The 59937-nt window shown below is 36.0% G+C and overlaps 3 protein-coding genes across 4 annotated transcripts; 2 read left to right on the top strand and 1 right to left on the bottom strand.

The window, feature by feature from the left end:
• Positions 1-392: 392 nt before the first annotated feature.
• On the bottom strand, positions 393-18029 carry cln6a (CLN6 transmembrane ER protein a). The gene is made up of 7 exons (XM_028475190.1): positions 17876-18029; positions 14886-15006; positions 14706-14804; positions 12550-12738; positions 10036-10091; positions 8349-8471; positions 393-1101 (listed from the first exon to the last, which is right to left on the bottom strand). The coding sequence occupies exons 1-7, from the start codon at positions 17914-17916 to the stop codon at positions 831-833; spliced, it is 900 nt and encodes a 299-aa protein (XP_028330991.1). The 5' UTR covers positions 17917-18029; the 3' UTR covers positions 393-830.
• Positions 18030-23764: 5735 nt separating this feature from the next.
• On the top strand, positions 23765-47614 carry LOC114461192 (neuronal acetylcholine receptor subunit alpha-7-like). Of its 2 annotated transcripts, XM_028443088.1 has the most exons (11): positions 23765-23812; positions 27377-27458; positions 32728-32867; positions 33187-33231; positions 34197-34306; positions 36456-36535; positions 39568-39735; positions 40035-40229; positions 46003-46089; positions 46222-46331; positions 47133-47614. In XM_028443088.1, the coding sequence occupies exons 2-11, from the start codon at positions 27404-27406 to the stop codon at positions 47607-47609; spliced, it is 1467 nt and encodes a 488-aa protein (XP_028298889.1). In that variant the 5' UTR covers positions 23765-23812; positions 27377-27403; the 3' UTR covers positions 47610-47614. The 2 variants fall into 2 exon arrangements, with proteins under 2 accessions (XP_028298889.1, XP_028298888.1); XM_028443087.1 differs by lacking the exon at positions 23765-23812 and having other exon boundaries at positions 27349-27458.
• A 4767-nt stretch (positions 47615-52381) lies between these two features.
• On the top strand, positions 52382-55874 carry LOC114455251 (cell surface A33 antigen-like). The gene is made up of 5 exons (XM_028436365.1): positions 52382-52523; positions 52894-52944; positions 54205-54369; positions 55162-55278; positions 55355-55874. The coding sequence occupies exons 1-5, from the start codon at positions 52478-52480 to the stop codon at positions 55489-55491; spliced, it is 516 nt and encodes a 171-aa protein (XP_028292166.1). The 5' UTR covers positions 52382-52477; the 3' UTR covers positions 55492-55874.
• The last annotated feature ends 4063 nt before the right edge of the window (positions 55875-59937 follow it).

Genomic DNA, 59937 nt, shown 5'->3' with positions numbered 1-59937 from the left:
TGAATAAAATGTTGAGGTTTAATTTATTCAGTCAACTTTTTTCAGGAAATTACCTTTGATCTCCAGACATGTTACGACTGTTGACTGCCAGTCTTACTGAGGGGTGTCTGCTGATCGCTTTGATGTGTCCTTGGGTTCTGCATAATAATTCCAGCAAGTTCTTTTTGAATAATATGTTATGGTTTCATGTATCCAGACACCATTTTCCAGGAAATTTGCTTTGATAACCTGAAATAAATTAAACGTGAACATATTATTCAAAAATAAACAAAATATCTGTAAATCCATGTACCCTTTCTTCTTTGGTTATAAAACCAAAATCAAAATAACAAATAAACGGTGTGGTTATTTTGTTTTACTAAATTGAAATCAAAACAGAAATACAGAAAAATCAAAAACCAGATAAGCCGTGTTTTTTTTGTTTTAAAATTAAATCTTGTTCCGTTTGTGTAATATTTGGATATTTACGGGAAAACTATGACAAGAGCTTCATGTTTTAAGCTCACTCCACAGAGGGGACCACAGACGGGGCTGGAATTATCATGCGGATGTCAACGACACATCAAAGCGATCAGCAGACACCTCTGAGGAAGACTGACAGTTGACAGCCAAAACATGTAAGGAGATCAAAGTAAATTTCCCGAAAAAAAGGTTAAAACCTTAACATACTGAATATTCATCTTTGTAAATGTCAATCATTATGCGTTGTCCGAATAGCACCTTCTTTCCAAAGTTTTAATTAGATTTTTAATACTAATTAGTTAATCTGGTAAAATGATAACCATGATAATTGTTAAAAAAAACATCATGTGAAGATCTGCACCATTTGTTCAGTGGCTTCCCTTGATGTGTAGCGTATAGTAAGACCACGGCTCAGGCACGTAGATGATTCCAGGGTATTTGTGTCGCAGCACTGGGTCGTCCCACAGAAACAACACCCACACAGCCACCAGGAAGGCAGCGACGCCCAAACTATACAGCAAGAAGCGGCCGTTGCTGTCCGGCCCGAGGCCTTTCCTTCGCTGATGAATCACCAACGCACCCATAGCGACACACGTGAGGAGGAACAGCTCGCTGATTTGTCCTTCGGTGATCAAATACCTGATGAACCAATCAAAAGAAACTACATTTGAATCATGACTGGGCGTCCGTACCAGAAGTGGAATTATTGATTTAATACAGTGCTTCTCAAAGTGTGTGTCGCCACAGGTATGACAAGTGGGGTGCGACAAACTTGTTCCATTTCATGCCAAATGCCTTTTTGAGATCAATAACACTACATAAAAAGCCTACATACAAAGTACTAATGAGAAGCCTAAAAATGTAGCAGAAATTAAAATAGCATTACGTTATTAGACTGCATTAGATCTGCAACCAGGAACAAAATGTAACATGAAACTAAAGTGTAAAAATAATTGTTTAAAATAAAAACATTTTCTTAAGCTTTTTGCCACAGATTATAAACATTGTTCCTTTATTTCCTGTGTTTTTGACTAATTAAGTATTAGTCATTAACTAACACTTTTAAATATGGTTTTCATGCACTTGATTAGTTTAATTTAATATAGTTTTTTTGTTTTAATTTATTGATGAAATATGTTACTTGCATTATGAAACATGATGTTACTTGTTCCCTGTTCCTTCGTTCAAAGTGGGGAACGTAACATTAGTCAACATTAGTAACTAAGTCAATTCTTTACTTTCAACAAAATATTTGATAAATTTCAGTCAGGTTTTGGTTCTCATCACAGCACTGAAACTGCTCTTATCAAAGTGATCAATGACATAAGGTTGAACACTGATTCAGGAAAAGTATCTGTTCATTCTGTTGAATCTAAGCGCTGCATTTGACACTGTAGATCATACAATTTTGTTGCACAGATTGCAAACATGGGTTGGACTAAATGGAAAAGTAATGCAATGGTTTAAGTCATACTTGGAGGAGTGAAGTTATTTTGTAAGCATTGGAAACTTTGAATCTGACAGATTACCAATGTCCTGTGGGGTTCATCAGGGCTCTGTTCTTGGACCTCTTCTGTTTAGCATTTATACTGGATGCTTCCTTTAGGACAAATTTTACAGAACTGTAAGGTTGGTTATCAGAGCTACGCAGATGACACACAACTATATCTATCACTGAACCCAGATGACTATGGTCCCATTGAGGTGCTGTGTGACTCGTCTCATGTGCAAAGGTAGCTCATTCCACAAAAAACTATTCTCTTGTATCTCTGTTAAATAACGTCTTTATAGACATTACAATCCCTTAATTAAGTACCCACTTCAGCTAACTTTTTTGTGACGGGTGAACTTTTTAATGCATACGGTGTGCTGTGAATCACAAAATGCTTAACAACAACTATAAAATATAGCATACGTGTTTAAGCATTTCATTTTGAAGAAACAAAAAAAAAAGATAACTTAAAAGGTTACTCCATTTTAGCTCAAAACAAAATCCCATTTTTTTTTTATTTGAAAACTCTATTTTACGATTTTAGATTGTTTTTCCCCTGAACAACCTGATTTAATTATTGCAAGTATATTCTATTAATATGAAAAAGTGAAAACTTATTTACATGTTGTTAGTAAAGTGCAGCTGAAAAGCTTTAACAAAGCTTGTTAAATCCCTTATGGGTTTGATAAGATAACAACCTGCTCAGCTAAAAAATTTTAAGAAAAAGAACCTTTGCAGAGACCATGTCTGTGGTTGATACCACAGCTAAATTGTTAACCACAGGACAGAGATGTAGGAGGCCATGCCCCCTCCCTTCTTTCCCTCTCACAACCCTGAACAAGGAGCCTACAGGAATTTACGGCTGTTTGCTTTTCCCCCTCTTTTTCTGAGGCAAACTCAGGCTTCTGCTTCCAGACCCCCTAGGGTGAAGCACATGGAAAACTTTTCTTTGTTCTGTCTTTGCTTCAATAATTAACAAGGAAAGCAATGACTAAAAGTGAACTCAAAATCTTTGATGCAATGTTGAAATGTATTTTCTACACTGCATCATTAACGCTATATTCACACGAAACCCTAAGAATACAGTAAAGTACGGTTGCAGTGTTTTAAGGAATATCACCTCGTAAAATTGCAAACAGTATATCATGTTTAGTGTTAGAATGACTGGGAAAAATATGATCTTTGCTTTCATTTTGTTTTGAAGGTTATAATCTAAATATGTTCTGAGTTATTTTCATATTTCTTTTTCCAAAGGAGTTTCCATTCAAACTCATGAGAACACATCCACATGACGAGCACAACCCATGACTCGTCGAAAGCACCTCGACCAATAAGAACGCTTAAACCGCCACTATAAAACCCAGGCGCAGAATTCAAATCATTGGATTTTATTAAGATTTCACTAAAGCTTGCGCGTTCCAGAGAGAAGCCTCCTTTCCAACTGCTGCAGGAGTCGAGCCACGGAACCACGAACAAGAACAAAGCCGGTAAGTTGAACTGAACGCTGAAGAAGTCCACGCAAAATCAGTTTTCGACCCGTGGTGAAGATGTCACAAGCCAAGAAGCAGCGTTGAAACGAGCTGTGAAACAACAACAAAGGAACGGGGCCGGCGGGCCTATCACAAGCCAGAACCACGCTTTGCTGCTGCAGACTCTCTTCACCAGTCCGCTCTGCCACGAGAGACGGACCACGGACTCATCAGAACCCGAGGTACTCTGGATCTCAAAATTCTAATTGGGCCTAAAGTAATTGCAGTCACATGGTTCATCTCCCCACTGATCTTAGCATAGCTCGTGCACACGCATTCTTTCTTTATTTATTAAGCTTTTCACTTTTAAATTGTATATAAATGTATCCTTAGCTTAGTGAGCGTACTTGGCACTCTTTTGGTTTTATTGTGTAAGCAGACTCAACACGTTGGATTAATAAATGTTTATTCTTTCATAATTTGTCTGTGATTCGAGTTCCAAAATAATTAGGTTTGTTACTGAAGAGTAGACAGTCTTGACAAGAATTCACAATCCTGGATGACAAAGTATTCATAACTAATTAAGTGACTTAAGACACTTTAAACTCTATCTTAAGTGGCACTCCTATGGCAAATTACATAATATTAATAATAATGAGTATTAGAATTGTTATCAAACTTTTTCAAAACCTCCTACACCTTCCATTAGAAAAAAAACCTCACATTTTAAAAGAAGCGGTCATAGCGGGGGTCTATCAAACGTGTTTGCAACTTGTTTGTAAAGGGAGAGAGATTTATGCTGTGATTAGACATTATTAAAAAGGCTGCCTTAATAACTTGATGAATGCGTGAATAAATCACATTGGAAGAAACTGAACCTTTTGTTAAAGAAAAGTCCACAAAAAAAAAAACTTATTTTAAAAGAAATGTAAATGGATATTTCTATTATTCCCTATGCAACCAAACCTTTTAACATACTCATTATCCCCACACAGATTTCATGCTCGAGCAATTATGTTATATTTGCAGTGAATCAGTGTTCCATCTTTAGAGATAAATACAGTCCTTGATTATATTAATCCTTTCAAAGTACAGCTCCTGATCAGAGAGAATTAGAGGCATTGTTATGTGGGTCAGGGAGAGCATTCAAGACGTCACAAAAAACTGCTTGAATGATTTAACATTTCTCTGGAACATTTCCCACCCACATTGTGCCAACAATTACTTTCTACCTTCAAAGCTGTTATTCCTTTTAAGATAAGCGACAATAATTCATAACAAATATGTTTTAATCAGCTTATTTAACCAGTTTTGAGGGGTTTTTTATCCTGTAAAGCAGAGGTGCGCTTTGATCACAGCAGGGGACCACAAATGGGATTGGCTGATCCGAGAGCCACATAATCAACATTCATGTCAGTGTTTAGAATATTAACTAATCTGAGCATTAATACAAGAAAGAAAGGGTTTCTGTGTGCTCTTGTTCTCATTTTGTATATTTTTCCTTTATTTTGTAGTTATAGTGTATTTTGAGTCATTTTTGTGTATTTCTGGTGTCATTTGTGCAATTTTCCTCTGTCTGTGGGTTTTGCAAGTATTTTTGTACATTTTTATTGACAGTGTTTTTTGGAGCCATTCTTTTGTATTTCTTTGTTATATATCCATCATTTTGTGTATTTTTGTTGTCGTGACGAGTGTTTTTGGAGTAACTGTGTATTATTTGTTGACATTTTGTGTATTTTTAATGTTCTTTTGTGAATGTTTCTGTAATTTTGTGTGTTTTGGAGTCTTTTTTTGCACCTACCATGGGAGATGCACAAAATTAGACTAAGTGGCCCCCCTGAGTCACTTGTTGCTCATGTCTATTGTAAAGTCTGTTGAGAATTTGAATATATACACAGAGACAGGTCTAGTAACAACAATAACAAGGCTTATTTAATCCATGGCACACATCAGGTATTTAACACCTGTTGTTGGAGCTATTTTCTAGGTTTGAATAATTTAATATTTTTACCTTACAGTGCTTAATTAAGTTGCTGTTTATTTTATTTTGTGGGATTTACATATTTGCACTGGGTAAATTCTAATCGTTGATGTGTAGGCACCAGGTGATCCTTCATTAACTGGGCATGTACGCAGGAGGGGCAAGCACTGGGAAGGTGAATGTTTTTTTTACTTTTGTAACAGCAAAAAACTAAAAAAACAACGTTCATGGAGCACAGAGAAAGCGGATTTTACGCTGGATCAAAAAAATATCAATGTCCAAGAAATCTTTATGTTTTCTTTGATTTATTCCTTTACAAATCGCCGAAAACTTGGCGTTTTCCTCTTGTCATTCGAGTTTCCAAGTAAAAAACCAGCCTTTGATTGGGTATTTTTGGAGCTGGACGACTGGATTGCACGGGTGAAGACGATCTCTGCAAGATCGCTGACTGCAACGAGATCAAAAGCCTCCTCAAAAAGCCGGAAAAAGTGGAATTTAAAGCTTTATGTCCGTATTGGAAAAAGGTATCCCTAATGGAGGGTTGAAAGTCTTGGTTTCACTGCCTAAAACAGCTGTTTAAAGTGAAGTTTCGCGCACTGTGCACAAACACCAGGAAGTCCAGTTATACCATTCACAAAGTTGAATGTAACACAGAATCAAAGCATCTTTTTGTCATTTCCAAGTGACTTTAAAGCGCTGTAAATTAACTATGAACAAATAAAGAAACCCAAAGTCATAAGAACAATATCAGACATTGGAAGAAAAGCAAGCAGTGAAGTTTTGCTTTCTGGGAAACAAAGTGTAAAGATGACAGAAAAGGGTTTGGCATTTAACGCTGACGTGTGCAAAAAGAAAAAGTTGCTGTGTTTAAAGAAAGCAAAGAAGCATGTGTCACAAAAGCAGGTCAAATGATGTGAAATCAGTGTGAAAACACCAGCTGGGAGCACCGTTACAATGTTGTGCTGAAATAGAGAACGCTCATGAATTAATAATGGACTTGAAAACATCCAGAAACATTTTGGAGACAGTAAATGTAACCCCGTTAATCACCAAGTTTATCAGTGAACACATTGTTAAAGCTACTGTCTTTACCAGGGAGCAAATATTTTTATTCCTGATCATTGATTTCTGGTGTTTAATATTTAATTAATAATGATTTACCGGCGAGTAGTTCCTACTGCATATTATAAATAGTTTATAAATATGATTTTATTATTTTGCATGGTTCCTGTTATAGTCATATGTCGGCTACATCTGAATGAGGTAACCTTTTAAATAATAATAATTAAAAAATAATAATAATAAAAATGCAAGTGGTTTCCATGTGTTTCTGAGCAGTAGGAACTAATAGTCGGTAAATAAAGCCCAATAAAACTCTGGAAAACAATAACCAGAAATACATATTTGCTTCCTGGTAAAGACAGTAGCTCTAACAACCAGTACAATGATAAACCTATTAATATTACAGCCGGTGCATGCAGTACGGGAAAGAATTTACTCTGTCTCGGAATGTTTCCGGGTTTTAGTAACTCCCTTCAAATGACCTGCATGACAGTGCATCAAACATTCTACATGTAAAGGAAAAACAAATGGGATCAAATTCACAACTTTTTCAAAGTATCATCAACCTCCTCAGCCAGAAAAAGATCTGAAGCTGATAAAGTAGCACTAGATGAAAACATGAGGTGGAGGCTTAACAGTAGGAACTGTATAACACAAATATTATTCTATTCCCTGTCGACACACAGGGGAAAATAATTACTCTGTCAATGCTGAAGGCTATTGATGCACTAAACAATGATGGGAACGTTTTCATGCTCTCAGGGCACACTAATATTGATTGAAAGATTTTGTTGTTTGTTGTTGTGCTTGTGAATACCTTCAGCAATAACTGCAATTAAACAATTACATTCTTGTTTAAGTTGACATTTCTAGGAGACAGATTACCTAAAATGACTAGAAGCAAGCATAAAGCTGGACGGCTTTTTAAGAATATAAAGACATCCAGTTTACACCAATGGACCCCCAACCACTGGTCCGTGGACTGTTATTGCCCCAAAGAAAGAATAAAGTTTTAACTAGAAAACACTCAGACCTAAATTATACTAAGATGTTGAATAAAGGTGTAAGAAAAGAGTTAACTCACAATATAAAATATTCATACGATGTAAAAAAAATGAGTAAAGTTGCTCAAATGTTTTTTAACTTGGAATTATTTTGCAGCCATTGAATTTTATATCGCAGTTTTCTGAATTTGTTACATTCCTAAAATGGAGGAAATTGTTTTCTTCCAGATCCTGGTTAAAATTGGTGAGATGATAGTGGAACCAACCCTACAGGTCTGAGTCAAATTTCCTGAATTTTGGTCAATTACGAACCAAGATATGAATTTTAGAAATTATGCAAATGATGAGAGATAGGGATTTTTTTTTAATCACAATTTCCAGTTAATTCCAATAAATAAATTTAAAAAAAAAAACACATGAAATGTTCAGATTTTTTAATTTTCTCAAAATTCCCAACTTTAAGTGTCTCGGTAATGTCCACCTCCTTTCCAACACTACTTCTAATCCAAAAAAAATACCTGAAAAATCATTTTTTTTAAACTCATTTAACTTATTCCTATTTTCTCTCAAAGGTTTAAATAAAAAAAACATATATATATATATATATATATACACATGAATACAGAAAATGTCTAAATCCGTCAATAGTTTTTGAGTTAGACCGTTAACAGATGAATACATAACATAGAATAACCTCCTTGGCGGAGATAAAAATTGTATGTACCTTATTTCTGTTCTGTTACTTTTAAATTCCAACTTCTGCTTTAACGCACTTTTATCATGCACTTCATAAGGCCTAATGCACCACCCACCTACACACAAATAAGATGTGTGTGTGTGTGTGCGTGTACGACCTTCAGTGACACCAGTAAACCAACCAGTAATAAAGAGCACTTGGTCCCAGCAGCAGCCAACCAGAGACAGGCATCTTCTTCTGTTCTTCAGCATCACAGAAACAGCCACTGAAGTAGATGACCAGAATAATAAAGAAAGGAATATACCTGAAAACAAAAGGCACTTTTAGAAAAGGCCAGTATTTTAAGGGACTTTAAAGAAGATTGGTATAAAATAAAAAAATAAGAAAAAAAACTATTTTATGTTAATTGATGAATTCCTAGCTGGAGTATGTAAAATACACAATATATATTCAATAAAAGTTAACGGGAGCATCTCTTAGTGTTTACTAACACATAAAAAAGATTCATAGTGATTACAAAGCTTACAATAGTGCTCAAAGATCAAATATTTATTTTATGGTTAAGAAACAGAAGTTTCCAGTGCTGGGGATTAATCTGCAGGCAGGTGATAACTTTACATATCCTTCATTTTCACACTAATCAATTTATCTTATTTATTTACTGTAAGTTCCAGACAAGGACTTATTTCTAATTAAATAACTTTATCATACAATAATAAAACGTTCTACTAGGGTTGAAAACATCCAGGAATTTCAGTCAAGTCAGAAACTTTCCATGGGAATTATGAATATTGAAGGTTGGCCTTTGAAAGGGATGTTAAATAGTTGAAAAATGTTTTAGCATTTTCTTAAATATCAGCATCAGTTGTTTAAAAATATAATCCCAATTTCCAGTTAATTCCAATAAATAAATTTAAAAAAACACATGAAATTTTCAGATTTTAGTGCAACGGTAATGTTCATCTTTCCAACACTACTTCTAACCCAAAAAAAAACCTGAAAACATAATTTTTTAAACTCATTTAACTTTTTCCTATTTTCTCTCAAAGGTTTTAAAAATATATATACACACACAGTATTTACACTACGGTCTGACTTTTCCAGTTATTTATTGCAAGCCGTCCAAGTCCAATAAATAGCTTAAACAGGTACAAAGGTAAGAACTGAACAGCCAGAGGTTTAAAGAAAACGGTTAAGTTACCCAAAACTAAAAAATAATGTACATTTCAGAATTATACAAATAGGCCTTTTTCAGGCTGTTAATTCAAAGCTGTTCTGCAGCAATGAAGGCGCTCATTACAAAATTCTATCAAAAACCTACTTAATAAATAACCAAACAATGGTTGCTTTTTGTTCTGTTATTTGTTGTAGTTTTTTCGCTTTACTTTTGATGTTAATGTTTTTCTTTTTCCTCGTTTCTGCTCCATTTCAAAGTTTTGCTGTGTTGACGTTCTTTTATTTTGTCTTGATGTTATTTTATTATTTATTCTTTTTAATCAAATTTGAAATGTTATATCGGTAGCCCTCTTCTTCAAGCCACTTTGTTGGTTTTTTTCCTCTCATAAAGTGTATTGATTACTGTTAATATCTGTCCACTGTTGATATTATGTTTCACTGTATTTTAAACTGTGCCAAAAATAAAATAAAATGTATGCGGTCACGGACTCACTTAACATGGTTAAGCTCCCTGCTTTAAAGGTCATCTTTCTAATTCAACCCCTTTTCTCTGCGGTCTGCCTAAAGGCACGTAAGTGCATACAATCATTTCAATGGATCTTAATCCAGTTTTTCTTAATGGGATTTATGAAATACATGTCCTTCATAACCAAACAGGGAGAAGTAAACAAACAGCTGCTCATACCACGTACCACATCAGGTGTCCCAACTGCTCGTCATAGTAATACAGCAGCTCAAAGGAGTCGATCTGTGAAGGAAATAAAAGTATTGACAACAATTAGAGGTGTGCAGTGGTCAACTCGTGGTGCACAGTCAGTACCATGATGCAACAGCGCCACCTGCTGTAGGACAACGCTTTGTTAGAGGAGCTGGTTAAAAAGCATCTGAAGACTGCGCTTTTGGTTAAATTGCTTTTAATTTTTATTAACCTTTTATGATGTTCCTACTGTTGTTTTAAATGATCTTGTGTTTCATTATCCTTTTGTGATGTTGCTGCTGTTTTAATTTCATTTTTGCCTGTACAGCACTTTTTGATTTTATCTGTTGTAAACGCTATAGAAAAAAAAAAAAAAAAACTTATAAATGTACTACAAATTCCTCACACAGGTGAAATTGATTTCATGACAACTGCAAACTTGTAATCAAGTTTTTTTTTTGTTTTTTTTTTTTTAAATACTCTTACCTATTATCCTTAATAATTATTGTCATTATGGTGTCTTGTACGGTATGATGGTATATTTGAAATAAAAGTAAAAGCACTTTTGAAAAGTGACGAAAACATCTTGCGTGCTATAAATGAACTTGTGTAAAAACAAACATGTCAGATACATGTTTAGCTTGTGAATTGGTAGAATCACATAACGAGTAAAAAAGTTGAAGGAGCAGACGGAGCAAATTTTGTTTAAATGTGAAATAAATCTTAAAAACCTTTTCTGAATAATACGGCACTTAAGTTCTTATGTTATCCTGTCATTTTAATGTAATGTAAATGTATTTCTGTTCAGTGTTGTAACTTTGCTGCCTCTTGGCCAGGACTCCCTTGAAAAAGAGGTTTTTAATCTCAACGGGATTTTTTTCCTGGTTAAATAAAGGTTAAATAAAAAAAAAAAATAAAAAAATCTGCTCTGCTTGAGTTTGGCAACACATTTTGTGAGACATCTGTTGTTGTAAAAAAATAGATTTGCACCTGTAGAATATTTTCTTTGGGTTTAAATTTTTACTTTTCAGGTTCACAATTTCCCTCATTATTTGTGACATGAAATTAATTTCACGTGCGTGTGTAGATTTTTTTCATACAAGTTCACGTTTTAAAGTCTGTGTAAAGCAGAAATACATTTATGCTATAAGTTTGTCTCACCACAGAAACATGTCATTGACCACTGAGCCAAATTTGAAATATGGAGAAAAAAAAAAAAAAAAAAAAGTATATAAAATTACTTCTCAAAATCATAGAAAAACAAGCATTTCTCTCTGCTCTGAGATGCTGGGGGCGTGTCAGTTAAAGGCGCTGGAACCACGCCCACGCGCGGGAAGACCGTTGCCTCCTTACTGTGACTATGGAAGAGATCAGTATGGTATCCAGCATCGATAGTGCTTCCAAAAGTGCTCGAATCGGGCCAAACGAGATATCGGCGGAAAGGTCTGCTACGCCTGAGTCTGAATATGTGCATCCCTCCCTGGTAGAGTCAAAACTACACCCGCTAGAGGCAAAAATTACAAAATCACGGTGAATAAATCTGCTTATTTTATGGAAAATGTGGCACCAGCGGACGCGTTTTATTCCCGAGTCTGAATATGTCGTTTGTTTTTGGCTGGGGGCGGAACTGCGTGTGCGGTAGTTTGGTGTGCTTCAGCAGCAGGGTCAGGTTTATGCTAATGAAGGCTCCGTTACCTAACGCGTATCTGATTTCTGACCCGCCCATTAAATCCTGAACACAGAAACTGGAAACACAGTTTTTGAAGCCGAGCTCCACAATTAAACCATAAATGGTTTTGTACATGTTTTAAGGAAATACATTTATGACCTATTTAATGTGTTTAGAAGAAAATAACAGAATTTGTTTAACAAAGTCTTTAAGTTCTCACATCACATTCTACGAGCTCTCCCATTTTTGCAACATATCTACCTTCATAGCTGGTGGTGTACGCTGAGGCTGTCGGCAGCATAATTTAACACCATAACGGCATTAAATCATCATTCAGAATCATTGTATAGTGAAAAATACTGTTTCATGGTATTCTAAAAACACACTGGATCAAATTGCTTTGCTTTATCTCGCCTCATCTTTCATTTCAAAAACCTCATCTCTCTCTTTTTTTTTTTTTCTTTCACTTAATCTGCTATTACCTCCCTTCTACCTGTTCCTCGCTCTTCATCTAATTTTATTTACATACGGTAAACAATCTCATCTGTTTGTATCTGATTTCTTATTGGTGTTGCCTTATCTAATCTATGATAACCTTGTTTTCAATTCACCCAACTTTATCTCTATGTCATGTATTCTGAATTCACCTGAAATCCTTTTGTCTTTAATTTCCTCATTTAATATCAGCTTGTGACCGTGCAGGCTCCATAGGGCAGGGAATGGGTTAGATACGGCCAATTCAAAGACCATGCATTTTATATACGTCAATACATCTAATCTTGATCCATCACCTTTATTTACTCTCTAACCTGCCAGAAGAGGAAGACGTGAAACTGTTACCAGTGAGGCAGGTTTGAGGTCTTTAATGATGGGGTTGTCTCTGACTGACAGGTGGAGCTGGTATCCACTCAGGATGAGCCGATGGTTAATGGAATCTCCCACCAGATGGATGCTGGCTCCCATAACAAAGGTGACGATGCAGACGTAGATGGCAGTGCGGGAAAGGGCCCTGGGACTTCGCTCAATCAGCTGAGGGTGCACAAACACAAATCTCCATGTATCTTCACACGGCAGCAGCTGAGTCTTTAAATACATAATCCTCAAGACGTTACCTTCGGCAAATTGGGGTCAATGGCAGGAATGCCTCTGTGAGCCAAACAAGTGATGAAATCATGTATTTACTTTAAAAATGGATAAATACATTTTTTTTTTGTAATTTTGACTCTGTGTAAGCAGCTTTTGTAGATACAGTCACCAGGGTTAGGTTCAAATACAGTTTTCAACCACAATCATAATTACTGAACCTTTCATAAATAACCTCATATAACGTAACCTTCCCTTTCTGTTAGCATCTCTTATGAAAACGGCTCAGTTTGACCCATGTCTTAAATCAGCTGTAAAATACACTAAAAAAATGTAAAAAGTACTAAAAAATGTTATCGATACAACGATATATCACAAGGTTTCGTCTCGCTTATCGATTCACTGGTGCCAAATATCGATTTAAAAAATAAGAAATAAAATTTTTATTTTATTTTTAATTGCAACACACAAGACATGACAAAAACAATATATATACACAGAGATACACACTACAACAATTGAGGAGTGGATATTTACAAATTTACACTGTGTGTGTGTGTGTGTGTGTAGTATACGCTTTGTTTCACTTGGCTGTCATTCATGTGAAATTGATTGACAATGTTTAGTAATTCCTATTAAATGGATTCAGTGCTGTCAATAAATTCAATGACACAGATATCGTGATGTATCGTGGATGAAATTTCCCCAGCGATATATTATTTATCGCCGCATTGTGATAATACCGTTATCGTAGGGGAAAAAAAAAAAATATCGTGATATATTGTATCGCAAGGTACCTGGCGTAACCCAGCCCTATTATCAATCATCAAATCAATTTTCTTCGCTTGGTTTCCTTGTTAGGCTTCCAAAGCAATGAAAATACTGAAATGTAACATTTAAATATGTTTTTAATAAAATCTATAATGTAAAAAATGGTGAATAATGTAACAAGATGATGAGGCCAAAACGTAAAAACCTTTTGCCATCGTCATTACATTATGGAGCAGACAAAATATCTATATATAATTTTATTACATCTTAGAGTGAGTCAATGATTTATGGATTAAAGAGAGTAGTATCATACACAAATGCGTAAGCGTAAATATGTGTATATAGAAATACATATATAATTAATTAAAGCCTTATGGCGAACCATGACATTTTTGGTAACTTTTTTCCTTACCTTCATATATATATATATATATATATATATATATATGGCAAAAAGTTTTTATGTCTTGGGCACAGCGTTTGATTACATTATTGACCTGTTATTACATTTTGGGTTTTATTAAAAAAATGAAAAATAAAAATTCAGGTTGTTGTTACATATCAGGCTAGAGGTCGACTGATATATCGGGCCGATATAAAGACTTTTTTCAAGATCGGCCGTTTTTTTATTTTAATTTTTTTTTATTTAGTACTTTAGGGTAGCCATTAACAGAAAAAAGACAGCATGAAAAACATCCATTCGAATGTATGAATATACAACAACAACAACAACAACAAAAAAAAAAACTAATAATAATAATATGTGCATGGGAGAAGTAGAAGCCAATATAATAGGATAAAGATAAAATAGTGCCCGATCAAATATTCTTACCCTATTATATATTTAATAGGATGAGGAATAATAGGATATGGATTTTTAATCAGGCATCTCATGTGGGCAGTTGCAGCCACCGCTTGACTGACGGAAGGACCCTGCATTTATATCATATGAATGTTTCAATTGTCTTTCATAATAAATGTACTTTAAAAAAAAAAGGAAATCGGCCTCAAATATCGGCTTTAGATATTGGCCAAATTTTCTTTCTTTTTTTTTTTTTTAAATCGATGTCTGCATTGGCCTTTGAAAATCCCAAATCGTTCGACCTCTATACCAGGCTCTAACATTCCCTGCATGGACGTACCTTGAGCAGTAGGAATGGAGTGATGACATTGTAGGCCATGTGGAAATAGTCTCCCGCACTGGGCTTGTTCAGTGGAAACCACTCCAGAGGAAGCACGATCTAAACATGACACCAATAGATGGTCGTTTGTAGCTCCCTGAGATATTGTCTAAAACCAGAGCTTCCACTGAACGCTCTCACCATCACGATCGGCCTTCCAAAGTCCAGAATCCAGTTCTGCAGAGTAAAACAGAGCCACAGGTCCAAGTGGAAGTCCTGCCGTGTCTCCTGCTGTACATTTTCCTTCTGGACATCAGCAGCACTGTCGACAAATAATCAGACAACAATATCACATTAAAGTGTTTTGTGAGGCTGATGGGTTTAACAAACACAAGAACGTTGCTGCTGATGCATCACGATGCCTTTTTAGTACAAAGCCTTGAGACTATTTTGTGTTTGGTTTCGCAGATACTGATAATAATGACACAAAAAGGTGTCATCTGAGGGAACGTTAGCCTTTAGTGCTGGGTCATTCAATAGGATTATAAGAGCACTTTAATAAACCAAGAGAAAGTAAACACTGAAAGAGCATCCTTCATCATTCAAAGACTGAGGCCAAAGATATATGGGACCATTGATTTTCTAAGGAAAAGGGCTCTTACTGCGATACTCGAAGTGTTGAAGTGTCATCTGAAGAGTTTAAAAATTGATGAGTTTATAAGATGATAAATTAATTAACATATCATTGATATAAAGACCTAAATGAATCTTGTGTTATGAGATTGTAAACAATAATCAAACCAGCACACTTGTAATGCAACCAGAGTGCAATATGATTTAACCATATGCAAATGTTCTATACTAGCAGAACTAAGGATGCACCGAATATTCAGCCACCAAATATATTCAGCCAAATATTCAGCTACCAACGTGGGCAAAATCCAACTCCCCCGTTTAAAGCTGACTTTTAACAAACTGTGGAATAACAAGGGAGGGAGGAAACAGAACTTTTTCAACTTTGTCCCTCTGGATGAGGCTAAAGGAATGTATATCACTGTATCAAAACCATGAGAAAGTGATTTTTTTTCATCATACTTGCCCTTTAATGCACTTTAGATTTTTTTTTTTTAAATGCATGTTTTGTTTTATTTGAAGGCCTAATAAAAAATGAAAAAAGAAAGAAAAAAAAATCGATTTCACGATATATCGCAATTTTTTGGGTGCCGATTTAAAAAAAAAAAAAAAAAACATCCCCCCACCCCCGATATCTAATCAATATGTTTCTTGTTGTATTTTTCACATTTTCGTGGGAAGTGCATTTTTTTACTGCTGGAGACATTTTTCACTTGTCAGCAGAGTAGCCTAACTTCTGGGAAAATTGATTAGCTCCTGTTCCTACATTAAAAACCTTGAAAATTGTGCCACTTCCGCACCTCCACAACAGTAGATGGCGCCGTAGAGCCACTTTGCTGTGCGGCGCAGCATCATTTCTGTAGTAGAGGCAGTCACAGAGGCAGAAGCAGACTGACTCAAAACCCAAACAACATGGCTAACAAAACAACAACAGTACAAAGCTGACGTTTGGAAGTACTTTGGCTTCCAACTTAAAGGGAGAAAAAAGAGCTTGATAACGACAACGCCTTCTGCAAGATTTGCATCGCTCTCGTGAAATATTGTGGGAACACGACTAACTTACGAGCTCACCTAGCAAGACATCATGCATCTCTAGGTTTCATTTTTATATTAACTGGGTAGAATATTGCTATATATCGTGATAATATTGTATCGTGACACAAGTATCGTGATACATGTCGTATTGCAACATTCTTGCCAACACTCACCCCTACATGGCAGGCAAAACTGAATGTCATTTTAAGCTTTCCGTGTGCCCGGTTACAATTTCTTACTGCTTATTTCTTTCATCCCATCATTTAACCACAAGATTGTCAGGACTCAGGAGAGGAAAAAACAAACAAAAAACATTTCCAATGTCAATTACAAATGAAAAGCATTAGTTTGAAGTGCACACACTCCATCTTTACAAATGTTTTCCATCCAGCAGAGAACCAAGGCACACAGCCGTGCAGCATCACACCACATGTTTACTACCACAGCCTTTTTGTGCTACCTGGAAGTTTTATATAAGTCACTGACCAGGGTTGGGGTCAATTATAATTGGGTCTTCAATTATCCATGTTCAATTACAACTCAATTATGATTACGGTAACCACCATTTTTTCCAAAGTCAATTACAATTACGTTCTTGAAAGAAATAACCTTATAAAACGTTTTTATGATCTTATGACAGCCTAATCTCAGATTTTTTTTTTAATTAAATAAATTTTGTGCCTCGCTTCTGAAATCTTTTCTCATTTTGTTTTTGTTGTTTTTCATGCATTTCTGCATTTGCAGCCCAGTTTAAATGTGTTCATCATATTTGAACTAGATTTTAGGGTGTTATGATAGCCTTATCTCAGAAAAAATTTAATAAAATCTAAACTTTTCCAGTTTTTATACCTTGGCACTGACAGTTTTTATACAATTTTCACGTCAATCACAATTGTAAAGTCAATTATCTGAACTCGATTACAACACCAACAGATGTTTTCAAATATAAGTACAATTACGTCATAATTGTAATTAATTATCAATTGCGCAATTACAATTGACCCCAACCCTGGCACTGACTTCAATCTAAAACTATATAATTGCACAATACTATGATTTGATAGAAGATGAAAAAAGAAGATCTCACAAAACAAGTATTATCTTAAATAAATAAATAAACAATCTGGGCAAAGGAAACCTAATGATCTTTAACGAAAAAAATAAATAAGTATGGGTGGATACTTACGGTAGAGGATTAGGACCAATTTTGATGGAGAAAAATATTTTAATAAAGATAAGATTTTAAGATTAAAGTCAACATTTCTTGATTTTTTCCAACAAAATTGGCCCCAATCCTCTTCCGTAGATACTTAATTAAATCCCAAAGGGAAATTTTATATTATAGGCACAACTGGTAATTGTCACATTTCCCACTTAGTACTAGTATCAATGTTAGGACTGAGTAACAAAATCTAGAGTGATATGAATGTGCTTTACTTCAGCAGCTACAGCGAACAAGCATGTTTAACAATCTGTAAACAGAGTACAAATAATAATAATGATTTAAAAACGTTTAGACAAACCTGCTAACATCGTAGCATCGCCGCTTGCGCATAGTCGACATCGTAACAGTAGGTCAGAAAGTATTCCGGTCCACAGAGGACAGTGGAAAGTAACAGGACTTTACAAACAAAACGACATGTTTCTGTCTGAGAGCAGCTTCACTTCCTGGTTGTCAGTTTGTTCCCGCCTTTTAGTGAGATTCACCTATCACAACTCAGCATTAGCAAAAAGGGGCGTGGATGGGCGATACCAACTACTGTCTTCCCCCTTTCTTGCAATTTTCATTAAACTTTCACATCCTCTTTGAATAATGGATGTTAAATAATGATTTCACGGTAAACCTTATTTTTATACACACTTTAAAAACTAATTCCCTATCTTTTCATATTTATTTTATACAATACAAAAAGTTGTGAAAAAGAAAAAAGTAAGAAAGAAAAAACAAACATGGTCAGGCAGTTGATTTGAAGATAAAAGCCCCTTCTAACTAACTGTACTGTTTTATTTTATGTATTTGCATGTCTATTGTAATTCCTTGGATATTTTAAATCACACCCTTTTTCATTGTCATAGTTTATATTCTAAAAGGGTTTTCTCCTTTCTTTCATTCTCTTTTATTCTAAATTTTATACATTTTCAAAAACGTTCTTGTGCTTTGCTGCTTGTAGTCAAAATGCAATTATACATTTAATTAAACTGGGTGAAACCCCACAGTTTCATAGTCCAAATATATATATATATATATATATATATATATATATATATATATATTTTATTTATTTTTTTTTTTATTTTTTTTTCTCCATATGTACTGCAATAATATTTATCTATCATGTTGTGAAACTCCGTTCTGCACAAAAGTATGGAAGCCCAAAAGATTGTTTATATAAAGATTATTAAATAAAAAAAGATACAATTTTGATAAATAACATTCTGCTGAAAAACAACATTATGAAATTAAAAAAGGCCATTATGAAAAAGGACATCATGAAATAAAAATAATAAAAACGTTTTTTTATTTTCTAAAATCTTGGAAAATAAATAAAAAGTCATTATTTTAAAATAAATATTCTGAAATATATAATTATAATAAAATAACTATTATTAGATATTAAAAAATAATAAAACATATTTCATGATAATATTACCTTATTTAACAATATAATGGCCATATTATATATTTGTCTGTTATTTATCAAAATGGTATTTATTTCAAAATGTTGTTTTTATTTATTTTATTATGACTCTTTTGGGCTTCCATAAAAAAGATACTTCTTCCTTTATCCTGATTCCAATTATACAGTGTATATATCAATATTATTCTACAAACAATTTGAAGAAATGTGTGTTTTGAAAAGTGTATAATTGGGGTCAAGGACTAGACCAAATACCATCTGGATGGGAGGTCAGTATGAAGTGAGCCATATTTCATCTCTCACTTGAGATTCTTATCAACAGTCACTACACTTCTTTTTTCCTTTTCTTTTATTCACTGTTAGAATGAACCAAAGACTTCCCAATCCTGTAAAAATACTTTGTTTTGTACAAATGAAAATTAAACTAAATATTTCAAGTTCATGTATACATTTCTGCTATAATCTTTTTTTTTTTTTTTGGTTGTATAACTGGACTCTTACATGTAGTTGTGCATGTCGTGTCTTTTTCTCATCACGTCTCACCTTGTCTTGTTACAAAAAAGCTATTTCACCAATCACAAATGATAGAATGTCAGTCTGGTGTGTTGATTAATCAATAAGCTGATACTTTTGCTCTGTGTTAGTAAAGAACTGAAATGCAAGCTTTAGCTTTGTAAGGGGACGTTTCAAAATCCTGATAAATTCACTTAACTCCATTACTACTGGTAATTTTAAGAAATCATTTCAAAATAAAACTATAGCTTCCTATGATTTAGCTCATGTTTGCATTTCTGCTTTTGAAAGAATTTTGACAACAGTGTGAGGTCACAGCCTGTAACAGCCTATAAGTACACGTCACTGTAGAAACACGCTTCTGATTTACTCTATTGTAATCAGAGACCGCTTTCAATCCCTGGTAGAATTCTCCTGTGGGGAATGCTGCGATGATTCTTCGGCCATCTGTTGTATTTTCTTCAGCTGAAAGCAACTGTGTGAATTAGTTTTTGTGTTCATTATCAGCTTTTACAGTCTGCATCCTTTTTTATTTTCGCATTTTCAAGGTTGTACTATACGCATTAGTGTATATAGTGTATTGGTTCAGATTGTTCAGTAACGACTTCATAATTGTCCCATTCAAGCAGGCCTGCATTCATTCTTCATAGAACATGATTTGAAAACTTTGAAAAGAACATAAGCATCTTGCTTATGTAAGCAGAGAACACATAGCTGCTTATTTGGCATTATGCTTTAGTAAATAATGTGTCTTTTAAATGAATGTATTTCTTCATCTTATATAACCCATGTAGAGGCCAAATCTCAGCTGTCCTCTGATTCAGATCCACAACAGTTGCTCTGTGTTGATGAAGTCCACGCTGAGATGGGAATGTATAAAAAATACATATCTAATCAAGAAAAAGCAAAGGATAAATACAACGACCCTCTACCGCAGGAGGGGTGACGCGTTGAACCCTGAAAGAGTAAAGCCATATACTGTATTTTATAGCTGATGAAGAGGAAGGGGAGGGAGGATTTTGATGGGAAATTACTGCTTCTACAGAGCTCTGCTTATCAGAGCTTTGTTGAGACCTTGAGTAGAGACTAGTTTTTGCTGGCACTGTGAATACAGCACAATCTGTCTGTACTGCCAGTGCATAATCTAACCTAACGTGACTCAGCAAAGGAACAACGTTTCTGTTCAAAAGTGCAATGAATAATGCAGTCATTGTGTATGAACACATGAAATATTGTACACATGAACACACATTTGATGATATGATGATTAATATAATAATTGCCGTAACAGCCCTTATCTTTACAAGGCTGTCCTTGGCCCAGTGTTTCATTTATAAGCCTGAATCCACTGCCTACCTTGTAAGTTGTAATGTTTTCACCCTCTGTCTGTTCATCAGTTTGTCTGTTAATGTGGATGTTTGTTAGCAGGATAACTCAAAAGGTTCAGGACGGATTTAAATGAAATTTGTTGAGCTGATCGACAATGTCAAAAGGAAGGAGTTCGATTTTGGAGATGATCTGGCTGGTATTGTGGATACAGTACACCACCTACTGGTGACTTTGAGCATTTGAACCGAATTTGAGCAGCTTATTTTTAGCATAGCTGCCTGACTACAACGTAGGAGTGTGACGATATCTCAATACGGTGATATATCGTGATATTTTTCCACATGATCGATTATCGATATGCTCGCACTATCGATTTTTTTAATTGTTATTTTTATTTTATTTATTTATTTATTTATTTATTTATTTATTTATTTATTTATTTATTTATTTATTTATTCAAAACCTTTTCTGCTGTTTCACTAAAATGCGCAGGTACGTCTTCACAAAAATTTTATCACTGTTTGTTGAAGGAACCAATATATTGTTTACCGGAATATTGCTCTATAATGGTGTCACTGGTATGAAAGACCCTATTTTTTTTTACAGAAAGCACTATTGGAGAACAAAAATTTTATTTCTTCACTTTTTTTTCTTGTTATGTCATAGATTGTCGTAGAATGATTTCTTTTTTTTTTTTTTTTTTTTTTTTTTTTTTTTCCTTGTCTGCACATGCTTTCGAAGGTTAACACTACAAGAAGTGCAATCTTTTGACAGCAATGCATATTTTATTATTGCAATTAAATAAATTTATTTATTTCATTGCATAATTGTGACCGTCACCAGCCCTCCCTAGGGAAGGGTAAGAAATACTTTATTAAAGGGAGGATGTAAAAAAGAGAGGGCAGTGTTACACCAAGGTGAGGGGTTGGAGGGGGGTGGGGAAGTTAGCAGGGAAGAGGGATACAAGATAGGATATGGAATGGGTGAGGAATAGTTTTAAGTGATGCGATGTGAAATTGTGGTTGTGTATATTGTGTTTATTGTTGTGTTGTCAAGCCAGTTTGGTGACCAGTGTGTGGTTTAGGAATAATGGTGGTGGCTGTGAACAGAGGAAGAGGTGAGTGGAAATTCCATAAAACAGGTATTTGGGAACAACGTGTCTAAGGTTGAGCCCAGTATGAGTGTTATCCCACAGCCCAAGGCCAGTGCATCCATGACAAATGTATTTCCAAGTACCGCCACTGCAAAACCCAAGAGCCGCCCCCGGGCCCGAAGAAGCAGTCAGGCCAGCAGCAAGAGCAGGCAGCCTAAGGGCCCCCGGCGACCACCCCACGGCCAAGCAGTCCCCCGAACGCCCCCAAGATCCCAAGCCGAGAGGCAGCCATCGCCCCCCCATACACACCCGAGAAAGCCCCAAGGAGCCAAGGACCCAGCGCACCACGCCACCGATCCCACCCCCAACCCCCAGACCCCCCACCCCATCGACCCCCCCACCCCCCCACCCCACCCCCGCGCCCAACCCCCCGAGGGGAGGGCCCCGAGAACTCCCTGCCCGAGGCCCCAGCGGAGGAGCCGAAGCCCACACCCAGCAGACGACCAGAACCGCGCCGAACAGGCAGCCAGTGGGCACCCGCCGGCGAGCCCAGAGCCAGCAGGGGCCCGACCCCAGGCCAGAAAGACCCGGAACGGATGCAGCACCAGGAGCAGCCCGCCCAGGGAGGACGACCACACCCCAAGCGGCTTAGAATGATTTCTGACCAATATATCGATAATCGAAGTATCGTCATATTGTGAGATAATCATTATTGTGAGCTTTGTATCGTATCGTGAGGGACCCAGTGGTTCCCACCCCTACTACAATGATAAGTGACTCACTCATGCTTGGATAAAAAAAAAAACTTGGAATCGCAATGGGTTTGCATTCATAACAATGATCTGACCTGTGTCCATAGATCTGAGAGACCTGCTGGGTTCATACCTGACTAACATTTCGCTGATGTCGCTAACAGCTCCACAGTTGTGTGCGTTCATAAGGATACCGATAAGGGATGTGGGTTTCGAAACGGGAGGGGAGGGAGACGCGTGGTTGTTTCTATACAAGTCTCACAATTCTACATACTGCAGCTTTAATAGTGCAACATTTGCGGTCTATTTTTTACTAAAGCATTTGTAAAGAACAAAAACCAGAATATCAGCAAACAGTAAGGTAATGCTATTTATATCCACCATGTACAGTTTATAGTTTTCACCACTTTTATTTTATTCATTTATTTAAATTAAGTTAATTGGAGAAAATCATGCTGTTTTGGGGGATTGGATAAATATACGTGTTGCACCAAAATTATTTGCAATGCCAAAATCCACTTCATCTGTCTAAAAAGCAAGGAACGTCTGTGTGCGTGTGTACGGCGTGTGTGGAGCAATATCTCCCCAAAGCGGTGCGAGTTCGACCTGAAACTTGGTCAACGGGTTCCAAATACCCCAAGTGTGTGTATCTGTTATTTTGAAGTAATTTGATCATTTCAAAATGTTTATTTTTATTTTATTTCACTTCTGGACGGCCCCGAAATTAAACCTATTCAACTTTTGACCTCAGGGTGTGAGGGGGCGCTAGCGCACCATCTATATCTATTTCACTGCACAGCTCCTCACACGAGCAAGAGTCACGTGTGCGGCCAGAGCCAATTGCTGCGCACACAACCAAGCAGACACTGACTGTAAACATATGAGTGAGAGACAAGAAGATAGTTTAGACCGAGACACTGGAGTTCTCTGAATAGATCATTTGAAACTGTCAGCCACTGGTGAGTCTTTTGCAGACACTTTTCCCATTGTTTAAACCATATAACTGTTGCTCAATAACGTGCTGTTTCACTAGATTCAGTATTGAACTCAACCCGTTCAATACTCCATCTGGAAAACTGCAGATCCTGTGTTGTGCCGTGCATGGAAGCTAAGCTCTGACCACTCGGTTCAAAGGTAAAAAAATGATTTTTGTTTTTTTTTTAAAGACAACCGAATTGTACATAATACTTTAATTTACTTACTTACTCATGTAGTTTGGAGCTTTACGTTTTGTTTTGCGCTGTTTTGTTACTTTTCTGATTGGCGCTACAATGTCTATGGAGTTTGGTTATCAGCGTCTCAAACATTTCACTGGAACACACACAAGGTATTTATTTATTTGTAATAAAAATATACTAAATGAGAAAAATAAAATACAAAAAATGCACAATAACACAACTGAAAGATAATTAAAAAAAATACACGAAAAATATACATTACAGAAAAATACAACAAAAATATGAAAATGACTCAAATAAAAATATGAAAATGACTAAAATAAAACAACAAACTAAACTATATTTATACAAAAAGTACACAAATGACTCCAGAATCACTGTATAATGGCAACCAAAAACAGTTATACAAAAAAAAGCACAAAAAGACAACTGAAAGATATAAAAAAAAAAAAAAACCACACATAATGACATTGCAGAAAGATACACCAAACAAAAAAATATAAAAGTGAGTTTAAAAAAACAAACACATTTATCATGTTCATGTCCCATAGAATTAAACCAGGGAAACTGTTTTATTTTGCACCTGCAAATAAACCCTTTATAACACTACAGAGTACGAGTATGTACACCTCTCTGTAAATCCAACCTTCAAACACATACTCATTTGGTCATAATTAACTCTACTTAAGCTCCCACATGAATGCATACTTCCGACGGGCACTGTGCTAGTCCTGTGAAAGCTAAAACACTGTCATTACATTTTATTTCCTATGTGAGCATTTGCAAACAACAATGCAGTGTGTCATCAGATGAACTAAAACAGAGGGATCCTGAATCAAACATTGCTCTAAGCTCTAAACCTCTCCTACAAAAAGGATTACAATGTTTAAAAACTCCAACTGAGTCCATTTATTTCCTTGACAAGCTGAACTCCCTTGAACTGACTATTGTCTATTTTGTTTCTTCTTCTGTGCAGAAAAATGTGCCGTGAGAATGAAAAACTGCAACTCCAAATCTAAACGTTAAAAACAACTTAATATAGACAACAAAAACACAAACAACCCCTCTTCTTTTGATTACTTTTACAGGGTTTTTATTTGTGTGTGTGGTTAAACATTTGAAGCGCTTTTTCACACAGGACGGATGACATCTGTTAAACTCATTAAAACAAAAACAACTCCATATAAGGAGCAGAACCCCAACATGTGGCCCCCGTGTACAGGTCATCTATTACATGTTCAACTGGATAGGAGGGTTACTTTCATGGATTCTAATGTGAATGAACAAACAACTATAGACCATCTTATCTGCGCAATGAAGACATTTACATTATAGAGCAAGTTGTTTGTTGCCAGATTTACAAAACTGTGACGAAGTTTGGTCTACACTCGCCAAAATACACTGTATTTTTCAGCTTCACTCCTTAATCATCACTTTTTAGTGATTTTTGTTTTGTTTTATTCCTACGTCACGTCTTTAAATGCCCCGAACAATGGGTCACATTACACATTACGCTGTCATTAGCCTGAATAAGGTGTTGTGAAGGCTGTCATTGAGTATCGTTCACTAAATTATGACACTTTTGGAGCTATGTTGGCATTTTTTGGGTGAGGTGGAGGGATCTAGTGGGGTTAGGGAGGGTTGGGGTTAATTAGGGTAAGGGGTTAGGATAACAAACGACACTTAATGACAGCCTTCATGACACCTTATTCATGCTAATGACAGGTGTCATGTCATAATAATGACAACGTAATGTCAGCCTTTATGTATAAAACTTCAACGATCCTTTTAACAAAGGTTAATATAGCTTTAATTAGATACTAAAGGTGGGAGGATATATCTTGCAGATATCACAATATTAAAAAGTAAAGTTATCGTCAAGGGTACAAGTTTGGGGGGGAGAGGCAATGGTAAATATCACCCTTTTATGACAAAGCAGCTCCAAAGTGGGACAATGGGACAGAGCTGCCATGCAAGGTGCTAGCCGACAGTGTGGTTCAGTGTCTTGTCCAAGGACACTTCAACACATAGACAGGTATAGCCTTTGGATCAAACCCTCAATCTCTCGATCATAAGATGATCCCCCTATAGAGATGGAAAAAAAGGTGGAATTCTAATGTGAATTTTACCTCAGTTCAGGATTGAACTCACAATTTCTGGCACAAAAGACGAAGCTCTACGTCACTGAGTTAATAAGTGAGAGACAACTCTGTGTAATATGTTTAAAACTATTCCTAGTTCATTATAGGAACTCTACAGCTGCGATGATTAGTTGATAACTCAATAAGTCAAACACAATTCATGCAACTATTTTATGACGGAACACCCTCCATGTCCATCCATCCATTTTCTGAGCCGCTTGTTCAGGGGCGCGGGGGTTTGCTTTCAGCTATCACTGGGTGCTAGGCGGGCGTACATCCTGCACAGGGCACCAGTCCATCGCAGAGTAAACATCCTTTATGTCACTGAGCTAAAAATTTTAATAGTTATTTTAACTTTTTTTTTTTTAAATGTAAAAGGCACCTTCAATATCCAAGCAATAAGTGACAGATATAAATTCCTGCAGGAACTTCACTTAAATTTCTCCAATATTGTGACCAATTTCAAATTAATTTGGGAAATATTTGTGGAATGATTTGAAGAAAAAATACAGGATTTTAAAACAAACGATTCTTTCATTAAAAACGCCTGCCATCACGTGATATAAGCCCGGGAAAACAGGGAGTCATTGCCAATACTGTGGAGTTTCATTGAAGTTATTATGTATTTGGAGAGACTGAGATACCTACAATTGATTACATTTTACTTTCTCCTGTGGGTTGAATTAATGTTCTAAATCAGTGGTTCTCGTACATTTTTGGCTCAAGTACCCCCTCTCTGTTTTTCCTGAATCCAAGTACCCCCGTGCGACATTTTGTTCAGAATTCTATGAAAAAACAACTATTGAGAATAAGAGTGGAATGAAACAGTGTTTTTGTGCAGGGGATCCCATCCTTATTTGGATTGTGACTCCATTTCAACTCCAGGCGTCCCCACAAGGTGTCACGACCCAAAGGTTGAAAAGCACTGATTTCGTGCTTCCTAAATAGATTTATTTCTAAAGTTTTTTTAAAAAAAAATTGCTCTCTTCTCCTGCCTGGTGTGTGACCAAGACTGACTCTTGTATTTTCAGTTCATGTTCTAATCAAGAAATAAACATTATAAACCCCCGTATTTGTAATGCTTTCATTTGTTATGTAACATAACAAACTTGAGAGAGAAACTAACTTATTTTCTCTCTCAAGGACCCCCTGTAGTGCCGTTGCGTATCCCCATTTGAGAAACACTGCTTTAAATCTAAAGGGCCACATCTTTAGTTTGACACATTTTTCCTCGACAAATTGTTGGGGTGCAAATGGTTTAGATGAAACAACAAGTCACATTGACGTTCTGCCACAGTTCATCCGGGGGAGGGGTTATTTACTTCCCCTCTGGGTTCCATCCCCACTTCTCATCCCGCATCTGGACTCTCCCTCTGCAGACTCTCTGTGCCTGGCTGAGGCTCATCATGGATCCACTGAAATGTTGGCTTGTTGTTGCAGTAACCACCTGCACGCTGCATGGTAAGAAGACTTCTGCATGCCACTAAATGGATTACTACTGTCATGTGCATGAGTACTGCAAAAGTACAACTTTATACATATAAAAAAAAACATGCAAGTTGTGCCAAAACAGATTCTTAATTGATGCATGGTTTAAAAACTTCACGTAAAGTTGAATAAATGGAGCCCCAGTTGACATCTTACAGCTCCTTATTTGTTTGTCATTGTGCTGCCCTGCATCAAAGCACAAGAACTGCTATACATTTAATAAATTGATTGCAAGCGTTTACACGTGATGCTATATATGAATGTGATTAATTATTTTTAACAGTTTTATAATCTTTCTCTTTTGTGAGATAAGTTTGTGAACTTGAATAATTTGGCAATGCTACCCCCACCTTTTAGTCCCTGCACAGATTGTGCAATCATGGGTGTTAACAGTTGTGGAAATCCCTCCCACTCTTGGACACCCACACGGCACTAAAGGCCTCCACAAGTCATGGAAAAAAAAAAGTTCAGCCACACTTCACTTCCTTTTCTGTTTCCACCAAACAGAGTCCTAAAGCTGGCCCCATGTAAGTCGAGTGTCCACCAGGGTTGGGGTCAATTATAATTGTAATTGCGTAGGTGATAATTAATTACAATTATGGCATAATTATAATCGTAATTGCAATAAGAATAATTATGCTGTCATTGTAATCATATTTTAATTGTTACTGAGACAGTTAAAATGATTTACTTAGTAATTGGATTTATGGAAATTCTGTAAAAAATTGTCAATTATAATTTGATGAAACGCAAAACAGATCTATGGCTTGCACATGTGTAGTTAACAATTATTTAAAATATGTTTCGAATCAAGTTTCCCTACTACCTATCAGTGAATCTTCACACCCATACAGGTGGTAAGGATTAAAAGGGTTTGGGGTCAGTGGGTTAGGCTTAGGATATACGATGCAATTTTACAGAATAACAATAGTGTGAATGTAACTGAAGTTTACATCTATCGCTAAATCCCACCTCTTGTCCATAGTTGGACGTTTACATAAGATATTATAATTGATGCACTAAAATGTAAAGATGCTAAAACAACATTGTAAAAACATACAAAATCACATACAATCATCATAACGTTATGACTTAAAGTTAGTGAAATTGTAATTGAAATTTAGTAACTGAGAATGTAATTGTAATTGACTTTCAGGGGAAAAATAATAATAATTCAAATTTATTTTGACCCCAACCCTGGTGTCCACGCATTCAGGTTAACACTAGTCTGTTGGTGCACTATTAGCAAGCTGAGGAAAGTGTTGTTATTTTGGCTGCAGAGTAAGCAGTGTTTAATTCATTAAAGTCAGAATTAAAGACAATTTTAATTCTGAAATTCAATCACATTGGGACACTCCCCATTACATTTCCTATAGGCTTTGTTTGACTCTTGGATATGTTTTGCTGCACTTCAAGCAAATCATTTGATATGTGAGCTGTTCTTTAGCCACATTTCCTTATTCCATTTGACCTCACAGGAGAATAAATCATAGAAAGAAAGAAGAGAACCAGATAGGATGGAGAGACGTTATATTATCTCATTGCCGGTGTTTATTTCCTTCTCTTTTCATTGGTTGCATTTTGCCACTGGTGAGATGATGTCCTTGAACTGGCTGTTGGAATGTAATTCTCCTCAATGTGTCAACTGTGTGATGTACTGGCAATCATCTTGTTCACTTCATGCTCTTGCTTCTTCTAACCCGAGTCTGATTAGTAGTTAAATGGTCAATAGAAAACATCCTGTACTTAATGTACCGGAATGTTTTTCATAATAAGGTTTAGATGTTGGTTGGACACTTTAATATTTCTTCTAGGAAAATTAGGATTTTTCTCATTGGATTAGTAGAGTTTGCATATAAAGAGGTCTCATTCAGGACGTCCCATTCACTTTCAGCATTCAAAGACCATCATTGTAACTGGAGGGCCTCATAAAAGATCTCTATTTTAAAAAACAGAACAAAACTGTTCTTTTTGTGCTTTCCTCTCCATGTCACGAACAACATATTCTGTTAATATTCAGTTTGCGAGCGCATATGACCAAAGTCAATGTATATCAAACTAATCGAAACATTAAAAGTGCGATAAATAAACGGTTGTTTGTAATCAGAAAATGGTAAATAACTAATAGCCAGACAACTTAATATTTCTTATTAATGTTCTTATTGTTAAATACTTTGTTCTATGCACTATATAACAACATTTTTTTTTTTTTATCTTTCTGTAATAATAAGTTAAGTTGAAGTTTTGTTTATTCAGGAATTTTTTATCTCCCGACATGTTTCGACTGTCAACTGCCAGTCTTCCTCAAAACTTCGAAACATGTCGGGAGATAAACATTTCCTGCAAAAGCTCAACTTTACTGTTCAAAAAGAAGACAAAATTAATCATGCTGGAACTATTACATGAAAGTCAAGTGAAACTTCACAAGAACCGTCAAAGGCGATCAGCAGAACTCCTCTGACGAAGACTGGCAGTTTACAGTCAAAACATGTCGAGAGATTAAAATTTCCTGAAAAACCTTGTCTGAATAAACGCAACCTCAACTTAACATACTGTTCAAAAAGAGGAAGATGAAATGAATTACGTTGTAAATATTTTGTTAATAATGTCATAAAATGAAATTTAAAAAACATGATATGAGCATTTAAAAATACATAGTTTTTACCTTGTCAAAACATCATTCTAACAAAATAGTTTCCCCATAACTTCATATGTCATAAATTGACAGATAGCAGTTACTGTATAAGTCTATAGTTACTAAAGTGGAGGTACATAGAATCAGCAAAAAACAGAAAATGAGACCATACATCTTTTCAAATGTATCAACCTGGCCATGCAATAAAAATCACAATAACAGATTTTGTACAACTTTAAAAGTTTTACATTTGGTTCAGTTTAACAGAATTACTGTAACTATTGGAGGGTTGGGCTCTATTGACCTGACAAACACATTTGTTTAATTTGGGAAGATTGGCTTCCACTACTGTGACAGTATGGGGGGAAAAATAAATGTTTTTTACAGAAAGAAGGAAGAGGGGGTTTCACTGAATGTGTGGGGTTGTCAAAGCTCCTGAGTTTTTCTGAAACTGGTGAGTTTGATCAAGAGAAATGTGTGTGTTTAGATTTATTAGAGAACGATGTTGGTCCGGTCACACATAAATGCCATCTTGGTGATTCTCATCTTGTAATCTGATTATGGTGGGATCAGCAGAGGTGGCGGGGGAGATCTCTGAAATGGACAAAGAGGAGCTTTCAGCCAATCTTTCATCCTTTTTTTAACAGAAGAACAGGATGCATCAACTAATGGGTTGCAAATGCCTATTTCAGGTACAATAAGGAAACTGTCTGTCTGCAACCACTGCCAGGGATAAAAGTATAGGGAGAACAATGTTAATTAAAACTTTTGTGGCGGAAGAAAGATACTGTTGAAGAACACAGCTCTTTATTTGACTTTTCATCAATAACCAATAACAAAACCTAGATTAAGGAGTTAGTTAAAGAGAAACTAAATACCAAAACCCCTCTTTCTGCAGAAAACAAATGTATTTGGGTATAAAGTATTGTTGTTGATTGATTCTTGACCAACTCTTGACATTTTAGTCAAATGGGTTGAAACCAGGCAACAATCAAATGTTGCTTTTAGCTGAGAAGAAGGCTCACGAATCACCCCTGTTGGCCCGACTGGGCGTGTCTTAACTGCTACAGAAGCTCCGCCCGTAATCAAGACGTTTTTTTTTTTTTTTCAACTTAAAAATATGTCATTTTGCTAATGGCTGGGAACATTTTTGATGTTTTGGAGGCTTCTTACGTCACAAATCACCACTGTTGCCCCGCCCCTTCAATGAAAACTAGCACCTGTGGACTGCAATCTATGGCGAGTAGTTTGGATTTGGATCAATCAACAGTACTACTTTATACCCAAATACATTTGTTTTCAGCACAAAAAAAGTGGTTTTGGGGTTTAGTTACTCTTGCATTCCGCGACTCTCAGATCCCTCTCTCCCCCTAGCTCCCAACTGCTTTTTTTCCTGCCTTCAAACTTTCCAAAGTCCCTCCCTCAGAGGAGCTAACAAGCTGACGTTAGCCAGACAGTAACATCACAGTAATATAACACCTCCACACTCTTGTTTGAACACTGCGTATGCACACACATATCAGTCGCTCTGCAACTGGTTTAAAAGTGTGGCAAAAATGTGAGAAGCCACATGATTGGCTGAAAGCAATCACACCTGATAGGCTAATGAATCTGTCAATCACTTTTATCAGCCAATGGTGACGTTCGTTGACCCGCGACGTCAGGGCAGTCTCAAAATTCACCACACACAGTTCTCTCACAAATGCACAGAGGTTTCACAGCACAGAAGCAGTTTGTAAATGCACATTCAGCAATTTGCATTTTATGTGGATTCATATTACAAGTGTGCCTCAAAATAATATTTGTGAAGTAGAGCGTGTGCATTTCAGAATTTATATTACAAGTTTGCGTAAAATAAATATTTGCGAAACAGATCATGCGCATTTGTGAATCTGAAATACAACTGTGAAACAAAGCATGTGCATTCGTGAAAAACCCTGCAAGAGTTCATTCATTATGATACTGTTCTGATTCCATATCAGTGAGCCTGTTTTTTTTCACACAGACCACTAGTTTCAGGTAAAGCTGTCCTTACATAGTGATAGCTTTAGAAAATTTGACAAAAAGTCACTTTTATAAGAGTTGCAGACTGCACCTTTAAGGTCTTGGGTGTATTGTGGCTTTAGTCAGTCAGTCAAACTCAGATTTCATCATTTTGCAACATATTTCTTCCGAAATGGTGGTACAACGTGAAAACATGCTGTGATAGTTAACTGGAATAAACTTTGTCTTGTCTCAGGGTCAGTCTTTCAGTTTGCACTGTGCTGAACTTTAGGAAACAAAATATATAATACGTTTTTGGTTAAACTTGCACTTTTGTGCAAAATATCAGACTGGTGGGAATATTTGGAGGTGTTTGTGGAGATGACAAATTCTAGGTTCTTGACTTATTTGTCACTGTCTCAAAGTTCACTTTTACTAATTAAATCCTCAATAGAGTTTTTAATATATTTTTGCCTCTTTAATTAATGTGATCTAAAATACAAGGTTGCCCACTGAGGATTAACATAACCTTAAGCATTTTGAAAACCTATGGTTAGCTCTAGCACACAATGGTTTGTTTTTGTAGAATAGCTATGTGGAAGAAAATTTTTGTTCTTTCTGCAGTTTCTCTTCAAGGTCCGAACCAGCGTAGACTCCTCCGAGAATTGCTGGTTAGCTACAATTCATTGGAGAGACCCGTCGTAAATGACTCCGACACCATCACTGTTCAGTTGACCTTGAGCCTCATGCAGATCATAGATGTGGTGAGTATGTATCTGCGACGTCGCTGTGGAAGAAAACTCTCTCAGAATTACATTCAGTGGGTGAGCAAAATATGGTTCGGGGGTCACATGTGGCTTGTGGAATGTTTCAATACAGCCAAAGAAAAGCTTTCGATTCGGTTTTGTGAAGCTTGTCCTAGATTCATCCCTTGTTTTATTGATTCAGTTGAATAACTTAATGAATTTCTATCGTTTGTGAAAGAAGAAAGCCATTTTAATGAACAAATTAAAAACGTTATCTGATCCCTAAAATAAAAATTATGAAATAAATTATTTAAATAATAATTTGTTTTTTCAACAGGATGAGAAGAAACAAGTTTTAACAACCAACATTTGGCTGGGGATGGTAAGTTGAAAAGGTTACACCCAAATGTAAGTATGTCCAGCGTTAAAGGTCTCATGTCATGCTATTTTTCACCTATCTCCATTAGTTATAAGAACCAAAACAAAGTATTTGAGCTTTATTTTCCCAAACTTGCCTATTTTCCAGACTTTTAGCCTCTGAAAAGTAACTTTTTTTTTATGAAGAGTCACTTTCTGAGCAACTCTACACAAACAGGCTGATTTGCGGCCTACTTATGCATATTCATGACTGGGCGTGTCTATAGACGAGACACTGACTTCCTCCTCCCGGTGACGTAGGCCCAGAGGACAGCCCCCCTCCTCCCACCCACTCCTTAGCCGAGCTCATGTTGCTTTATAAACACGAGACAGAGCGTGGGGGCGGGGCGTTCGCGGTATATATATAAAGTGTAGAAAATACATACATAGCACTGCGCAAAGGACGCTGAAATGCTCACCTTCGTGGACGTGTCTGTTTACATGTCAATCACGACAGAGAGCTTCCTGGAGGCGCGGCTTCTCCAAAACAGTGCCGCGTCATCAAAGTCGGAAAAGTCCCATTAATGACGCTTCTAAAAACAGGCTGTTTTGGGGCCTTCATGCTTAAGTATGAGTAGGCGTGTCTATAAATGCTAACTTCATGCCTCACTCTTGCGAGGGTGATCAGTGATCACCAATGCGATTTTCTTTTGCGATCCACACACTCTTGCTATTGTTTTCCGCGAAAAAAACTGCACATTACAGTAAAACACAAGGCAATTTAAAAACAACATAATGTACGGCAAAAGTCTGTGGGAATAAAAAGTTCATCCGTATAAAAATGCATGGTATAAAATATTAGAAAAGAGACAATATTGTATGAAATTGTGACCTCAATCTATCGTCCCATTCCTAATGGATAGTATATATACTGTATATACTATATATCTAGGAAATCTGCAAAGTACATCATGTTTCTGTGTCCCACAGGAATGGGAAGACCCGTATTTACGGTGGAATGAATCCGATTATCCAGGTGTAACCAGTTTGAGATTACCTGACCACCGCATTTGGAAACCAGACATTCTGCTCTATAACAGGTAGGCACTGGAAGATCTAATCTGTGCGTGGACTGAGGCCGACTCAGCATGCATGAATTGTCCCCTGCACTATATATGGGAAGGGGAAGATCACCAAGGATTACACATTTTTACACATTTGTTACAATGGCACTGACTGTTGTTCACCATTCAGTTGTAATATTTTGGCTAAGTCAATCATATTATTATGGCCCACAGACAGTAATAAGTATACATATTAAGGAGCGACTGATGTGCTGATTGGGAAGTGAAGGTTGGCTGTGTTTTTGTGTTTGATGGATCGATCAATGATCGATTAATCGGCCAATAAATGAATCAAGTATATATTAAAGCACAATTTACAACAACCCAATAAATAACTTGTTTTATTTGCAGTATTAGGTTAAGGCATGTTAGTAGGCCAAAGATCAAAATACACACATAAAAAAAAAAAACTATTAGCCACATTGTGTACAGTTTATCTATAAAGCACATTTACAACATGCTTAAGCTGAATAAACTGAAATACAAAAAAAGTGTCTCTCACACAAACACACGTGCACAGACAAACGCTCATGCGCGCAGACGCCGCACACACCAACACTTGTGAGAGCGCACACACAAAAACAGTCATGGGTGCACACCAGTGGCGGCTGCTGGTCTTTCATGCAGGGGAAGCTCATTTTCTGCCTACTTCAGAAAATGTATCTGTTTATTTAAATGTGAATTCTAGTAGAATTCACATTTTGTTGTCAACAACTATTTGTAGATTATCACACACGCACGCGCGTAGCTGCTGCGCGCTGGAGTGTGAGTGTTTGGTCAAAAGTTTCACAACACAAGCAGTAACAGTCTCCACAAACACCAAAAACAGACACTAGGTTTGTCAGAAGTTAATTCGCTATGAGAGGATCAGCAAAGTCTCCGTGTCAACACAGAGCAACGGACTGAAATATTTGAAAAACCCGCCTGTGTGCCTACAACGTCATACTCTCTGATTGGCTCATTTCGCTGTCAATCAAAATTGAATTAGCCTGAGACAGATCATCCAATCATCATCCATTATTCCAGCGTCCGGAACAGACAGATCCAGCCCACTGCTCCATAGACCTCCTGTGAAGCCCGGTGTCCGATGGGCGGGACTAAGTGCGTCATAACCGAGCATTTATCCAATGAGCGTCTAGTTTGACTGCAGTGGATCAACCCCTAAATCCTCTCCCATTGACTTCAATCGAAGCTGAACTTCACCACTGTTTATTAACACTGTGACGCTGCGGTAATGAATGAAGAACGTCACGCTGTCACTGTCAGTTTCCTGTTATAAGAAGCTGATTCTGAACTAAACATACATGTGTTCTGTCATATATTTAGTCAATGAAATGTACACACAACACTACATATTTGACCACTGATTTTAGGGGAAGCTGAGGTTCCCTTGTAGTCTTAAAGCTTCCGCCACTGGTGCAGACACACAAACACTACTGCGCCCACACACAAACACTCCTGCGCGCATACACACAAATTCTCGTGCACACAAAAACATTCCTGCACTTTAAAAAAAAAAAAAAAAAGAAATAAACACACCTGCGTGCACACAAACAAACACTCGTGGGCACACGCTAAAACTCCTGCGCCCACACACACAAATACTCCTGCGCACAAACACTCCTGCGCGCACACACAAACACACGCACACACAAAAGAAAGTTAGTGACAAAAAAAAAATGATAATGAAATTCGTTGCCAACACTTTAATCGTCAATTTTTCATTATTGCAGCCTTAGTGATTTGGTTTTAATTTTAGACTGGCACAAGATGTTTATGTGTTATTTGTAAAGTGGCGCTTTTTGCACTTCAGTGAGAAAAAATTGGTCTCATTTATGTTATTGTTTATTTTATTATCATATTCCTTTTTAATTAAAAAGGTCATAGCCAGATTATGTATGTAACTATGTAATATTGCTTAAAATGCTGAAGAAGAAAGCCTTTGGTTTTAAAGAACAGTGTTGGTGTTCAGTGCACACTGGGCAACCGAACAGGAACACCAACTCCACTAACCAGGGTATTCTCCTTATTGTTGAAAGTTCTTGCAAAGGTTGCATGAGTTTGTGAATTATCATTTTTTCTTGTGCTTTGCTTACCCTCTCATGTTTTTCAATGGTACCCACAGTGCGCATGAAAATTTTGATGCTACGTATCACACCAATATTGTGGTAAAGTCTTCAGGCATCTGTTACTACTTGCTTCCAGGTAAGTGTGACTTCATTTTGCTGTAGATATTTTAAGTTTTTTCAAAACAGTGATGTTGTTGTGTTATTATATTTCATCCATAAAAAGTGTTGCAACTTTGAAGTGATTTAATGACGTAAATGTATTTATTTAATGGTATTTGCAAATGATTGTGGGGGAAATTTCATGCAAGGGGACAATTTTATAATTCTTTCTAAAAAAAATGAGAGGTTTACTTTCAGATTAGCACATACAGTACCAGAACGCAACCTTCCTTTTGGCATCTTCACCTGCACCATACTCAGCGTCCAGGTTGCAGAAATGCCTCACCACATACATCTACTTCAAATTCACTCACAATGCAATGGTTATGTCTTGCTTTTACCCAAGGAAAGCCTTTCTGTTTGCCAGTATGCATGCAGAAAAAACATTCCACACCAGGCCAAAAACCATAAACATGCATTTGCGAGCGAGCAGAGAAGTTGAGCATGCGACAGGGGTTCTAAACTTGTGAAAAGTGGGTCGCAAACCCTCTGTCAATGGGTCACAGGCATAGATGTATCCATCAGGGTTGGGGTCAATTACATATTTCAGTTATAATTATGTTTTTGATTATCCATGTTCAATTACGATTCAGTTATTCATTATTTTTCCAATTACAATTAAATTATGACTATTAGCTATCCCCTGAAAGTCAATTACAATTACGATCTCAATTTCTAAAGTTCATTAATCACTATTACTGAGTCTGAAATAAATTACCACATGAAACCTTCCTCTTGTGCTAGCTTTCTGTTAGCATCTCTTATGATAACGGGTCAGTTTCTTAAATCAAAAAGAAGAATACAGTAGACAAAAAAATATTATCTATCATCTAATTTGTTTTTCATCCCATGTTTTGTGTTAAGTTCAATTAAAATTGGCAGATTTTATACAATTTTCATGCCAATTACAATTACAGTTAATAATCTAAACTCAATTACAATTAAATTATGATTACAACAGCAACAGATGTTTTTAAATTACATTTATTATTACGCCATAATTGTAATTAAATATCAACTTCACGACTACAATTATAATTTATTTATTTATTCATTCATTTATTTGATGGTGATAAGTGTGAACAATCAACATGTAGCACACTACAACATTTAGAGCCAAGGCTAATTTACAATGTCCGTCTCTATAAGGGCGTTTCAAATGCACAAAGAAAATACAAAATACAGAAAATACATTTAAAGTAACATTAATTCTGACATTATACAAAGGAAGTGCATTTTCGAGTACCACCTTTCTCTTATTTCTGAATCCAAGTACCCTTTTTGTCCGGCTGAAAATATCCATCAGTGAGTTTGAGACAGATTTGCTGTTTTATTTTATTTAATTTTTTTTTAAGGAATTTGCCTCAAATTAACTGTGAATGCAGACGCTGCTGCAAAAGGTTTCAAACACATTTGAGTTCAAACAGCATAAAAAAGCTTGAAATGTGACTGTGGAAGCCAAACAAAGACAGATTATGATTAAAACAAATCATATCCCTACATGCTTGTCATATCCATGACAGTAGAAAATAGGAGCGATCTCATACGTTTTTAAATAGAGATATAAATGATCTGGCTGCCTTTCACCGAGAGAGAATTAAAACCCATGTCTTTTCATCTTATTGTCATCATTGGTTTTACTACCACTGATTCCGTGAATAGAGTTTTGAGGTGACCTCATATTTCCTTGGAGTAAAACCAATCCTTCAACTGGGCTCCTTCTTTTTTCTTCCTTCCATTCTATGAACTGACGACAGAAATACAGTGAGTACATTTTCTAGACTGTGGACTGGAATCTGTCTACGCTGACTCTCGTTCTCCGACAGCTATTAGTGGAATAAGATGAGTGGGTTCAGATTATGAATAAATGGATGCAGCATTGTCTTTCAATCATATGATTGTCAAACTTATGATCTTAGACTCGAAGTAGAAGTGATGCTATGATAGCTTCATCATCAGACTGCTGGACAAAGCAGTACTCAATACTGTGGGAAGTTATAGAATTAAAAAAGTTTAAAAAAAAAAATGACGGGCTCTAATATTTACTGAGCAAAAACCCAAAATAACCATGACACGATATCAAAGCATTTTTCCATGATACACAAAATGTTTTATTGTCTCTAATGTAATAATTAACAGAAACACAGGCATGTATTAAAATCATCCCCAATATTTGCTCACTACTTCAGCTTGTTCCTTAGAAATGTGAACAGGTGTGAATGTGACTTTGTGCATTTGAATTGTCAACCAGTAAAAAAAAAAAAAAACTCCTGGATTTCGGACATTGACATTGTTTTTAGGTTCTTTTTTTTCGGTAACACTTGACTTGCAGTTTGGTTTTTTAGGGCCGTAACTCCTAAAATTTGAATGTTTTGCAACGACAAATTACTCCAAAATAATGGATGCACACACTTGAGGTATTTCAAAGTCGTTGATAAAGTTTCAGGTCGAACATATACTGAGTTGGGGAGATATTCGCTCTAAACACACACACACACACACACACACACACAGAACATTCTTGCTTTTTTAGGTAGATTCTATGTAGATCAGTAGATAGATATATTGCGCATGCGCCACCGTGCATGCTGCCTGTGACAGCCACTCTAAGCAATTTCCCCCTGGGAATAATAAAGGGATTCTGATTAGATAGGTAGATTACGTGTTGTTCGTTAAATTATGACACCTTTGAAGTTATGTTGGCATTTTTGGGTTAGGTGGAGGGATCTAGTGGGGTTAGGGTTAGGGTTTATGGTAAAGAAGGGTTAGGGTAACGACACTTAATGTCAGCCTTCATGACACCTTATTCATGCTAATGACAGGTTTCATGTCATAATCATGTCAGTCTTGATGTATAAAACTTCAAGTAAAAGTGACCTTTTTTTTTTGCACAGATTTGTTTCTTGATGTTTTAGTCTGTGTCATTTTGAAATAGAAGATTCTATTCAGCCAGATTAGATAAATTTAAAATACCTTAAGCTCTTGGTTTTGCGTTTTTTTTCTCAACAGGAATCTTTAAAAGCACGTGCCACATCGATGTTCGCTGGTTTCCTTTTGACACTCAGAGGTGTGAGCTGAAGTTTGGATCGTGGAGCTATGACGGCTGGTCTATAGACCTGAAGATGGTGGAGGCAGACATCACTAATTACATTGCCAATGGAGAGTGGGATCTTGTAGGTAAGATGAAGCAGTGGACCTCAGTGGAATCAGATTGTCCTGGGTCTTCCTCGAGGTTTCCTTCCTGCGGGACGTTCCCTGGACACCTCACTACACTAAGGAGGCGTCTGGGGGGCATCCTAATTAGGTGCCCGAGCCACCTCATTTGGCTCTTCTCAATGCTTGCACATCCTGACTTTTTGCTTGTGATTCTTGAAAGTGTGGATGGGTTAGAATGACTTTATAAAACTGATCAATCTGTGGAAGTTTCTTAGATGAGAGGTGAAACATGTCAAAGGAAAAATGTTTGTGTCTCACAGAGGTTCCAGGACAAAGAAACGAGCGCTCCTACGAATGCTGCGCTGAGCCGTACCCTGACATCACCTACACTGTAGTGATGCGCAGACGGACTCTTTACTATGGCCTCAATCTGCTCATTCCCTGTGTCCTGATCTCCACACTGGCCTTGCTGGTCTTCCTCCTGCCCGCTGACTCTGGGGAGAAGATCTCACTCGGTAACAAACACTAACTAATCACTAACCATTTTATTAGGGTACATCTGTTTAGCTTCATTCTATAACATAAGGTTAATTCATCAATCAACCAACTGTGGTAAAAAAAAAAAACAACCTGTTACAGGTTAAAGCTGCTAGGGACTATAAGTATTTTTATCAGATAAAGACATAGTCTAAGCTTCATCAGTCATTAAATCGAAGATGATTTCCTCGTTAAAAAAAGATAGAAAAGGTGGAAAATGCGGCTCGAAAAAGTTTTGCGCATTGCATTGTGGGATGTTAAGTCCCGTAGACAGATGCATAGAAGTGTTTTCTTCATTCTTACTGCGATTTGTTGTGTTAGTGACGAGTTAGACACATCCCCACAACACTAGAAATAGTAAATGTTTATGGTTTTACCTTTACTTGCACACATTTTTCTCAGCTTGGAACTGTTAAAAGGTGGAATGTTAAAAAAAAATATGAACAAGAATGAAGAAGATTTTAGGTAGTGCACTCATATGCACCCTCCACCTCTGTTTACCTCACCGAGTGACTTTTTTTATTCTGAGAGCCTAAACACGTCACAGAAATACATTTCATTCTTATTCCAGATCATGGAAAGACAGAGCATATAATCATAGTGTTTGAAAGCTTTTTATTTGCGATATACAGAGGACAACGATAGCCTGGCGATAAGCCACACCCACTTCCTTACTTTTTGTAAGAAAGCGGATATGTATTCCGCCATTTCTGCTCACTTCCTTGTTTCGAAAGAAACCGAGCCGCACAGAACTGTCATATCTCCTGCGCCAAGCAGTGTCAAAACAAACATGGTGATGCTCTGTTTTAAAAGACTGGGATATATCGTTGAAACCACAACACGAAGAGGCATTAAAAATATGTATCTACCTAGATTTCAAATGCCTTGTGAGCTCCTGTATTAAACATTGAAAAATACAAGGAGATTAGGATGGATTCCAGGCTAGGACAGCGATGCACTCTTTGCATTGCATATACATATGTATACAGTATGTGAGCATGGAGCATCTCCTCCCTGTATTTAAACATGACATACATATATTATTGTATTCTTAATTGAAAAAAAAAAATATATATATTGGGTTCGAACGGAAAAAGGGTTTATGATAAATAGCACACCAGCTGAAAAATATCATTTGTTATATTTTAAAATTAATTTTTCTTTTCAAAATTCCTCTGCTTCCCCTGAATGCACATCACTGGTACAATATCAACCCTAGCCATTGTTATTCTTACCTTGCCCAAATTCAATTCAACTTCATTTATATGACGAACAGGAATGAATCTCCAGCAGAACCAGGTTCAGAGGTGGCAGCCATGTGCCTTAACTGGTTGGGGTTAGTGGATAAAAAGAAGAGAACAGAACAGAATAGAGAGATAGAACATCAGAGTGTCCCAGACTAGTTGAGTCATGAACCACAGATCAGGAACTGCCATCATCAGCTTCAAGACACCGGAAACAGAAAAGAGAGAGAAGGACGAGGAGAAGGCACTGACTGCAGAAAAACATGATACATTTCTGTGGAATAATAAAAATACTATCTGATGTTTACAAATAGTTTCTCTGTTAGGACTTTCTCTGATTTAATATTAATCACATGAACATAAAAAGAACGTATAGATAAATCAAGCAGGCTGGATTTAAGCGCTTGTGTTTCTGTTGTATGGTTGATGGCAGCTGGGGATGAAGTGGTTCCAAACTCAAAGACCAGACTGGATAATTATTGCACATGTTCACCTAACCTTGTGCAAAACACGTTTTTCTTACGCTGGCCGTCATCACTGTGGGATGTTGAACGAGTCCCTTAACTCTAACTGGTTGTGTTGTACATCGCTTTGGATAAAAGCTAAATTAAATTGTAATGAGAGTCTTTATACGTTTTCCTCATGGACGTCTGAGAGTGTTTTTCATTACATGCAGAGGTGCAGTCAGAGACATTGTTTATGATAAAGCAGCTACAGAATAGCGACAAATGCAAATAAAAGCTTAAGACATGATCAGGGGTGAACTGAGACAAAAATTCAGCCCTGGTGTTTTCTGTCCAGACCAGCCCACTATATTATCACTACATTATCAGCTAACACCATGTAGAAGCTGTTATTAAGTCAATAATGCACAACATGTGGCTTTTTATGTCTTAAATTCAATTATCATTTCAAACCTTTAAACCCCTTTTTACCTATATTCTTTTGCCTTTTTTCAAATGTTTGGACACTTATTTCAGATACTCCTTTTTTTCTATTTGTTGTCTATTTTTGCAAGGTTTTCTTTGACACTTTTATCAAATTTTAGTCCTTTCTTTAATTTATTTGGCCACTTTTCATCCAAATAAGCTATAAATACCACTTGATTCCTTTCCCACTACATTTAGCCTCTTTTTGTTTCACATTTTTGGACTTTTTCATTATTGTTTGTCACATTTTGACCTTGTAAGCTACCCTTTGCCATTACATACCACCTGGTTCCTCTTTGTTACCTTCAAACACAACCTGATTTGGCCATCCATGAAAAAGCTATACCTCCCACTTTTCTATTGCTATACATACTTCCTACGGGCGCTGCACTAGTAATAAATAAAACGAGGTATAGTTTCTGGAGGTAGCAGTTTTAGTTCCGTGTGAAAGTAATTTTTTTCTTCTGCTTCTCAATAAATTCTCAATATTTAATTTTTCATTGTCACTTATATAACTTTCTTATACAACTGTTCTTTTCACTGATGAAATTGTAATTTGGTGACATTATTTAACAGTTCCCAGTCAGAGGAGGGTTTAATCCTATCTCTATTACACAGCAGCACTTCATTTTAAACGCTGTGTGGATTAATTATGAGCTGGGCTGCATATGTAAATGGTAAGAAGACATTGATTTATGCAGCTTCTTAGATGATTAAGGGCCTGTGCTGTTTTCTTATTGGATGGATTTCAATAATATATGGTACATATGCAGGCTTGAGCATGTGTTTTTTTGTTTTTTGTTTTTTTTTTTTTACATTGCTGTACATTTCTCCTGCTTAATTTTTTTCCAACCCTCAAACTAAAATAATTCATAATCATCACATATCATATGCTTTTCCACACTTGGTATGGGCATTACCACTAAATGCTAAGGTATGTGAATATATTATATATGCTCTTTTTCTTTATCGAATGAATATACATTTGTACATTTATGTGCATCTCTTCTGGCATTTATTCAGCAAATGTGTGCCAGACTGCGTTGGTTTCATAAGTTCCTTATTGTGGATAGGAATCATCACGAAGAAATGGGTTTCCGTGATTGCATAGTTTCCCAGTTTTAATCTCAATACCATCCGCTGTCATCCAAAGTGTGCGTTTGTATATGTGACATAAATCAAGAGGAACATTGTCGTTTATAGATCAAAACTGGCAGTCTTCGCATCTGGAAAATGTCAAGAGCAGCGTGCAGTTCTGTGTCTGACCCATTTCTCTTTTCCTTATGTAAATTAGATGAAAAACTGCAGCGAATGTTTAACAACCAGGTAAAAATATAAAATTATGTCATGTTGTACATTGTTGGTATATTAGGGTAAATAAATTAAAAAAAAAACATGTTTTCTCTCTTTTGATTTTTTTTTTTTTTTTTTTGGTTCAGCTTTTTTCATCTGTGGAATGTACAATTTTGAATCCTAAAATGCCTTTTTCTTCATTGACAAAAAAAAATCATTAACTTTAAGCAAAACGCCTACATGCAAAGAAAATAATAATGAAAAGCCTAAAAATGTAGCAGAAATATGGAGCCCCAGACATGGCATGGTAAAAAATAAATGTATTTGTGGCTATGAAATACAAATTCATATTTTGTATTTTCAAGCTCAAAAATAATGATTAAGTCAGCATGTGGAGTGGAGCATGTGTGCGTGTGAGCTCAAACTTGATCAGAAACTAATTCTAAAAAAAAAAAAAATGTGGGAAATTCTAAATACTGTTTCTTTCCACTTATTTACAAAATGAGATGCTTTAAAATGTGTTATCACTTATTCATTCCATCATTAAGATCTATTGTTGTTTTTAAATAGTTTTCTAAGCAAAAAATGTCATAGTCGGACAAAGGGGGTACTTGGATTCAGAAATAACAGGGAGGGGCTACTTGAGCCTAAAATGTTTGAGAACCACTTATTTACACAATAATTAGTGTTTTTTCTGTCATTTTTACTTTTTCCTGTGGGCCAAATTGGATACCCTAAAAGGCCAGACTTGGCCCCCGGGCCTTGAGTTTGACACGTGTTCTACAACAACAGACCTTAAAGGCTTTACTGTATTGGATTAGAAAGACATCAAGACATTTAAATCATGCAGGACCAGAGTGTGAGGTTGTACACAGAGCTGCTCAATAACACACCTTGTGCTTTTTGCCACAGATTGCAAAAAAAATATTTAGTTATTTCCTGTATTTTGACTATTGCATTTTTACATTTGTGAATATTTTTAAAAAATTTTTTTTTTTCAGGATTTTTTTGGGGGCAATGGGCACAGGTTGGGCGAGAAAATCCACCTTCGTTCAAAGTGGGGAATACATACCCAAAAAATGTGAGAACCACTGGATTAGCTGCACAGGGCCCAATGAACCACTAGGGGGCCCCGAATCTGAGTCCTGGTTCTCATCTGTGGAGCATGAAATTGATCTCAATCAACTGAGCTGGAGATAACCCGTCCTTCAGTGGGACACTGTGGTAAATTATTAGACTTTTATGGAAATACTCATGTGCATCCTGTGCTTTTATCATGACTTTTTTTTTCACCACTCTCACTGAGCTCATCTGAGATAATGTGGGCTCAAGGTGAAACCCACTCTTTAGCAAAGGTTACAAAGTCACTACTCGAGAACTGGGGACCATTGTCGGATACCACTTCACATAGAACCCCATGTCTGGCAAAGGCTGATTTTAGAAAAGCGATTGCCGCTTTGCTACTTATGTAGTGAGGAACTACTGTATATTTAGAGAAAAATAATTAGATTACAGTTATTTTCCCGCAAGCAGGCTATGATACCGTGTTACTAAATGACACCATCTCACGGGCGTTTGTTGGGCGTCGCATTTTATAGCGCATTTTAAGCGAGAGGGAGCATGTTCAAGCTGCTTTAAATTCTTGGAAGTACCGACATTACTTTGAGAAAGACAACAAAAACCTTAGCGTCCACTGTGCACTCTGCGTGGGAAGAAAACTTTTATCTACATTGAAGAATTCCACGTCAATTCTGAGCAAGCACCGAGCAAGGAATGTAAAACCCATTGAGAAAGCCCCAGATCCTGCTACAACATCCACTTCCACCAAGCGTGACTCTGAGGACCCATCTCCTGCTCAACAGGTGAAAATAGTTTCAAGAACAACAGCCGACAGGAGTTAGACATCAAATATACACAAATTTGCCTCATAAACTCCGTGAACACAAGACTACAAAGAAAATACCTGAAAATTATATCAATTGACAACAAAAATTCACAAAAAGGCTACAATAAAAACATGCTGGAAGCTACAGAGAGTATTTTTTCATTGTCCAGAGATGTAGTGTGACATGGTGAGGGAATCAAAGCTCATCCAAAGAGCAGGTTTCCTGTCGCATGTACATCAGATTATTGACCAATCACACTGCAGTTCTCATTGATTACTACAGAACACAACCAAAAACGTATAGATTTGAGCTAATTCCAGACATCAACATAAACACCAGACCGTCCAACACCTGAGCTACTTTGTGATGACTGCTTTATGTACTTGTATGTCTCTCCAGGTATTACTGTCCTGCTGTCCCTCACAGTTTTCATGCTGCTGGTTGCAGACATTATGCCGGCCACCTCAGACTCAGTACCTTTGATTGGTGAGCAGAGATAAAGGATGGAAATGGTTTGAAAAACTAAAATTATGCTACATTACATTAAACATGAAGCAAAGCTTTGGCCTTAAGTTGGTCCGTCTATGACTTCTTCAGGTTTGTTTTTTCTTCTTGCAGCTCAATACTTTGCAACGACCATGGTCATTGTTGGGCTCTCAGTAATTGCAACAGTTCTGGTTTTGCAATATCACCACCATGACCCCAATGGAAGCCAGATGCCAAAATGGGTGAGTGTGATTATTGATCATATGTACTTAAATGCGTTTGAAAAACAAGGACTAAAGGACAACACTTAAATAGAAAATCTTAAAGCTGCTGAAACTATTTTTTTAATCAAATATGTGAAAGTTTGAAGTTGCAGCACAAAATTTAGTTTTGATCTCTTCCGTAAAGACTCTTATTGACATTGTTTTGTGCATTGCATTGTGGGATGTGGAGTCCCGTAGACTGATGCATGGAAGTGTTCTTACTTTGATCTTTCTGTGATTTCTTGTGTTTGCCCCTAAAAACTCCGTCAAAGTGACTTTCCAACACATTTCTGTCTTAAAGTTGTGGCAAAAGAATATTCATTGTTTATTTTACACGGAAAGATCTGAATATGACTAAAATTAATTGTCTCGCGGAGTGAGGTGAGTACCGGGAACAAACTGGAACAAAAAAAGGCAGATCACTGTCCTCCTTGTCTGGTGAAGAAACACAAAAGAATTACGGTAAGAATGAAGTAAATAAACACTTCTATGCATCACTCTACTACGGGAATTCACATCCCACAATGCAATGCACAAAACTTTTCTTCAATTGTAGATAAATTGAGTGTTTACGATGGAGAGAACAAACTTTCGAGAGGCAGTTTATACCTTTCACTTTTTCCAAGCAATTTAATTTAAATTTATTGATCTATGAGGCCTACAGTATGGATTTATCTGATTAAAAAAGTGTCTCCAGCAGCTTTAAACATTTTGTCTTTTATTGTCTGAAATTGGTGTGAGAATATTAACAGCAGTTCTTATTTCTCCCTTTCGGTGAAGACTCGTGTGATCCTGCTGAACTGGTGCGCCTGGTTTTTGCGTATGAAGCGTCCCGGTGAGGATCGAGTGCGCCCAGCCTGTCCTAATAAAGGTAGACAGAGCAACCTGAGCAGTATCGAGCTGGACCCCAGCGTCTCCGCCTCCCACCTAACCAATGGCAACATGCTTGGCGCGCTCGGCCTGGAGGCTGGACGAGGAGGAGAAGAAGAGAAGCTCCTTCCCGCTAGTTCCAGCTCCTCTACTGGTCAGGTGGAACAGGAGCTGGCCAGGATCCTGGAGGAGGTGCGTTATATCGCCAAACGCTTTCACAACCAAGACAAGGATGAATCTGTGTGCAGTGAGTGGAAATTCGCTGCTGCGGTTATCGACAGGCTTTGTCTCATGGCTTTCTCCATCGTCACCATCCTCTGCACCATCTGCATCCTCATGTCAGCACCCAACTTTGTGGAGGCCATTTCCAAAGACTTTTTCTCGTAATTACATTGCGAAGAAATGAAAGTCTTCCCCAAAAAATATGACCTCAACCACAGCTTCTCTAACATTTTACTTTAATTACAAAATATTTGGCTTTTGTAATGGCCAATATGTGCTCAATGCAAAAAATAAATAAAAAAAATTATATTATGATAATATGTTATATTGTTTTATTTTGAACAAATGCAATAATACAAAAAACAACATTACAATAAACAAAAGATTTGATGCAGATGGCTTCCCTCCAGAAAAAAACAACAAAAACAAAACAATTACATTTATTACTGCATACACATATTTTGTGTTCCAAAGGGAGTGGGTGGAAGTATAAACGTCTTAGTCCCACCCCTTTTTCTGAATTACAGTTACAAATAATGAAGTCAGCATCCTGTTTTCCAGCCATTGCTGCTGCGGTTAATAAATTCATTTTGTCATATCGTCATATGATTTTGATTAAATACACACAAAAAAACCACATTATACAATTTTCATACAACGTAAAGACATTTTCTTTTAAATTTCTTTATATTTGTTCACTCTTTAATTTCCATTGGCAAACTGTTCCACAATCTAATTCCACACACTGATATACAAAAGCTTTTCTTTGTTGTCCGCACACTCACAGACATAAAATGTATTTTATTTCTCAGTTTGTAAGCCACTTGGTTTCGCAATTTTTTTTTCTATTGCTGTGCTATGTTTTGTGAACTTCGGTAGAAAAAAAAAGAATGCACCCCTGTAGTTTAAAGTACGGAAATAAATATCTTGTTTCCCCTCTTTATTAATCAAATTAATGTCAGATTTATATCTGATAAGCTTAGTTAACATCTATTATATGTGCTAAACATCAACCATACATCTTATCTTAAAATTTTGAAACCATGAATATTTTTCAGGATCAGATTTATACTGGATTATTACAAATGTAGTTGTTTTTTTTATAGTAAGTAAATGAAATGTTGATTTTTCCTTCTTGTTTTTATTTTTATTTTTCATGTTTTATGATATGATTAAAATAAATGTATTCATACATCCTGTATCACAAAATAAAATTGTCTCGAAACATGTTTGTGTACTTCACATATTTTTCTCAAGTTTTTATAGTAAATAGTAGGGATGTAACGATTAATCGTAAGGCAGTTAAAAATCGATTCATAGGTATCACGGTTGTTATCGATTTTCTGACATTGAATCGCAGTACTTTTTTTAACCAGCAGAGGGCTATCCGGAAGTGTTGGCGGCGGGCGGAGTCTGCTAATACTTTCTTTCTGGCTGCCTTCTACTCTTAAATATGTTAATAAATGATTCATTACCCTTTTAGCACCGAAAGAATATCTGTAATATTACTTGAATATCTGCAAAAGTCACGTTTTTCTATTAGCTCTGTCTGCTAGCGTAGCTTCTCTTCTTCACTGCTAGAATATCTGCATGCCAACCGATCACTGTATTACCAGCGCCCTCTGCTGGTCCAAACAAATATGACGTAAATCAGTGCAATGACGTTTTTTTTTTTTTAAAGTCCAATTGTTAAGGCACAAAATACATTTTCAGTTGCACTTTTAAAAGAAAAACTATTATGCAGTTTTGCATTGTTTATTATAGAACCAGAATTTAAATTAATAGGCTTCATTTGCATTATACCTTTATTTAATTCAAGATTAATTTTTAGTTAAATTGCATTGTTTTGAATAGTTTATCAAGGAATTCTTTTGACAATGAAAAATAAAAGGAAAATAATACAGTATTTTCTAGTTTTTTCCCAAAAAAAAATTTGTCTACATTCCCATTTTGTAAATGAAAAAATTGTGAGAGAATCGTATCGTGAACCCAGTATCGTGAACCAAATCGTATCGGGAGTTGAGTGAATCGTTACATCCCTAGTAAATAGTTACCTGGATTATTTTGTTCATTGTAACATATCTTCTGGTTACAGTCGTAGATCTATTCTAAACTCCGTCTGAGGGAATGTACTTTTTGAGATTAAAAAACAAATCTACCAGCACTAATACACTGAGCCGTTACTTAATCATGTATGTGTGTATTTCTCCTAATTGTTTTTGTTTTGTAATTCAGAAAATGTAAAAATATATTGAAAATACATCCTATGTTATGGGTGTATGCATTCTTAATAGGGTAAAATAAAATGTAAAATTATAAAAATAAAAAACATATCCATGCAGTCTTATATTTACAGTAATTATAATGAAACCAATACATTTCTAATCAAATAAAATGCAAAGCAATAAAATACACATACAGTATCTGAAACAAATTTTACTTGGTGTGTTACTTTATGATCTCATTTTAAATCTGTTCAATCAGTGTTTGAATGACATTGTAATTGATTTACTTGGATTAAATCACTAGCGGTTTTCCAATTATAATTATATATATTTTCTTTTTTTGTTTTTGTTTTTTACACAAGGCCCATGTCCACACCAGAATATTCTATAAATCAAATGTTATTGTATCTAAAATGATGGCATCTAAATGAGGGCCAAAAAGACAACACAATCACACAAAACCCCTAAATGACAAAAGAAAAATATCTATAACATCACATCTCACTCTCACTTTAAAGCAGTCACTTCTTCCCCACCATTTCCATTTCCTACCCTGACTCTCTCTTCCCTGTTCCCGTCTCCCTCACCTAGATGTAACACTGCCCTCTCTTTTTATATCCTCCCTATAATAAAGTATTTCTTACCTTTCCATGTCTGTCCATAAAAGATTACACTTCTTGCCGTGTTAACCTTCGACAGCATGTGCAGACAGTGAAAAAAAAAAAAAAACATAAAGAAAAATACATACAAGATCCAAAAAACAACTAAAACACACAACACAGGTACACAAAAATATGCCAAATACAAACAAAAGGATTACAAAATACACAAAAAAAAAACTGCATGAACATGAAAATGTTTGCAAGATTAGGAAGGAAGGTTTATTTCTTTGATATTTCTTTACTGCAGGAAAAATTAGAAAATAAAAACATTGAATCTAATGTTTTAGGTCTATAGCTGTGTTCTACTGCCACCTGCTGGCCAAAAAATTTACGTACATGTTTTAAAAACAGCTCGTTTTTCTAAAAATATGTATATATTTTTTATTTCATATTTTATTTTTAAGCAGTAGTCTCAACCTAACATGACAAAACGACTGAATTGCGGCTTCATATGTGTTAAAATGAATAGAGTGTAGGTTTTCCAGAGATGTAAAGAGTACTGATTCTACTCTAGTAGAGGTACTGTTGCTTGATTGAAATTGTACTCAAGTAAGTGATACTAAGTGAATACTCAAGTACAAGTAAAAAATAGCTGAATTAAATAGTATTCAAAGTAAAAATTACGAGTTACTTTCAAAACTTTGAGCTGAGTTGTTTCTGTCCATTAAATAGAATTTCATGTTTTGTTCTCAGCTGAACAAACCTTAGGGTTCGCTGCATGTTTGGTCCACGTTTATTCATAAAACAAGGGTCTGCTCTTGTGGTTTCCAGTGTATCAGTGGTATGTGTTCAGGCACTTCTGTGTAAGCTGCTGTTTTAGTGAAAATGAATATTAGGGGTGTCCAGAATCTGATATTGATATCGGATATCGGTCCGATATCAGCCAGAAAACGAATATCTGATTTTATCAGACTGCATCTAAAATCTGTGATATAGTATATTGTTTTTTTCAATTTATTTTTTCAATATCTTCTATTTTATTTTTTTAATTTCTTTTCTTCAATCATAGAATATTATTATTCTAAAAGGTTAATTATATGTAATCCATTGGTTTATAATAAATGGGTCTTTTTTTTTTTTTTTAATAATCAAGCCTTTTCTAACATTCCACACTACAAAGTAAATCAATAAAGTATAATATACATTCCTAAGGGATGTCCCGATACAACCTTTTCACTTCAATATAATATCAATATTGCAGCCTTGCGTATTGGCCGATACCTATATCGATCCGATACGATATCCGCACAAATCATACATAATTTTATTACTTATTTTGTAGTGTGGAATGCTAGAAAAGGCTTGATCATGTGATGTTACTCCGACAGAGAACAATAGTCATCAACAGTAGGGATGAGAAAAACAGACCCATTTATTATTAACCATTTGGTTACATACATTTTAACTTTCAACATAACATCTACAGTATTCTACAATTGAATAAATATAATATAATATATATCGGAGATTTTAGATGCAGTCCAATAAAATCTGATATTCGTCTTCTGGCTGATATCGGACCGATATCCAATATCAATATTGGATTTGGACACCCCTAGTGAAAAATGCATGATATGGAACCTTTAAGAAACAGCTATTTGTGTTATTTTTAAATGTTACATATTAATGATAGTAATTGTTCACTGTAAAAATTATTCTGGATCAGTAACTCACAGGTCATGTGACTTGATGACTCAATATGGTTTGAGGACCATAAAACAGATACGACCCTTTTCATGTGTTTCTTTTGAAACCCATACGTTCTTTTAAAATAAACACAAAGTATCTTGTTCCAACGAGTTTTATTTTGAAAACCTGAAATCAGTACATGCTGTGTCTATAATCTTATGCTGCATTGCAGTAATCCCTGTAATTTGGACACACTTGAAATGAACTTGACCGCAGTCAGAAATTTGTGATATTAAAATGGGGTCACGAGCCAAAGGTTGGGAACCACTGCATTAAGGCAACCTAATGTTTTTGTGTGCTGGGATTTGGTAGAGGCAAGATAGAGTTAGATTTTGAAAGTTTCCAAAACATTCCTGTGATCCATTTGTTTACAGCTGGAGCACATCTGGCCTGAAAAAAGAAAAAGCAATCTTTGTGAGAAGTTGTTGCATAAGGTGCAGCTGTGTGAGCAGGAGAAATGCTTTTCATGGGAAAGAGTTGTGACTTTATTGTCTTTCTGACAGGTAAGTGGACAGAATCAGAGAGAAAAGTTAAGGTTTGAACTGAAAAGCCTGTGTAAGCCTGGTAGTTAGTGCTAAATCATTTATGCAGCAGATCATCATAGGTTTGCTGACTGTTAATCTTTCTTTGGCGAATACAGTAAAATGATTTTTTTCTACATGAAGTTCTAATAATGCGTGTCACAGTTAACGACAGTGGCTGAAGCCAGACAGCAGGTCTGTATAATTTGACTGGGTAACTTAGTATCAGGTGTGAAATCTCAGTCTAGTACAGTTTGCTATTGTTTTGTTTTTGCTGTTATTGATCATTGTTAAGGGATTTTCTTTCATTTTGATGCAATTCTTTGTCGTTGAACTGACGATTGTTCTTCAGTCTTTTCAGTGCTGTCAGCTGTTGGTGCCCGTCACGTGGATTTCAGTGAAGGTGATAATAACACTCAACATATTAGATTGTCTATTAAAAATGGGACTCTGTGTGTGTGTGTGTGTGTGTGTGTGTGTGTGTGTGTGTGTGTGTGTGTGTGTGTTGGAGTGGGGTTGTTATTTTAGAAATCTGTCAATAAATTCAGAATGGAAGCTTTGCATGATCAAAAACATCGAAAACGTCAAATTGAACATTCATACCTTAGTTGGCCACAACATAAAAGACGCCATGCAGAAATAACGTTGTCAAATTATGTATTAAAGCAAAGTTATTAAAAAGTAGCAACACAATCAAAATAACATAACATCTAATTGCTTCATGCCCTCACTCACTTTACTCTGTGCCACAATCCACGTGTAATATAATATGCATGTTTGTATTCGCATGTGTACAGTATATGTGTGTATGTGTGCTGTAAGTTTGGATTTCTTTTTTGATTTTTAATGAATGTTTTTCTCAATATTTTCATATATCTTTCAATATTGATTTTTGTGTTCCTTGTTTATATTTTCCCCTGAATATATCATTGTTTAAAAGTGCATTTTGTCTCCTGTTTTATATTTGTTAGCCCTTATTCTAAATCGTTTGTGTCCATTGAAAGGGGTGGAGCCATACACCTTTAATTTAGTGTCGTAATGTGTGTTAAATAAATAAAAATGAAACAAAAGGGACTGGAGACCCTGGCCAAACCGAATTGAACTAAAGTAGGAAGGACACTGGGCCAACCCTATACAGGGCCATCACACCCAGTGTCCACCCTCTAAACCAGTGTTTTTCAAATAGGGGCACGTGTACCACTAGGGGTACACGATGGCACTACAGGGGGTACTTGAGAGAGATAGAGAGAGAGAGAGTGGAAATTTAAAAACTAAAAGCATGAAAAATACGAGGATTTTAAAGAAAACTTAAGTCCTCATATTTACTCGGCTGTTCCGTCAGAAGAAAGCAACGCCCTAAACTCCTTTTTACGTTTCCTTTTGCTTCTTTTTGGAGCCATAAACTAGGATTCATTTTCCGCGTCAGGACTTTCCATCCCATCTACCTCTCCTACGTCTGTCGCCTTTCTCCTTCTGGTCCTCTCTCTCAGCCTTTATTTTACAGCTCCTCCTCCCGCTCCATCTGATCACTGATGTGAATCAGGTGCGTTAGGTGAGAGGGAGGAAGATCAGGGCAGGCTGAGAGCCCATGAGCACCTGCTGTAAGATGTATCCTTATTAAATAATTAGAAATAATACTTCTATTTGTATTTTCATACTGTAGAGGCTCCATCCACGCCCGTCTGTACAATCCAAGGAAAAGCAGAGAAGGGTGAGAACATATCCCTGAGCTGTCACTCTGAGAAGGGTTCACCCTCACCCTCTTACAGATGGGACGCCCGGGATGTTCGAAACAGGCCTCGTTATTTGTACCACAGAGCGACTATCAGTAAGTACCAGTGAGAAATCATTTATTACTGTGTGATTGATGTGCACTCAAAAAGCTAAAAGTATTACGTTCAAAAAAACATTAGCAGCTAACTGACAGAGGTGTGAATAGTACTGATATATCCTACTCAAGTAGAAGTACTTTTACTTGATCAAAATTATACTCAAGTACAAGTAAGTCATACATAAAATACTCAATTACAAGTAAAAAGTAGCTCAATTAAAAGTTACTAGTTACTTTCATCCCCCACATTTATTTTTGGTAATAAATCTTGCCACGGTTCCCTTGGATACAGTAAACATCTTATGTATAAACTTCAAAAGGAAAAGACTAAATCTTGCACAATTGGAACTTAATTCGTTTTCCACAAAGGCATCTGTATAAAATAAAAGGTGAATCTGCAATTATTTTTCAAATAAAATAACACAAATGAATTCAAATCAAAAATTTAAAAAAAACTCTTCAAGCGTAGATATATTTATGAACTCTAAAACAGAAAATACCCAGCATTCAATGCTGTTTTGGCGCCGTGCAATACGTTTAATCTGATTGTGATAGTTTCACAATGTCTGTTGATCATTTTAAAACAAAAAATGATCATTTACTCAGTAACGGTTTGGTGTAGAAACGTAATGAATCACTTTACTTCTTTAAAAACGTCCTTACTGTAAATTACTGATTTAGAAATGTATTCAAAAAAAGTACAAGAACCCATAAAAACAACTCAATAACAGAAACATGAGTACTTGTAATCCATTACTTTCACCTTTGGTTACTGACTTTGTTTTTCAGTGGGAGGCAATCTGACTTTATATGACATCACCAGGGACACATCGGGTTATTACACGTGCACCTCAAGAAACAAGTTTGGATCAGCCACTTGCAAAATCCTCCTCACAGTCCTACCACGTAAGTGAGAACTTAGTGTCTGTAATCCACTGACACAGCCTGACACTTTCTGCTCTGGGTTTCTCTTCATACGCAGCTTCTGCAAGTGTTTCCTTCACGTTGGGAGTCTTTGCTGGAGTAATCGCTGGAGCTGCTGCATCAGTCGCTCTTTCTCCTCAGACACTCTTACAGAACGGTACTACAAGTGTTCTGGGCGAAACAAATGCCAACTAGCATGCTATTAGCCTATTGGCTCATTGTTCAGTGCTTTAGCTTCATCTGCACGTGAGGCTTTATGCTTCCCTGGTTTATTCAAACTGTGTTTACATCCAGTTGCAGGCCCATGTTTGTATTATAAATTAATCTGATTTAGTTATTGTTTGGAGGAGAGTTTTTTCCTATTTGGGTAAAAAATCACTTTTTACTGCAGAGAAAACACTTTCAGTAACACTTTATTTGAAGTTTTATACATAAGGTTGACATTACGCTATCATTAGCATGAATAAGGTGTCATGGAGGCTGTTGTTTCGCTAAATTATGACACCTTTGGAGCTATGTTGGCATTTTTGGGGTTAGTAGGAGGGATCTAGTGCGGTTAAGTAGGGTTCGGGTCAGGGTTGGGGTCATTTTTCAGTTACAGTTAGGTTTTCATTACCCATGTTCAGTTACAATTTAATTACGACTGCCATTTTTTTCAATTACAATATATTTTTTATCCTCAGAAATAATTACGTTCTCAATTACTAAAGTTCAATTACAATTACTGAGCCTGAAATAAAAAACCTAATAAAAGTTAACCCTCCTCTTGTGTTAGCTTTCTGTTAGCATCTCTTATGTTAACAGGCCCTAAATCAGCTGTAAAATACACTAAAAACAAACATCTATCATCTAATGTATTTCCTATCTATTGGTTACCTTGCTAGGATTCCTAATCAATGGAAATATAGATTTTAATATTTTTGGTGTGGGTGTCTGAGCCTTTTTTGTGTCAGTATACCCCATTTATTTATTTTTTTATGTTAAAATGTGGGAAAGCTTGATATGAAACATTTAATAATTATTAACTACATATGTGTAGAAATGTACATAGAACTGTAAGATGGTTCCCCAGTTTTGCGTTAAGTTTAATTGACAATTTTTTATAGAATTTACATGGCAATTACAATTAGAAAGTCAATCATCTGAAGTCAATTACAATTTAAATACAATTATGACAGCAACAAATTATAATTATGCCACAGTTGTAATTAATTATCAATTACGCAATTACAATAATTGACCCCAACCCTGGTTAGAGTAACGAAGAGTTATGGCAGGGGTCTGCAACCTGCGGCTCTGGAGCCTCATGTGGCTCTTTGACTCTTGTGCAGTGGCTCCCTATAGCAAAAATAAATAATAAAATAATGAATTCTTACAGAGAGTATTAATGATTAATGACATTGACACCAAATAGAATCATGATAAAACCATTTTTCAACCTAAAAATAACAACTATCATTAACCATCCACTTTCCTTGCACCTGTGGCAAACTTAAGTTTTAAATCTCTGGTAAAAACTAAAAAAACAAAAATACTATTCTGGAAGAAAATAGAGATTTTATTTGTGTGGGGAAATATTCATTATCTGCCAATGTGTCGGCTTAATATTCATGCTTGATATGTTGCAAGAAATGAGCAATTAGTTGAACAACATGATCATGTGTTATCAAATTCAAGTTTTTTTTTTGTTTTTTTGTTTTCCCAACAAATGCATTAACTAAAAAAACAATGAAGTAAAACAGCTCCTTTGAGAATAAAGGTTGCAGACTGCTGGGTTAGGGTTAGGCCAGGTAACGAACAACACCGTATTCATAATAATGACAGCGTAATGTCAGCCTTTATGTATAAAACTTTAATTAAAGTGTTACCACACTTTCATGAATGGAAAATGATGAGAAATCTGCTTTTGCACAGACAGCAGAGATCAATAGAAAGTACAGTGTAAGGAATGGCGAGCCAATAAAAAGTATAAAACCATGGATTAAAACAGACCGACTTAAAAACATAGTTAAAAAGAATTACATTACAAAAGGAGGATTATCTCATGTTAAAAGCCAAATTAAATTATATAATTGTATTATATCTTCATGCAATCTGTGTGATATTAATGTATTACATTTTGTATGTAATATTGGCTAATGAATTCCATGGTTTTTATGATAAATGTATTGTAATTACTAGTACGAGTGTCCTGACCCAATATCGATATCGGATATCGGCCCGATATTAGCCCGAAAATTAATATCGGATATCGGTTTCAAATTTCCAGATTTTTGTTTTAATAAATGGGTCAGTTTTTCCTCATACCTACTGTTTCTGACCATTGCTCTCTGAGTAACTTGATCAAGCCTTTTCTAACATTCCACACTACAAAATAAGTAATTATTATTATTTTTGTTAAAGAAAATGGAGAGAGAGAGAGAATAAAGTATGTATAATTCATGCTGATATCGGATCAATATTGGTATCGGCTGATACGCAAGGCTGCAATATCGGTATCTTATCGTAAATGAAAAAGTTGTATCGGGACATCCCTAATTACTAGGGGTGTGTAAGAGCGTACAACCAATAAGGATGTTTAGTTTCATAAGGATGGATATTAATACGTGACTAAAGATTCCCCGTCACTATGATAAGATTGTGTCGATTCAAATATCCATACTTATTTAACAAATGCATGTTGTAAAACAATGACACTTTATGTTATGTTTGGACGTTTGTATTAAATGCTGCATGAACAACCTAATAAAAACATGTTGGTAAGCATTAGAAACTTTTCCCTTTGTCCTCCTACACAACAAATGAACAGATTTGGTTTATTACATTGATGTCATTGGGATTCAAGTGGATTTCAAGTGATCCATACTTGATAATGGATCATAAACGTGTTTGATCCATCCATAAATGCCACATAAACAATCACCATCAGAGACATTTGTGGCCTTTGATCTGAAGCATGATGTCATCAGACGGCGCCCAATTTTCAGTACAACTGTCTGCACAAAAACAGTCCAATATCAGCTCTCAGACGCAATTTCAAAAATAATATTCAAGAACGTTTTTCAGGATAGTAAATATTTACAAATATAGCCACCAATTTTTATGGTTTGATGAATAAATCATCTATAAAATAACAAAATTAATGAATGGGATGATTAATGAAGACCCAGAATCAGGAAATTTTAATAGTCATTCTGTGTATGTTTTAATACAACGTTTCTCAAATGGAGGTATGTGTATCCCTAGGGGTACGCGATGGCACTACAGGGGGGTTCTTGAGAGAGGGAGGAAAATTAACAAATAAAATGTCAGTGTGAGATGACTGGAAATGATAAAAACGATAGAATATTTATTAAGGAGCTACTAAATGAGTGTTTGTCAGCTTTGGGGTCGGGACCCCATGTGGGGTCGCCTGAAATTTCTGAAAAATTAAAATAGATTTAAAAAATGTTTTAATGTTCTAAAACAACACACAATCTTAAACAACTGCATTTCTATAATTTAACTTTGTGAAATATAAATCTAATTAATCTAAAATGCAGTTTTAAAATATATATATATATATATGTCTGCACCAGTGCACTAAATAGTGTTTCATTCCACTTATTTACAAAATTAAATTATTAAAACGTGTGTAATTACTCGTTCATTCCATCATTATGCTCTATAGCGGCGATTCTCAACTGGTGGGTCGGGACCCAAAAGTGGGTCGCGGACCTGGGTGGGTCACGGACAGCTGGTCAAGAATAAATAAATACCTAATGTCTCTCATGCTGGACTTGTCTTTTATTTTGAATGAAACCTTTGTTTGACGGGCATTGGGTAGAAATGCATGTTGCACAGAAAAATGTATATATTAATGTTTTTAAAAAAAAGATTATATATGTGTGTTTTCAACAGCTATTTTACATTTCTGAAAAAGAAAAAAAAAGTGGGTCGCGATTTAATGACTGTGACAAAATGTGGGTCCCGGTTGAGACCCCCTGCTCTATAGTTGTTTTTGTTGCAGTTGGACAAAGGGGGTACTTGGATTCAGAAATGTGAGAAAGGGATAAATGAGCCAAAAAAAGTTTGAGAGCTACTAATTTAATACAAAAAACGGAATTGTGAAAAAGTACAACAGTGGGTCGCAAACCACAGGTTGGGAATGAAGCCCCCCTCTTCAGCCGCTATAGCCTTCCACTACTTCCTTCCTTTAGTCCAGCTACAGTCATTGTTTACGGTGCTCTGGATCTCACCGGAATGCGTCAAGTTTTTAAAGAAGGCACTGACAGAAGCAAACTATAAGTTCTACAAAGTAAAACTAACTATTGAGCTGTTATTTCTGTATACATACTTATCCAACATATGAAGTTATTAGCTTACTAGAAAAAAAACAACGTCACACTCAGAATAGGATAACGTACGGAAGCGGATTAGGACCAATTTTGATGGAGAAAATAATTTGGGGCAAATCAGGTATAAAGGCGAAATTTTGTTGAATTTAAAGTTGAAATGTGGAGAATAAAATTGAAATGTCAAGATTAAAGTTGAAATTTTGAGAATAAAGGTGACATTTTCGAGATTAAAGTTGAAATGTAAAGATTAAAATTGAATAATCGAGATTAAAATTGAAATTTTCAAAAATAAAGTGAAAATGCA

The sequence above is a fragment of the Gouania willdenowi genome, chromosome 3 (assembly GCF_900634775.1).
Source record: "Gouania willdenowi chromosome 3, fGouWil2.1, whole genome shotgun sequence".
NCBI lineage: Eukaryota > Metazoa > Chordata > Actinopteri > Blenniiformes > Gobiesocidae > Gouania > Gouania willdenowi.
This window is presented reverse-complemented; position numbering and strand designations above follow the sequence as displayed.

What these genes read in the sequence shown, in the direction of transcription:
- cln6a (XM_028475190.1), bottom strand. Translation starts at nt 17,916, where the DNA reads ATGTCGACTATGCGCAAGCGGCGATGCTACGATGTTAGCAG. An exon ending in ACCTCAAACCTGCCTCACTG is followed by an intron (nt 10,092 to 12,549) that starts GTAACAGTTTCA and finishes TTTCCTTCACAG; the next exon opens with ATCGACTCCTTTGAGCTGCT. An exon ending in CAGTTGGGACACCTGATGTG is followed by an intron (nt 8,472 to 10,035) that starts GTACGTGGTATG and finishes TTTTGTTTTCAG; the next exon opens with GTATATTCCTTTCTTTATTA.
- LOC114455251 (XM_028436365.1), top strand. Translation starts at nt 52,478, where the DNA reads ATGCTTTTCATGGGAAAGAGTTGTGACTTTATTGTCTTTCTGACAG. An exon ending in TCACGTGGATTTCAGTGAAG is followed by an intron (nt 52,945 to 54,204) that starts GTGATAATAACA and finishes TTCATACTGTAG; the next exon opens with AGGCTCCATCCACGCCCGTC. An exon ending in CCTCCTCACAGTCCTACCAC is followed by an intron (nt 55,279 to 55,354) that starts GTAAGTGAGAAC and finishes CTTCATACGCAG; the next exon opens with CTTCTGCAAGTGTTTCCTTC.
- LOC114461192 (XM_028443088.1), top strand. Translation starts at nt 27,404, where the DNA reads ATGGATCCACTGAAATGTTGGCTTGTTGTTGCAGTAACCACCTGCACG. An exon ending in AACCACCTGCACGCTGCATG is followed by an intron (nt 27,459 to 32,727) that starts GTAAGAAGACTT and finishes TTCTTTCTGCAG; the next exon opens with TTTCTCTTCAAGGTCCGAAC. An exon ending in TGGAGAGTGGGATCTTGTAG is followed by an intron (nt 39,736 to 40,034) that starts GTAAGATGAAGC and finishes TGTGTCTCACAG; the next exon opens with AGGTTCCAGGACAAAGAAAC.